This window comes from Dendropsophus ebraccatus, chromosome 8 (genome assembly GCF_027789765.1).
Source record: "Dendropsophus ebraccatus isolate aDenEbr1 chromosome 8, aDenEbr1.pat, whole genome shotgun sequence".
NCBI lineage: Eukaryota > Metazoa > Chordata > Amphibia > Anura > Hylidae > Dendropsophus > Dendropsophus ebraccatus.
The window spans coordinates 84,006,391-84,078,479 of NC_091461.1; the positions used below are offsets into that span (position 1 = coordinate 84,006,391).

Consider the following 72,089-nt stretch of genomic DNA (forward strand, 5'->3'; position numbering starts at 1 on the left):
TGACCACTCAGCCGATCACCTTTGTGGCCAGTTATCAGCTAAGCAGGCAGTTCCTACTGAGATTACTTAGGAATAGGAAGATGTAGTGATGAGTGGAGGATCGGATGTTGTCAGACCAGGAGCTGTAGGGAACCAGGGTAGATTAGTGATTTTTTAAAAATATTTACAATAACCTCACTCATATCAAACATTTTATGTTTCCGGACTACTCCTTTTAAGTGCAATATAAGTCCTTCATAATCCTAAAAGCTTAAGAATGGGAATGGCCATGACCTTGGCATACATTTACCCTTGCTTGATATTGGCTTGTAGACTAGTAACAGCATCTTCTGTATTCCATTTGGTTCACAGACAGGAAACCCTAAATTCATGGAAACAATGGTGACACTATCTTACATCTTTTATGTATAGCCACCTAAATAGTTTTAAACCATAAAATCATTTTGTTGCTAGAATGTGCACATTTTTATCACTGCTTTCATCCCCCCCTAACTATTGTGACATAGCGGTTACTGTTACTTTTTTCCTAGTTGTTACTTCCCTTTTCTCACTTATTGCTCACTACTTTAACACTGAAGCCTCTTGTATAGCTCGTGTCTTTTCTCAGACTGTTCTCTTCCTTCATTCCACGTGTTAGTAGCCTCTGGTCTGTCCAGCACTTCTTCTTTCCTCTCTCCTCCCTTCCTAACCCTCCCACCCCCTATCACCATACCTTATAAAGTAGTGTAGTTGTTTCCTGTCTCTGTTACCCCCTCCTTTCTCTCACTCTGTAGACGTAAAAATTGGGCTTAGTAAATTCATTGCGTGCTGCCTTAGGTAAGTACATGCTGAGCACATTTTACTCATAGAACTTAACTAGCAATTTAAATTTTTTTTTTTTTACTTGAACTACTTCTCTTTTTCTTATATATGTCTTAACATGTGGCTTGTATCTAGAAGAAGATTTAAGTTCGGTAATATGCAATAACACGTGTATCTTGCGCTACATTCCAAATGCAGACAATGACTCTATTGTAGTACCAGTCACTGTGTTACTGTGTAACTCCATAGGGTTCTTGTAAATAAATAAAAACGATACTTTTGTGTAGCTGATGTAATGATCTTCTGTGTTACACGTGTCACTTGGGTGCATGTGCTTGTGTGTGTATACACTGTTATCTTCGAGTGGTTGTTTAATTTACGCAATATGTTTTTTGTTTTGTTCTTTAAATACGGTATGTAAAAAGTGGTTAAGTCTTAATCGTGAACGTTGTATAATTATTACATTGTTTTTTTTTTTGTGATGTAACATTAACGTGATTTGCTCACACATATTGTATATGTGTATACAGTTGGGATTCTGTATATAGTGTTTGTAAGGTGTGGTTATACTTTTTGCAGTGATATATTTTATGGCAAAACCTGTCTCTTTGGTGGGAGAAGGCAAGGGTGTGTGACATAGCCATGGTTGGAATGTGGGGGAGTTGAATATCTTGTTTCAGCCACATGGGGATAGTGCAACAACCCTTTCCATCTGTTACACTAATAACTACAGGTCTGTCGGTTTCTTCAGGTCAAGGAACTCTGAACACATGGTGCTTACTGCTAACTAGTTCTTGTATTTGAACAGTGCCTATTAAAATGATCGTATTAGACCTTGTCTTTGACATTTGTGTATGTGAAATACTTTTAACCCTAGCAGTGCATAGGATACTATACAGTAGAAAATGGACCTTTATTTTATGAGAGTTTATATATGACAAATATTCCATGGGCTTATAATATTTAAACATTTTTATAGGCCATTTTTAAATCTGCTTCATATGCACCAAAGTTTCTCTAAAATACTGGATCAAATAGCAATATGTGCCAGATGATTTTATCTGGTAAAATACCAGATGGCAATACAGAAATTCAAAAAACCCAGTCAAATGCTACTAGAGCCTGGCATGTATGGGGCCCAGCACCAGCATTATGTTTGTTTTTTTTGTTCTTATGATAGAACAAAAAAATTTAAGAATTATGGTAAATATGAACATAGCCTTCAAATATGATCTGAGCTACTTTAGTACCTCCCTAAAGATGCCTATACACCTTCAATAACTTCGGCTAAACAATAATTCGTTTGACAGTTCTCTCCCACACTTCCCATACACATGAATGTATGGCTTGGCCGAATGTTCATGGGTTCCCTATGGGGAGAAGTAAGCTGCTACCAGAATGCCCTGGCACTGATTATTTATCTCTTAGAGAACAAAGGGGTTGGGCAGTGACTGGTCCCTGCCTTCACCAACAGCATATGTCAGTGGAGGCTCCGGGGGCGGGTTCAGCCACCTTTAGTATGACGTGTATGGGGGCTTAAAGAGTAGCAGCTGTTAAGTAGCAGTTGCACCTAAACCTTGGTGAACCTAAATTGTGTGTGTGTGTGTGTGTGTGTTGGGGGGGGGGGTGTCAAACAATCTCTAGAACAGAAGACCTGACTTCTCTGTTTTTAATGTAGCAGCGAGTTGGCACATGCACCGTTGATGAGGGCAAAATTCTGGACACTAGAGATGAACCTCGAGAGTCCATCCGAACCCGATCGTTCGGCATTTGATTAGCGGTGGCTGCTGAAGTTGGATAAAGCCCTAAGGTTGTCTGGAAAAAACAGCCAATGACTATATCCATGTTTTCTATATAGCCTCAGGGATTTATCCAACTTCAGCAGCCACTGCTAATCAAATGCCGAACGATTGAGTTGGGATGGGCTCGAGCATGCTCTACTGGACACCCTTTTAGGGAGACACCAGAGGAAGTATAAATGCTGACCCCAGTGTGGCTGGAAAAACCCTGGAATACCCACTGGGGTCACTGATTATACTTCCTTTGAAATTTTTTTTGCCCAGTTATACATGTGTATGGGCACTATGGCTATTTTTTTTAACCTATTTGCAGGAGATCAAAAATGCTTATCCAGTGAATGGGGTAGACTCCTAACACATATGGGATTACCATGTGATACTGCTGTTGCAGGTTTTATTTTTTTTTTGTATGGTCTTTGATATATATGTATTTGTAGTGTGATTTATTTACATGTTCATTTTGCTGGTACAAAAAAAATTAATTTTTAATAACAGTTATTGGGTGTGCAGCTTCCTATGACACGCAGCTTGCTTCTACTATTGTATATTGGTTTTTTTTTTTGCATGTTTAACTGCACCTGTGGCCCCTGTATGGGTATTTAGGTGGTACCCACCCACCGTTGTTGATTACTGGATTATAAATGGCACATAGTAGCTGGAAGCCCTGTTACTAAGTTCTTACTGGAGTGGAGCTTCATGTTTTACCTCTGTTCTCTGGGTAGATGTCCAGCATCTGAAGTTTTATATCATAATATACTAATTATACTAATAATATACTAACTATACTAATAATAACTAACTAATACTAACTAACTATACTAATAATAACTGCATAAACTTCAGTGGAATAGAATCCCCCTGACACAAAAGCAGGTTAGCGTAAAGTATGTCTGTTTTTTCTGGGTTGCTTTTACAGTGTATGTAGACCTACTATGGTAGGGCCATAAATCTTCTGTGTTACATTCATGTTGGTACATGCTTTAAACCCTAGTTTTGTCGTCACTGATAAGAAGTATTTTTCTTTGGATGCATTACATACAGTAGATAACCATAGTCACAATGAGCAGTGCATTTATGACCTACAAGCAGACCCCTGCTCACTCCTCAGGAGGCATGTTCTAATCTGGGGAAAGGATAATCCTTTCACTAGCTTGAACTGTACTTTGAATGGAAATAATATATTCTTGTTGTTTAAATCATATGTTTTAAATAGATTTCATTAGACAACTAATATTCTATCAATAGAGCTAAATTATTGTAGAGGAAGTTGCTTATAATCATTGAATATAGGTCTGCGTGAATTTACAGTAGGAACAAAGCAAAGCGTTTCCTTAGGATGTGCTGGCAGCTTGTCAGGCTGCTGGCTTTGAAATCTGTGCCGCTCTACTCGGTAAAAGATAGATCCAGTCCTGGGAATTGTTTTTCTGGACTGAATCCAGCTTTTCCCAGCACCGGTGAAGGAGCGGCACGGACTTCAAAGCCAGCAGCCCCACAAGCTGCTGGCCGATCCTAAGGAAGGACTTTGCTTCGTTCCTACTGCAAATTCGCTCATTCCTAATTGAAAGCATTAGGATTTCCTGTGTGCTGGATTTTCACACAGTGCATTCCTATTACTAGAATTATATAAATATATGATTTTTTTTTTTAAGCTAGGCGTTGCAAGTAAGGGTATATTCACACGAACGGTCTTGCAGCGAGATTCTCGCTGCGAGACCGGCAGGTCCTGGCAGTTCCCACAAACTATATACTCGCTGCGGTCTGAACGACCGCAGCGAGTATGTAATTCTGCCGCCCTTAACCCCTTCTGCTCCCGACTGGCTCCCCCGCTGTAAGCATACATTACCTCTCCTCGCTGCACGGGTTCGGCGTCCTGCTCTTCCGCCCGGCCAATCAGTGGCTGCGGCTGGGCAACACACTGATTAGCCGGGCGGAAGAGCAGGACGCCGGACCCATGCAGCGAGGACAGGTAATGTCTGCTTACAGCGGGGGAGCCGGCCGGGAGCAGAAGGGGTTAAGGGCGGCAGAATTACATACTCGCTGCGGTCGTTCAGACCACAGCGAGTATATAGTTTGTGGGAACTGCCAGGACCTGCCGGGCTCGCAGCGAGAATCTCGCTGCGAGACCGTTCGTGTGAATATACCCTAATAGTAGTTATTATTATAATAGTTTTACTGCTCTCTGATGTGTTCATATTACTCTTCTGACTCATTTTTTGGCTCTCAAATCTGTCTATTAAAACTGTAGGCAGTTCATGAATTTTAGCTCTGTTGCATAATCACACGGTCCAGAATGACCCAGTTTTTCTTTCACTTAAGCACCTGGATAAAAGCATTAAGGGAGAAAATAAAGCTTTCTTATGGTGCGTTTACACAGACAGATTTATCTGACAGATCTTTGAAGCCAAAACCAGGAACAGACTATAAACAGGGATCAGGTCATAAAGGAAAGACTGGGATCTATCCTCTATTCAAATCCATTGCTGGCTTTGGCTTCCAAAATCTGTCAGATAAATCTTTCTGTGTAAACGCACCCTAAGGTTATGTGCACTCTATTCCACCACTTGCACCTGTGCACATCTCCGCCCATACCATAGACTCCATTCTATGCACAGGGAGATTCCCAAAGTATATGCTTTATATGTATTAGTGCCACGGCCCGGGGTGCTGAGGTGTTATACAGCAGGTAAGCGTCAGGTGTTTTCTAGCTGGTTCACTTGTCAAGGTGGCCAGGAGTGATGATAGCACTCACTCTTATAAGGGTAGCACAGTTGTGAGGGTGCAGGTGCGGCAACAAAAAACAGCAAATTCAAAGTCCAGCACTTAACCAAAGGTGACTTTTACTTATGAACGTCAGTGCAGTACAATTAATAGAACTCAGATCTTGACAGTGCAGGTGACTATAGTGTGTGAGGTAGTGACTAAGTAGAAGTAGAGGTATAACTTGACTTAAAGAAACTATAGGGACCATCTTGGGGACTTTGTCCAAGGTAGAAGTGTACTCTGTTAGGCCCGGGTATAACCGTGTGTGTGTACTATTGGTGGGGCTGTGAGAAGGAGAGAGAGAAGTGTGAGTGCTTGAGAGCTTTGTGAGGTACCTGCACATGTGACTGTTCAGAAACAGTGAACATAGAAAGCATAGTTAACTCTTTTCCTTAAGCTGTGCTCTTACAGACAGAGTGAGACACCAAGTGGTGAAAATGCAAAAGGCAACTTTATCCCCTTGTGTGAAACCTAACAGAGTTACCTTTGCCCGGGTGCTATAAAATTTAGTGGACCACCCGTATCGGGACACTTCATTAGCATAATGTACTATGGTGTGCAGTACAATGAAGCTTTACAGGAGATGGATCACACTGTATGGGAGCCTTTATTCAATGGGTACGTTGAAAGATTTACTTGGCATATATGTTAGAGACCATTAGTATGATGTGAACAAAACCCATCACCTGAAGACTCCTCCCTGCATAAGCCAGTACTACCATTAGTCGGGCACAGCTGGAAAGACAACCAGAGGATGTGCCCTACATGTTGGTTGCCACAAGGAGCAACAACAAGCCACTGAACCTTTGCCCCAGGTAAAGTAAAGCCTAGCTCCATTTCTTTACTTATAATAGAAAAACTTAGTACAAACCTAGTACATTTCTAAAGATTTTTATACATATGATGAAGCCTGTCCCCTGTAGTCTGTCGTATTGATCCCTAAGCCAGGGAGTGAAGAACTCTGCCATGCCCTTCTTCTATGTCTAGAGATTAAAGGGGGGTCTCAGAACACCCTAATTTACATTGAAATTTATTGAACTGACAGTAACACCTTAACCCTTCAGAATGGGGATGGTAATTTTAATGCTCCTGCTGCTGACATTGAGTTCCTTCTATGGTGTACAGCTATTTCTCGTTCTCTCCAATTTAAAGTGCAGGACCAGAGCTGAGCTGATGTCCGCAGTGCACACACAGGAACTTTCCCTTTCCTTAGCTGTATGGCCAGTAACAAAACCTATTCCTTACTGCAGTATCATGACACAGTGCTGGTGAAGGTGCACTGGATTGAACAGGCTGGCATTGTGTTGGGTTGTGATTTACAGTACCCAACTGTAAATGGCATGTAAAAAGAGAAGATACAACTGATGCACTGGCTTTGTAATGTTCTATGTAAGCAGAAACAAAACATCAGCATGACAGCAATGAAGAGAACACACTACACACCAAACTGCTGCTGCAGGGATAGCATGTATCGCCTGGAGGACGTAGACACAACCCAGGCTCTCTGTCCCTCTGGCAAATAGCAGTAACTAATCCTCAACCCTTATTTTTGGGCTCAGATTTGGGCTTTCTGTTGCTAGAGGTGGACTGAGTCTAATAGCAGGCAATGAGCGGCAGATAACAGAGAAGGAAACACCAAGTGTCCAAGACTTTTTTCTTTTAAGCAGAGTTCTTTTTATAGCGTCAGTTGGTATTCAGAATCAGATTATGTTTTCTGTGGCATCTGATTATGAATCCAGAAACTAGGGATCTGCTTTACTTCTACATTCTAGATATAGGTTTCACAGATTGGGGGATAAATGAAAAGTCTGAAAAAGTGTGTTTTTGAGTTTTTCTGTTCCCAGCAGCTTGATATCTGAAAGTCATGGGGGTAGCTACCATAGAGGCAGGGTAGGCAGTTGCTATGGGGCCCGTGCAGGAGGGGGGCCTGGAGGAGAAGGTAAGAGTGTGTGTCCTTCTGCTTAACCATTTATGTATTGCAGCGTGTAAGCGACCCAATGTCGTGTGTGTGTGTATATATATATATATATATATATATATATATATATATATATATATATATATATATATATACACACACAGTGCTTTGTGTTGTGCTTAGGGGAGGGGGCCCCTTAAAAATTTTTGCTATGGGGCCCCGTGAATCCTAGCTACGCCCCTGCTGAAAGTGTCTCATATTGTCATTTATTTGGTGCCTTTTAAATTATTTCCCTGCCCAAAATTTCTTTTCCAGCTGTTTTAAAATGCTTATTTGTGCACCACTTTTGCGCCAATAAATGCTGGCATTAAAGAGGTATCGCCATTCTGGAGAAGTTATATCATATCTACAGTATTTACGGAATAGGGCATAACTAAGACATCACGGGGGTCTCCATTCATTCTCTAAGATGCTGCTGAAGAGAGCTAAAAGCATTTGGCTCTTCAGCAGCTCCATAGAAAATGAATGAAGCTGTCAGACCCTCCACAGTCTCATACCTTATCCTGTTTCTTGAAGGATACTAACTAAATGGAAACTATAACTGTTCAGAGGGTCTCTACAATTTTTTGTGTAATGAAATTATATAGTAACATATATGTGTTAATATGAATATCCTTTTCTTTTCAGACATCTTTGCTTGCCTTCTTCTACTGCGCCTTTTGCAACCAAACTGTTGCTTCTTGCGCTGCAACTATGGCACCTTCCTTGCAGACAGCCTACACCCGTCGCTGGTGGATTGCTTGCACGGCAGTATTGGAGAATCTGTTCTTCTCAGCAGTTTTATTTGGATGGGGGTCCTTGCTCATAATGTTGCAACAAGAAGGATTTTATTCACATCTGTGCACAGGTATGAAAGGAGATTTTCAAGTACTGTATTTCTTGTGAATCTGTGAAGTGAGGGGAGAAACATGTATAATTCCAAGAAAATTGAGAATGTGTATGTAGTTTGCTTCCCAAGATATTTGCAGAATAAAAATCAACTGTAATATAAGGGCAGAGTAGATAGCCCAGGTGGTCTGTTTCTGCTGACAATTTTCTACGTAATTTACCTGGATTTTGGAACTAACCGGAAAAATTTGCTTTAATTTTTTTTTTATTATTTATTTAACATTGTAAATGCTGATCACAAGAAAAGACAAGAGTAGTATCAAATAGGAAAAAAACATAAAGTAATCCAAAACATATACATGTTTTTCATGGAACCATTTATAGGAACATTTTGTAAAAATGTTTCCTTAAAGCGACTCTGTACCCACAATCTAACCCCCCAAACTGCTTGTACCATCGGATAGCTACTTTTAATCCAAGATCTGTCCTGGGGTCCGTTCGACAGGTGATGCCACCCTCTTTGCCTCCCCTGCACCTGTGCCTTAACGATCCAGCACATGTGCAGTGTTCAGACAAGTGATGACTAGAAGAAATCCTACCCAGAGGCATTGCTAATGGTGAAGAGGGTGAGAGAAAAAAGGAGAGGCGTCACATGCCCAAGGCACAAACACTCTAGGCCACTCCAGTTTGACACAATGCTGTAAGTTTAAAAGTAGTTTTTTAGGACAATAACTGCATCATCTGCCAAATGGACCCCAGGACAGATCTTGGATTAAAAGCAGCTATCTGACAATACAAGTGGTTTGGGGGCAGATTGTGGGTACAGAGTCGGCTGTATTGCCCTACTTAAACATTTGGTGATAATGGAGAAGGATCCCATTTGAGTAACACATACCAGGATCCATAAATTACATTGTCTCCCTCCGATTTAAGAGGATTAATGATGCAACCACATGTACTTGTGTGGTGCAGTAAGACAGGTGGTGACATTCATCAAAATGTGCCCCTGGTGTACGCCAGTGTACCTCCATAGGTGTAAATAGCAGCTCTAAGTGCAGGTTTTACCGAATTTACTAAGAGGCGTGCACCTATAGGTGAATCCAGCAAGGTTATTAGGGATGGGTACGCCGGTCCTAATATATGTTCCCGAAGATTTATATAAAATGCACAAAACATTAAAGATTTGAACCTTGGGACCCCGAGCTTTATCTGCAAGGAAAGTTCCTATATAAGATAATGTTTCTTATTGATGTAATGATCTTAGAATGCTAAAATGAAACTTTTTCCTTATAAAACTTATTCCTTCAATTTTTCAGAGTCAAATTCATCTGATTCATCAGTTTTAACTACAAATGAAACTTCACCTAATAATAAGCCCTGGCTTACATGTACTGCTCAAGAAGAAATGCTGAATTTAGGTTTTACCATTGGCTCCTTCCTGCTGAGTGCAGCGACTCTCCCACTGGGGATTCTAATGGATCGATATGGACCCCGTCCACTCAGATTAGTGGGAAGGTATGTAATGATAATGTATGTAAGTTAGTGATTGCAATATCATAAATAAAGGATACGTTTATATGTAATCTGGCAGAGACATTCCCGGGAAAAACTTTTGGGTGTGTGGGTGAGCATAACCCTGCTGAAAAATGCCAGTTGGAAGCCCTGCCATGAGCAGCAATACATGTGGAATGTCCTGAACATATCTCTGAGCTGTTTGTGTCCCTTGTATCATTACTAGGGGTGACTGTTGTATGGATGGCTCCCCAAATCACCACTCCAGTAGTTGGGGCAGTATGTTGTCCACAGGAAGTCAGGATTGAAGCGCTCACCACTAGGCCTCTGTGCTTGAACCTGAGCATTGTCGGTTACCAGACAGAACCTGGATTTGTCACCAAAGATAGCATAGTTACAGTTTCTATAAGTCCTGGTTTCTTGTTCAAGACATCACCGCATAACATGTAATATCTGCATTGCCTCTGCCCTGTCTGCAGTAGAAATAAAGATTGATAAGCCCCATCCCTTTTTATTGTTTCCAAGTTGCATCGTGAATTATTATTCTGTGGTACACAAAGGAGGTCCAACTAAGAAAATCTACATATATTTGTAAAGTTAAATTTTAGTTAGGTTTGCAATTAACAGTACAGTAAAAGGATGTGTTTTATGTGACTATTTTTTTTCTAATTTTTCACAGCTTCTGTTTTGCACTTTCATGTGCTTTGATTGCTCTTTCTGGATATGATCCATCAGGTATGTGATTTGTTCTTAATATCAAAAGGATATTCCTATTTTGTGATGGCATATTGAGGAAGAGGAAGTTCTGACTCTGGGAGCCCCATTGATCCCAAGAATGAAGGGGGTTGATTTACTACTGCATCCCCTTAATGCTTTAAAGTAGACAGAAAATAATATATTTGCAAGAACATTTAACTCAATGTGCCCCACAAGTTTACCAATATTAGTTGAGATGGGAATAGGGGATAACATACTGAGATGGGAATACCCCTTTCAGAAATGCAACACTGAATCAGCACTGTGGCACCTTTTTTCTCATTCAGGATTTGGGGATTTCTGTTGCAACCAAAGTTAGGTATTCATTTTTAACCTAGATTCAAAAAAATAAATACATTGACATGTCAATTCTTTGGGCGGACAGCGGATTAAGTTTGAGAAATTCATTGAGTTAATAGGACAGGTGGAACTTTAATTGGCGTCCGTTGCGTGGCTGCCACTTAAAATTTCCTCATGTATTTCATAGTGTGAACACACCTATAAGCGATCAACAGCATAGCTCATCAGTCAGTGATCGGCAGGGTGTCAACACCTTGCTACACAGTGACTACAAAGTGAATGGGGACAGAAGCAGTTTTCTCTGTTCATCGCGTAGCGGTAAGAACTTGTAACTACAACTCAGGTCCTGTTTAAGTGAATGGCAGCTGAGCTGCAGTAACTAGCCCTGGTGTGAAGACAACGGCTTCTAGCCCTGTTCACTGTGTAATGCGGGTGCTGAATAGCTTATTGCAGGGGGTACTGGGTGTTGGCATCCTGACGATCACTGACTTATGAGCTATCTTGTGGATAGCTCATCAGTATGTTTTGTCTGAAAACGCCTTAAGGCTTTGCAGCAAAATATTCTTTATTTGTGGCTTTTTCCTATGCTAGTATCTGTTTATAAGTATTTGGTATTTGTATAACTACAAGGTTTGATATTCTTTTCACAGTTTTAGCCCCTGTTATATTTCTTGCTCTGTCTCTGAATGGCTTTGGAGGTATCTGTCTGACCTTCACATCTTTAACAGTAAGTTTTTTGTTATACCCATGTGAAACATATCATGTTTTTTTATGTGTGACATATTTTGATATGCTAATGCGTTTCACAAATACTATTTTTAGTGAATTTGTCTCTGCTAGGAGTACTGCTTTGCAGGGTTAGATATTACCCTCATTTGGTTTCAGTGATGTTTCAGTAAATTACAGGAACTTCTACTTTGGCTTCTGTTGTTCATTGAAGCATTGCTGCTGTAGACAGTGGCTCTGGTTGGTACTTCAGTGGTAAAGTAGTATTGGTTTGTTAAGTGAATTGGCTAAAGACGCTGTCAGCCTGGGTAGTACTTTAAAAGGGGGACATCCTGCCATGCCTTGCCTGTTGTAGATTTTAATAGGTTTTCAAGGAAAAAAAAAAGATTGATCAGTAGTTGAACCGTGGGAAACAGACCCCTCACTCCCCTGCTTATCAGCCTCTTCAGTGTAGCAGCAGCAATGAGTTACTGCAGCCTCTGCTCCTATTGAAAGTGAATAGGCCATCAATTGTTTTTAGGTCACAAGATCAGAGGTTCCTTGGCCCTGGCTGAATACAGCAGCTGTGTGCATGCTCAGCCTCTGTAGGACTTAAAGGATACCCTCATCCCAAATTTATACTTATAGGACTCGTCAAGTTAAATATTTTTGCAAACACATTCGATTAGCAAACTTGCCTCCTTCTTCTGATGCTGCTCTTTCCCTCTTATTGTTGACAGCTTGTTGTCTAGGTTACAGACCACCACTCTGCTCTAAAAACAGTGGTCTGACTTATGTATATATAATCTAGATGTATTGAAATATAGTGCAATATAATAATGTAATAATATAATGTATAAAGGTGGTATCTGATTGGTTGCTAGGGGCAACTGAGCCAATTCTACTTTACACCAGTTTGATCAATCTCCCCCTTATTGTTTAAATCAATAGTCAGTCTAGTAGTAGTTTTTAGTTTTGTACTTAAAGGAGTTGTCTTACTGCTGCAGTTCCAGCTTCCGGCACCTTTGGTGCACAGCTAATTTTGCTGAGGGAAACCACACCATGCTAGTACAATAAAAAAGAGTCTCTGGTACCCTGTTGGGCCGCCTTTAGCCTGAAAACAAAATTAAATATGATTGGGCATGGAGGCATACAGATCTTGAGTGGCATTTGTTAAAGGAGAATTCAAGGCAGGGGGCTTTTTTGACAATACCAAAGAGGGTGAAAGAAATAACTTGACGCATGGGTACGGCATGCTGTACGGGTACGGTTAAACATCCCGCTTAGCCAATCAGTGGTGATTCGAGCGGCGTCCCGTCCCAGTCACTGACTGGCTGAGCGGCCAGTCCATCAGCCGGGTCGTGACTTCGGCTTTGGTGCATATCCCTATGCTAGTGGGGGTCCCAGAACAGCGATCAGATGCTGGGGAGGCACGGGGAGAGGTGAGTCTACCTAAGTATTTCGAAAAAAAAGTTTAAATGGCACTTAATTATCCTAAACTTTAAAACAGCCTTAACCCCTACCCACACAAGGGCGTAGCTGAATGTCTTCGTGCGGGTGGGGAAGTTCAGAGCGGGACCGCGCGGCGACCCCGTTCTGAACCGCCGCGTCCCGGGTGCGGCATGTAGCCCGGGACCACGGCTATTAGCGCCGTGCCCGCTAATTAAGTCTTTAGATGCAGCTTTCAAAGTTGACAGCTGCATCTGAAGACTTTCTGCAGCCGATACCTGGTGTCTAGTGGGGAGATCACTTCCCGTGACGTTGTCACAGAGGGGCGATCTCGGCTTCTGGTGCTGGCCAGGGTCTGCGCCGTAATGGCGCTGATCCCTGCTCGGCATTTTATTGCTTTTGGCTGCAGCAGCCAAAAGCAATAGAACACTGATCTCATCGATCTATGCTGTATAACTATACAGCATAGATCTCTATGAGAGATCAGTGTGCATATACTAGAAGTCCCCCAGGGGGGCTTCCTGTATATGTGTAAAAAAAAAAAGTTGTATGATTAATAAATAATCCCCTCCCCTAATAAAAGTTTGAATCACTCCCCTTTTCCCATTTAATAAATAAAAAAATAAAAATAAACATGTTTGTTATCGCCGCGTATCGCCCAAAATATTAATTTATCACATTCTCGATCTCGCACAGTAAACGGCATAAGCGCAAAAAAATCCCAAAGTGCAAAAATGCGCATTTTGGTCGCATCAAATCCAGAAAAATTGTAATAAAGCGATTAAAAAGAATTTTTTTTTTTTTTTTTTTCAATTTTAACGGTGCATATATTTTATTTTCTGGTTTTGCAGCATATTTTATGCAAAAATTCAGCCTGTCATTGCAAAGTACAAATTAGGGCTCATGTGGGTCTGTAGGTGTGAGGCTATGTTCACACTACTACCGTATTTCTCGCCGCTCAGGCCGGGATCCCATGCGGCGCCGGAAAAAACTGACATGTCAGTTTTCTGTGGCCGGAATTCATTGAGACCGGAACGACCGGGTGTTAACGTTGTGTGAACATAGCCTAAAAATGCAACTGCTATAGCCTTTTAAGCACAAGGAGGAAAAAAAACGAAAACGCAAAAACGAAAATTAGACCGGTCCAGAATGGGTTAAGCTATGTTCATATGATGTTTTTTCTTTCCTTTTTTTTTTTTTAAATGAAGTCCATCATTAGTACATTATTCTAGTTTAGGCCCTTTTGGGTGTGGTTCTTATTTGAAGGTCCATTTAATTTAACAGTAAGGACAGTGAAAAAAAAGTCCAATGTTTGCAAAAAAAAAAAGTCAGCAAATAATTGTCATGACCATTAATTTGACGTCTGCACAAACAACGTCCATCATTTAATACATTATGTGCATTTGGTGGCTGTCCTTCCATTGACTTCAATGCATTCCATTGACGTCAATTAAAATGAGGTAATAACAGACATTATTATTATTAATATTATTTTTTTTAAAGAGAACACCTTTTCTCTTTTTTACTCAGTGTGAACATAGTGTGATTTTGGACAAGTGTTTCTGCAGCTATTTTAAAAAAACACACCATTAAAAGCACTTGTAACAATGCCAGAAAAAAATGGATATCCATCTGTTTCCATGGGAACCAGATGTGTGAAGTAGGCCCCAAAGTGTGCTCATTGGGGGAGATTTAACAAACATGGTGTAAAGTGAAACTGGCTCAGTTGCCCCTAGCAACCAATCAGATTCCACCTTTAATTTTTCAAAGAGTCTGTGAGGAATGAAAGGTGGAATCTCATTGGTTGCTAGGGGCAACTATGCCAGTTTCACTTTACACCATATTTGATAAATCTCCCCCATAGTGTATGCCTTTTAGGCTTTACAGAGGCACAGTCCTACAGGATGTCTTTCAGTTTTAGGCTATGTTCCCACTACACACAGATTAGGCAAACAATGGCCGTTGTAAAACATCACCCGGAATTATTGATTATGAAGATAAATTTCTGTCCATAGTTTAGCGTTAAACAACGGCCACTGACTAAAGAATTAAGGGGCCCACTCAAAAAATCTGTCATTGGCATTCCTCTAGCAACTGATGCTGAAAGTGGTGAACTCTCTCCCTTTGCTTTTCGGTTAAAGGCTTGGTCGTCTAAGGCTACGTTCACATCAGCGTTTGACCATCCGGCACCATTCCGTCTACCTTTTCCGTTTTAGAGTAAGCAAAACGGAAACTGTCGGATCCGTTAAAATCCCCATAGACTCCCATGCTATTTTAGTGTGCTCCGTTTGCCCTAATTGTGCTCCGTTTGCATGCAATCCGTTCAAGATCCGTTTTTTTGAACGGAAGAAAAAATAATGTTTGCAGTATTTTTCTTTCCGCTTAAAAAAAACGGATCACGAACGGAAAGTGCACTTCCGTTTTTTTTTTTACATTGTAGTCAATGAGGACGGATCTAAAACGGAAAGTATTTCCGTTCACATCCGTTTTTTTCATCCGTTTTTGCACTGAGCATGCGCAGAAGCAGCAAGAAACCAAAGAAGAAAAATAAACGGATGCTGACTGATGCAAACGGATGCAAACTGATGTACAAAAGTCAGTTTTTTTTAAGCCAAAATACAAACGGACCATTAAAAAAGATGAACATTTTGCAATCAGTTTGCATCAGTCTGCTCATCAGTTTATGCTCATCCGTTTAATTAATATGGACGGATCCGTTAGAAACAAAGAAAAACGCTAGTGTGGCCGAGCCCTAAGCATATGTAAAAATGCCCATATATCTGATATTTTTGATACCCTTATGGTACTCTTTAACAGGTAGTTCATCAGCAATAGTTGTAATTAGTTGACCTTCTGGACATCGGCCACTGGGGCTTGTTGTTCTCTTGCACTCATTTCTTGTTATTATCTATTCAGTCTCCTTCCCCCTTTTCTGAGCTGCTACATTCTATTGAAGACACAAAAATCTGTTTGTGTGAGCTTTTCTTTCCTTCTCCTCCCTTCCAAGACGGCTGATGTAAATAACTCCCTGGCAGGCTTTATCTGAAACTTTGTAGCTTCTTTGTAATACTGGGAGGGTTAATCTGAGGTCAACTTGCTCACTGTGATTAACCCTCCAGGCATTACAGAGTTGCTACAAAGTTGCACATAGGGAGGGGGGAGGAGGGGGTGACAGAGAGAAAAGCTCACACACAGTTTTTTGTGTCTTTAGCAGAAAACAGCAGCTCAGGACTGGAGGAAGGAGATTGAATACATAATTCCTTCCATACTTGTTATTGTCTGTTAAGTCTCCTTCCCCCAGTTCTGAGCTGCTGTTGTCTGCTGAAGCTAATCATATGCTGGGCTGTATAGCTACAGGTATAAACAGTAGGAAGATGGAGATAATGATCCCTCTGTATAGAGCTCTAGTGAGACCACATCTGGAATACTGTGCCCAGAGACCTCAACTAAAATTGGATATTGATGAAATAGAATGGGCCCAAAGACGGGTTACAAAAAACGATAGAGGGTGTCAGGAATAAAACATATCAGGAAAGACTTAAAGGGGTATTCCGCCAACAGCTAAAAAATTAAATGCTCCCAAACCTAACTGGTTTTGCTCACTGGTTTTAAGCCATCTCCCATCTTTCTAGCTGCTCCCTTTACTGGGTTACAAGTTTTTCTAAAAGCAGATCTAAATCCAAGATGGCTCCGGCCGAGAAACTACATTTCCCATCTTGCAGTGCTTGTACCCGCCCCCTTCGCTTTCTTTCCTGCCTACTGCTTGTTATTACTACATTCACAGTAGGGATGCATGATGTCAGAGAGCCCGGAGACCAGTCTCTCTGACAGTGCTGCTGTGTCTCTGGTCTCTTACAGCAGGCACCCCACCTCACACCCCAACTAGGACTGCCGTCCAGCAACCCTTCCGGCAGTGCCCTCACCCCCGATAGTGCCGCACAGGCACAGCCGTCCTAGCCCCACTCCCATCCTGTAACCCCGCCGGCACAGCCTCACTCTTTGGCAGCACACAGCTGACAGTGCCGCACAGCCGCAATCCAGCTCCCGTCCTGCATCCCAGTGTTGTTGCTCTTAGAGAGACCGGAGGCACAGCACCACTGTCAGAGAGACCGTTCTCCGGTCTCTCTGACCGCTGACAGTGCCACACAGCAGTGGGGGCCAGAAGAAGGGAGCAGTATCGGAGTGGACTCTGTCTAGGAGATTTTCAGCATTCAAAGGGGGTGAGTTGCTGGGGAATTCACAGAAACAGCGCAGAAGCCATAACTACAAACACAGACACACACAGCTGATATACTTACCATCCCTCTCCTGTCGGCCGCGCCCCCGTCGTCTCCGGCCGCCGTCCTCAGATCTCTCTCACTTCCGAGTTGCAGAGCAGTGAATGGGAGAGAAAAGGCTGCTAGTGTGCATCCAGGAGCGGATTAACTTTACCATAGGCTGTTCACTAAGCTTGGGCCCACCCCACTGTAACTATGACAGCACTAGCGTGGTATTTATAGTACAGGATAGATAATGTCATGATGCCCTGATTTGTGCAAAATTGCTGTAAAAAAGCAGCAATTTTTTGCAAAACATGGCAGAACTGTAGCCAGGAGACAATACACCACTGAAAGTAAAAGCCTTTTTGCGTGGCCATGCCGCCCCCTCCAGGAGCTCAGGTCCCCAAGCTACCACCCAAAACGGAACAATTTTAATCCGCTACTGTGCGCATCACAGGGCTTTCAGCTTGCTCAGCCAATCATTAGCCACATTACATATAACTTTTACAATAAGAAAGGAAATAAGTAATACAAGATAGATGGACCAAGTGGTCTTTTTCTGCCGACAATCTTCTATGTTTCTATCCTACTTGTCCAAGCAAAGTACCTCCAGAGGAGCAGGTGAAAGTAGGAGGACATGGACCTTGAGCCACCCTTCTTTATTAGAGTCGTATTATTTTACTGTACCTTTATGAAAAGTCACTATACTTATTATTGTTGATAGAGCACAACATCACATCATGTTAAATATGGAACAAATAGCTGAATCGCATGATGTTTTTAGAAATGGCATCTGTAGAGACCTAAGTGTGCGAGTCACATGCTTCAGACACAGGTATTTTGCTTATTAAACAGTAGTAATGTCACCCTGGGACACTGCATAACATGCAGAGAAACCCCCACGAAGGGTTTGTTTTCACATACACAACTATTTCCTGTCAGTGACTCCTCATGTCCTTGATGCATGCTGGAGGGGTGTGGAGCAGCAGCAGCTCCTGATTGGCTTCAGCCTACCTGCCCTGCATTTTGTTAACTCCTTCTGTGCTGTAGATGCAATATATGTGTACAAAATTTAACATCACGATTCCAATTTTATTATCTGATTTTCTCAAGAAACTTGTTTCTTCAGTATGAATGAGATCAATTAATTTAACAAAAATTCTTCTGCTGTGACAAATCTGGAATGTGTGCATGAATACAGTCATATAACTAGGGCAAGCATTGTCCATGTGATATAATTCCTTTTCATGGATCATGTGATTATAATCTGTGTAAAGTCATATTTTTTGAAGTGATATGTTGGTGCCAACATTTGAGCATTTTTCTCATCATTTTTAAATGCTTCCAACATATGCCATGTATTTCAAGTGTTTTAATTTTTTAAACCTAATTTCATAAAACATGTTTTTTGACATTTTTCAAGCTCTATTAAGAAGTCTATAGAAAAACATCGAAACAAATGCCATATCCAGAGCGTAGTGCATTATGAAAAACAACACAAATCCCGAAAACACAACTAACCCTTTAACAACCCATGACATCTATTTTTATCATGGAGCCATCAATAAAGTATAGAGGGGGTCCGGGACTCCAGCCCGCTCCATACACAATGACTCCCGGTGGCTCTCAGCCGATGCTAATAGCTGGCACGGAGTGATGACTGTACTAGTTATTTAAGCATTGGGATGCCGTTGTCAAAATGGTCTTACGTACCTCATTACTGGTATGAAGGATCAGATCCGCTCCCTACAACACAATCGCTGGGAGCCAAGCCATTGCCAGCACAGCCCAAGGCCTCTGCTACAGCAGGCTGTATATTGAATCGCAGATTTTAGGGATCATGTCATACACATCAATAATCATAACTGTACAATGAATGGCATTACTCCCCCCCACACACACACTAACACACACAAATACAAAATGTTTTTTCTTAAATTCACCCCACCAATTCACAGTATACGTTGGAGCATTACCTTTGCCTGAAGTAAGACATAAGACAAATAGTTAGTGTAAACTAAAACCAGACAGTACAAATTTAGACAAGACTTTGCACAGGTCACCAGATATATCAAGCAGCCTTAGCCACTGTGAGAACTCTTGTGCATTTAAAGTCTGTCTGTAAAAGTCGATAAAATAGACTGTTTTAGTAAATTCCCCATAGATTTACCAAGATGCCTGTAACCAAAAGTCTGTTTTTTCTCACAGCAACCAATCACAGCTCAGCTTTCATTTTACCAGAGGTCACTAATATATGAGCTGTGATTGGTTGCTATGGGCAAAACCAGACAGTTTTGGTGGGAACACAGCCTAAGGCTGCATTCACACATCCATGATACATGGTCCCCAAGATAGATGTTAATCACATACTGAACTGTTTTCTCCATCATAATTCTTTAAGGAAAAGTCCAGCAAAATTTTTTATAAAAGTACTGTATTGCCCCCCAAAAGTTATAGAAATTACCAATATACACTTATTATGGTAAATGCTTATAAACGGCTTTTTTCCCTGCACTTACTACTGCATCAAGGCTTCACTGCCTGGATAAAATGGTGATGTCACGACCCGAGTCCCAGAGCTGTGCAGGCTGTGGCGGCTGGAGAGGATGATGGCAGAGGGATGCTCAGTGTCCCTCCAGTGCCCTGTGTCCCTCAGTGTCCCCCTGCCATCATCTTCTCCAGCAGCCACAGCCTGCACAGCTCTGGGAGTTGGGTCGTGACATCACCATTTTATCCAGGAAGTGAAGCCTTGATGCCGTAGTAAGTGCAGGGAAAAAAGCACTTTATGTGCATTTCCCGTAATAAGTGTATATTGGTGATTTGTATAACTTTTGGGGGGCAATACAATACTTTAATAAAAATTTTCGCTGGACTTCTCCTTTAACCCCTAGACGACCCTGGACATAGGGTTACATCATGGAAGTCTGTCCCCAGACAACCCATGACGTAACTCTACGTCCTGGGTGTTTCTCCCGCTATGAAGCGCGCTCCGGAGCGGAGCGCGCTTCACAGCAGGTGAGGGCCGGCTGCAGTGAGCAGCCGGGACCTCACCGGTAATGACACGCTGCAGCGATCGCGCTGCCGCGTGTCATTAACCCTTTTAAACGCTGCGACCGCGGCGTTTAAGTGTAAGTGACAGGGGGAGTCCCCTGTCACTTACCGATCGGGACCCCCACAGTGTGACTGCGGGGGTCCCGATCGTTGAAACGGACCGCCGGAGGTCTCTCACCTGCCTCCGTGCAGTCCGATCGGCGATCTGCTACACTGAGCCTGCACAGGCAGGCTCAATGAGCAGATCGCCGATAACACTGATCAATGCTATGCCTATGGCATAGCAATGGTCAGTGTAAAAATCAAAGTAGTGAATGTACAAGTCCCCCAAAGGGACTTCAAATGTGTAAAAAAAAAAAGTTCAAAACACTATTACACTCCCCCAAAACCCCTCCCCCAATAAAAGTTGAAATCACCCCCCTTTCCCATTATATAAATAAAACATATAAAAATAAATAAATAGATAAACATATAATATACTGTAGCGTGCGTAATTGTCCGATCTATTAAAATATAACAAGCGTCAATGTGATCGGTTAACGGCGTGCACGAAAAGAGGAAAAAAAGTGTGCAGATTACCGATTTTATGTTACATTATATATTAAAAAAAATCAATAAAAAGTGATCAAAACGTCCGATCTTCACAAATATGGTATTAATAAAAACTAGAGATCATGGCGGAAAAAATGACACCCCATACAGCCCCATAGGTGAAAAAATAAAACCGTTATAAGCGTCACAATAGGCCCATTTTTTTAATATTTAATTGCCAAAAAAAAGGATTTCATAAAAAAATACATATATAACATTAGAGAATCTGTGTAACCTGCATGTGGTTGTGTTCGGGCTGACCTATAGAATAATTGTATCATGTCGCTGTTACCATATAGTGCATTACGTAGACACAGGAACCCCCCCAAACGTTACCATATTGCATCGTTTTTTACGATTTCACCTATTTATATCTTCATAAATAATATATTTGGGATTCCATCATACATGTTATGGTAGAATGAAAGACGCCATTACACAGTACAACTACTCCTGTAACAAATAAGCCCTTACATGGCTTGTAGATAGAAAACTGAGAGTGCTAGAGCTCTTAGAAGGGGAGGAGGGAAAAACAAAAACACTAAGATCAAAATTTGGGCGGTCCACTGGGTCATTTTTGGCCTGGTCCTCAAAGGGTTAAGGAGGGCAATGCTGAACTGATATGGCTCGGCCAGTTCAATAGCTTATTGTTTTAGCAGTTCCGGAGCTCACTATATCATAAATAAATTATGATGCAGGAGGCCATGATATAGAGTTCAGTCCATGATATACAATGAACACATGGACCTTATATCATCCGTGTATCATAGACATGTGAATGCAGCTGGAGGCAGGGAAGTGAGCACCTTGGTGCTAGACCGAAGCAAGAAAATTCATGGATTCCTTAGTCAGCATAAATAATGACTGCTGTCTGCATTAAAAAGCGAAAGAAGAAGACGGGGCAGAAATTCCACACAAAACACTGTCTGTGTACCACAGAGTAAAAATCTACGTCAGCTTTAAGCTGGAGTAAATTTTTGCTATAACCACCTTTTTTTAACTTTCAATTAAAATTCTTCGATGCCTGTGGCACTATAGCTCTATGCAATGTAAACTTGTTTCATAACTGGTTTTACCAGTTCTAGTGGCAGGTGTTTCCTTTTTGGCGCTCTTTATCTTTCTCATGCATTGTAAAGAAATGAAATCTTAAGGGCACAGCAACTGCTAATAAAGACTTACTTTACATGTGCTGTTGTTACTCATGCTGGCCTGCATTCCCAAACACACTGAGGCTATTTTCATACTATGTAAAAACAACGGACACTATTTGCACAACAGTGGCAATTGTTTTTAAATACGGACATTGTTTTTACATAGTGTGAACATAGCCTGAAGCCGTATTTACATGTCCGTGATATATGGTCCTTAAGCTGGATGTATATTGCGCACTGACACTTCAACAAGACGCCCTACATCATAATTCATTGAGACAGTGAGCTCTGAAACAGCTAAAGCACTACACTATTGGACTGACACAGCCGTTATGATGATGCATGAGACCATGTATGAGACCAGCCACTGCAGTACCAACCGGATTATCTTTAGCGCCGCAGAGTTCCATAGTGTGCACTGACAGGGTTTTCTGTGGCCGCTATTCAATGAATAGCGGCCACAGAAAACTGACATGTCATTATTGTTAAGTCAGTTTCTTTGTGTTTTTCATTTAAATAAATCACTTTATTTCTATATATTGGTAGGTCCTTTGCATGAGGTATTTCCCTGTTTACATAACTGTATTATACTAGTTAATCTCTTCCCTGCTATGTTTATTATTAGCTTTATGTTCTTAATATGTGGGAACTGAGCTGGTAATTGTGCCAAGTGAAGGGGGGGAATCACATTTCTTTTTACCAGTGGGCACCGTTTCGTAATGGCGGCCGTTTCGTAATGTAGATGGATTTAGCAGCCGTCTATATAACAAGACTGGGTACATAGCCATAGCATAAGACAAGAATTCCTTGGAAAGCTATTTTGTGTAAAAGACAACATGGCATGGAGTGGTTTATTAGGACCAATACACTAGTATGGGTCACATAAAACAGCTCCACATCACTCAAAGGCTATGTTCACACAATGTTTTTTCTGCTCTATTTAAAATGACGTCCCTCATTTTGAGTCTAAAATAAGACGTCATTTAGCTGTCTGGTCTCGCCGCGGTAACGATAAATCGACCGATAATTATGACACGCCCCTTTTAAAGCCACGCCCCTTTTTAAACCCCCATTTTCCGATGGTAATACAAACGTGAATTTATTCCATATAACAATATGCAGCAAACTTCACAAGTAATACACAATGTTTTGGCGTCTCCTACGCCATTTTCAAGTGCCACTTGAAAATGGCGTAGGAGACGCCAAAACGTTGTGTATTACTTGTGAAGTTTGCAGCATATTGCTGCACAGCCAAAACGGCACAGTGTGATGCGGGGGGGCCGGGGGTATTGGCGGCGGCACAGTGTGATGGGGGGGTGGTGGCGGCGGCACAGTGTGATGCGGGGGGATTGGCGGCGGCACAGTGTGATGCAGCTGCCTGTGTACATTACATGGTGAGGACAGGAGGCCGGGGACGGGACTGCACTGACAGGAGCGGCCACCGGGTGAGCTGCGGAGGGGGGCGCGGGGGTCCGCGGGCGTCCACCAGGTGTTAGCAAGGGTGGGGGGGCACAGTGTGATGCGGGGAGCCCGCACTGAAGCCGGCTCTATGGGGATGACAGGCGCAGGGTAGTGGAGCATGAAGCTGCCTACATTACACGGTGGAGGCAGGCGGCTGGGGACGGGACTGCACTCGCAGGTACGGCCACCGGGTGAGCTGCAGGGGGGGGAGGTTTTTTTTTTTAGCACAGAGTGTGGGTACGCTCTGGGTGGAGGGATACAGGGTGTGAGCCAGGTGAGCTCCGTGGCGAGGGGGAGCACACAGTGGAGGGTGGGCGGGAATGGGGTTAAACAGTGTGTGATTGGCTGGGTTAGAAGCCTAACCCGGCCCATTGAGGACACGTGATGCCGTCTCGGAGGGTCGGGGCAGGGAGCAGGGAGCGTGTCGGGTTGGACTCATTGCTGATGATTCTATGCATTCCGTGGGGGTGACTACATCTAGATAACGGCAAAACTGTGCAGAATCCGTAATAACTTTAGATTGGAAAGATTGGAAAGCTACGGGTGGGCAACCTATTAATGCAAAAATTATTTTGGGGGGAATACCCCTTTAATTAGAGACTGCTTCCAGGTCCCCCCTCCCCCAGCAGCAGAATAGATTATTCTAAATGCCTCCTGCATGGTCCGGACAGCAATTAGGCGGCGCCAGGAAGACGGGGAATACAGAAAATACCACAGATACCGTCCTGGCCAAGTTGAGGTCGGTTAACCGACGCCAGTAACGGTATCAGTATTTTCACGGTATACCGCCCAGCCCTAGGCTGTTGGTACATTATTCTAATTTGGGTTATTAATGGGCCTATGGGTGCGGCTTAATTTCAAGTCCATTGAATTTAATAGTAAAAACAATGACGAAAGAAAAACTGTGTGTGAACAGCTAATAAAAAACGTCTGCTGTTTGCAAAAGACATCCGAAAATAATAAACATGAACATTATTTTGATGTCCACATCAATAGCATCCGTTATTCAATACATTGTGTGCATTGGACGTCCGTCTTTCCATTGACTTCAATGCATTGCCATAACAGTCATTTAAATTGCGGCAAAAACAAATGTTATTTTAAATAGCAAAAACGGCCTTTTCTCTATTTTTGACATTGTGTGAACATAGCCAAAGGTTGTTTATATCTGAAATACGGTTATGTGAGACCTTATGCAGACTGACTTAAATGATGAAAAATGTGGTGATGTTTGAAACGTGAAATTCTTTAGTTTATGTATGCCAGTAACATTACTATTGACACCCACCTTCAGCAAATATTTGTATTGCAACAGTCACTAAAGAACAAAAACTACCCAAAAGAACGGTTGAAGTACAGAAAATAGATGGATGCAACAAAAATAAAGAAATCAATGCCTGACCATTGTCTCGTTTCAGCTACCCAATATGTTTGGAAGCCTGCGTTCTACCATGATGTCGTTAATGATTGGATCATATGCATCATCAGCCATCACTTTCCCTGCCCTGAAGGTAAATTAAATAAAACACTTGTTTGTCAATGTTTAAGGATGCCTTCACACAGGATGGATCCGCAGCGGATTTTTCGCTGCAAATTCACAGCGAGATCTGCTGCGGATCCCTGCCCTGTAAAGTATATGGGCAGACATACTCGCAGCAGGATGGACATCCCACTGCCAGTATGTCGGGAGACTGCCCTGTTAACCCCCGGCTGGAGCTTATACACTACCTGCTCCGCAATCCGGCTTGCTTTGGGGGTTCCCGGCTGCACGTACCGCTCAGCCAATCAGTGTGCTGCCCCGATGCAGCACACCGATTGGCTAAGCAGGATGTGCAGCCAGGAATCCGCTGTGGATCCGTCAGGTGTGAAAGCACCCTAAAAGGGTTAATCAGCGTTAGAAACCATGACCACTTTCTTCCAGAGACACCACCACTCTTGTCTGCAGTTCAGGTCTGGTTTGCAATTGAGCTCCATTCTAGAGACAATACTGCTGTCTCTAGAAGAAAATGGCCATATTTTTTTAACGCTGGATAACCCCATTAAGGCAACATAAATTACACCCTGACCTGTTACTAGAAATAAGATGCATTTTAGGAGGCATGTACATGTCCGCAAAAAACTGTCAGTCATTTGCCAGGAAGTGACGACCGTCCAAAAAAACGGCTGTCAAGGGACAGCTCTAGTTTATGCAGCAATATGAGTGCAATGTCTATTGAGGGGATGCGATACGGGACCTGGCAGATTCTTTGATGGCCCTTAAAGTGTGTTACAGTACCCGAACATGGCTATATAGACATAGAAGTTAGGCACTTTACAGAACAATTTTTGCACCTTAAGATTATAATAATTTGTCTGCGTTGATGTGTTGATTGTATTTTTATTAAGTGGTCATTTTTTTTTACTTTCTTTATGTAGTATACTATATTTTATTTTATTGTTACATGTTTTTAATTAATCATGCTAATAAAAGAATTGATTGTTTTTGAACTATGCCCATAGTCTATTTATATGTACATATCTTGTAAGTGTGTTGTTTCAGTATTGGATAGAGTGACATCTGGTGGTGCAGGTTGTTATTACAACCCTGTTTTTTCTTATTAACCATTTCTATCCTAAACTTTTTTTGGGTATATAATTTTACTGAAGGGAACTACAGGCAGCTGGATATTTAACAATACCCATTTAAAGGCACGGACAACTAGGTATTCCACAGCTGTTAAACAAAAACCCAACAGTTAGCTGGCATCACTCCCACCGTCACTAACAAGTGATGCAGTATTGCATATAGAAAATGCACAGTAAGGACTTATTTACACATCCTTAGTTCTGTCCCCAGTTGCATAGGACCAATGTATTTCAATGGCCCCGTTCATACATCTGTACGTGTGTACGGGGCTAAGATCCAGGGATGGCTATATTCAGTGTGCTGCGCTGTGAAGCACGGAGCACAACTAATGCACATTCGTAGTGCAGTCCACAGTCACAGGTCCGTGGTTGCAGGCTGCACTACGGATGTGTGAATGTAGTCATCTATAAATAATTTCACATCAACTTAAAGATTCCAAAACTTACCACATAGAATATCTTCTAAGAATATATTTATTTCAAATATGATGGTCAAGGCGCAGCTATCCAGAAAGACGGCTGATTCGCAAGTAAGTGCTTTTCTTCAGGCTCTTGAGAAAGGGCTGGAAGAAGCACAGTGAATCACAAAACAAAAGTTGTTCCAAATTGTTGTATCTTGACCATGGTGTTTTAGTTCAGACATTTCACTGGGGATTTAAATTTTTACTTTGAAGGGGATTTTTTGAATAGCATTGAACTGCTATGACAACATATTAGCTCCCTGTGATCTTGTTGCAGGTAGCCAATCCAAACCCTGAACCACCAATCACATACAGTCATACTGTTTAAATGCTGCAGTCAGTTTTGACACCAGCTTTTAAACAATTAAAATAGCCGGCAATGAAGATCACTCCGTATTAGCTATTGATGGCGGCCCTCGGTGACCCACGTATGAATTTGGCCCAAGCCTGCTTCATACACAGCTGACATTACCAGGACAAGTATGCTTGTCCTGTGTTATTACTATGTTAAAGGTAATAGCCCAGATTAAACAGAGCTAAGCTGTAGCTTGTTGCTATGGGCAGTTTACATCAGATTACATACTATTCTTTATATTTTGATAAATCTGGACCAGTCTATCTTAAGTAAATTACCTATTGTTTAATTCAAGTCATTATGTTAAACATATTTTATTTACTTTTTACTATAAAACTGTACTATAAATCCTATAAATATTGTTGATTTAATTTTTACTACTAAGCCTAAAACTATAGGCCATATTACACTGAGCGATAATTGGCCAAATCAGGCCCATTCAGCCAATTATTGTTCCCTGCAAAAGAGACGATGATCAGCCGATGACGACAATCATCGGCTGATCAAAGTCTTTAGGTCTGGACCTAAAATCAATGGCCGCCGACCACGCATTGTTATATGTAATAGCAATTCCCGTCTGACGGCTAACAACTCATTACCTCTCCATGCTCCCGGTCTTCTCCTGCCCTCTGCTTCTTCCCCAGTGCCGCGGCTGCAGCTTCAGATCGGCATGTCTGAGCTAACAGGCCATCCAGCCAATCATTGGCCATGGTGGTCCCGGTCAGTGTTTGGCTGAGCAGCCTTCCAGCTCAGACAGGCTGCTTGGAAGCTGCAGCCGCAGGGTGCGAGCAGAGGGCAGAAGAAGACCGGAAGTGTGGAGAGGTAATGTATTACAGTTTAGGGCAAGGGCTGCACGTACATCGCTAACAAGGTCTGTTCAGCCCATGCTAAATGATTATCGAGCCATGTAACAGGCTCAGTAAACGAATGTTGATCTAGCAGCTCGGCGCTTGTTTACATTATTGACCGTATAGTAATACCCTACGCTGCCACTTCCTACAGATCACTTTCCAGCAGTGTCTTTGTCATTGCGGACAGGATTACAGTGAAAGCTGAATAAAATTGACTATGGACAAAAGCTAGTTGCCCCCACTCCTCCAGAAGAAATATGCACGGGTCACACAGAAAGCCTAAAAATGGAAATCTAGATGATACATTCACATTATTTATGTAGTTTTATTTCCATGCTGCATTTAACATCCATTTGGTATATACCTACCTAAAATTTTGTCTGTAGTTTTCTTTCTTTTGGTAACCTTTTACAGAGCTGTTATAGTTGTTCAAATACTTGGCTATAGCACAACTACAATTAGAGGGTTAGGTTTTGGTTCTTTATTGTTAACATAATACACTAATATTAATCATCCCATTTAACCTTAATCCTGTTTATTCCAATTTTTTGCAGCTTATATATGAAGCGGGTGCTCCTTTCGTGGGCATTATGTTGGGCTGGTCTGGTTTAGCCTGTCTGATTTTTCTCAACTGTCTCATCAACTGGCCAAAGGAAGCCATCCCATCGCCAGAAGAGTCTGCCTATACGTGAGTGTGTAATGACTGAGCAGTGCTCTTTTTTTTTTTAAAGATTAAGCGTTATTTGTACTACAGAAGATAATGGCGCTTCATTCGGAACTGTGGCCCAGTTTCAAAAGCCTTGGAAGGGAACACATGATGGAACAGTTCTGCAGCAAAGTAAAAGCTTTGAAGTGGCACTGACCTACATAGAACATCTCAGACATTCTCCCATGTAATTGCTTCTCACACACTCTCTGATGATCTCACAGGAAAAAGGTCACACTACGCACTCTTGCACTAGATCACAAAGTCACTGGAGACCAGTTTTACACCCATGTGACCACTGTTGGTCAACGATTAAGTCGAAAAGGTGATCCTGACAATGAGCATATATCCAATGAAGACGTGTCTAAACCTACTAAAAACAGCGGTAAGAACCTATTATATTTATATTTTATTATACTTGAATCCTGTCAATTATAAACATGTATTTTGCATTGCAAAGGCAGGGACTGACAGCAAAGGGACCCTGTGAGCACAGCAGGGGCGTAGCTAGGGGTTCAGCCTAGGGGGGGCGAGCAAGTCTGAGTGGGCCCCCAACCGATTATGTTACTCAAAGGGAACCTCGCTTGACAACAATGCTTTCTAAATAATAAAGGGTATATTCTGCTCCATTACTCATAGTGAATTAAGAGCAGTGTTAGAGGCTTCTACATTTACATATATAGACACATAAAATGAAACAGTGACTTACAAGGGGTGTCTTCTCATCGGAGTCGCTCACTATCCCAATGTCATGGATGTATGGGCAGTATAACAGGTTCACCTGAGATCTGTAGTTAAAACTGTAAAAAAAAGTTAAATCCATTATGCAAAGACTATTATTTTCCCTATACACTGACTGACCCATATACCATAGAGGTAGATAATTTGCATTCTGCCTAAGACAGGTGCATCACTCACAGGGAGGTACCGCAGGCTCAATCACTAGCTAACTCGGGCAGCCACTACAGGCTGCTGCACCCTGCTCTCTGTGATCCGAATCACAGCTTTCTGATTTAAACATACTTGTCCCTTATCCTGTAAGAGACTGGGGTGGAGGGGTCGGACCTCTGCCCCCATTCCCCCAGGATCTCCAGATCAGCCCCCAGCTCCTCTATGAAGCTGCCAGAGAGAACTGGGCCAAATAGGGTTAAATCAGAAAACCACTGTTTTCCACATGTCCAGCTCCCCCTGGTTTCCACATGTCCAGCTCCCCCTGGTTTCCACATGTCCAGCTCCCCCTGGTTTCCACATGTCCAGCTCCCCCTGGTTTCCACATGTCCAGCTCCCCCTGGTTTCCACATGTCCAGCTCCTCCCCCTGGTTTCCACATGTCCAGCTCCCCCTGGTTTCCACATGTCCAGCTCCCCCTTGTTTCCAACATGTCCAGCTCCCCCTGTTTACCAGCTCCCCCTGTTTCCACATGTCCAGCTCCCCCTGTTTACCAGCTCCCTCTGTTTCCACATGTCCAGCTCCCCCTGGTTTCCACATGTCCAGCTCCCCCTGGTTTCCACATGTCCAGCTCCCCCTGGTTTCCACATGTCCAGCTCCCCCTGGTTTCCACATGTCCAGCTCCCCCTGGTTTCCACATGTCCAGCTCCCCCTGGTTTCCACATGTCCAGCTCCCCCTGGTTTCCACATGTCCAGCTCCCCCTGGTTTCCACATGTCCAGCTCCCCCTGGTTTCCACATGTCCAGCTCCCCCTGGTTTCCACATGTCCAGCTCCCCCTGGTTTCCACATGTCCAGCTCCCCCTGGTTTCCACATGTCCAGCTCCCCCTGTTTCCACATGTCCAGCTCCCCCTGTTTCCACATGTCCAGCTCTCCCCGTGTCCACATGTCCAGCTCCCCCTGTGTCCACATGTCCAGCTCCCCGTTTCTACATGTCCAGCTCCCCCTCTTTACCAGCTCCCCCTATGTCCACATGTCCAGCTCCCCCTGTTTCCACATGTCCAGCTCCCCGTTTCCACATGTCCAGCTCCCCCTGTTTCCACATGTCCAGCTCCCCCTGTTTCCACATGTCCAGCTCCCCCTGTTTCCACATGTCCAGCTCCCCCTGTGTCCACATGTCCAGCACCCCCTGCATCCACATGTCCAGCTCCCCGTTTCTACATGTCCAGCTCCCCCTGTGTCCACATGTCCAGCTCCCCCTATGTCCACATGTCCAGCTCCCCCTGTTTCCACATGTCCAGCTCCCCCTGCGTCCACATGTCCAGCTCCCCCTATGTCCACATGTCCAGCTCCCCCTGTTTCCACATGTCCAGCTCCCCCTGCGTCCACATGTCCAGCTCCCCCTATGTCCACATGTCCAGCTCCCCCTGTTTCTACATGTCCAGCTCCCCCTGTTTCCACATGTCCAGCTCCCCCTGTGTCCACATGTCCAGCTCCCCCTGTTTCCACATGTCCAGCTCCCCCTGTTTCCACATGTCCAGCTCCCCCTCTTTACCAGCTCCCCCTGTGTCCACATGTCCAGCTCCCCCTATGTCCACATGTCCAGCTCCCCCTGTGTCCACATGTCCAGCTCCCCCTGTGTCCACATGTCCAGCTCCCCCCGTGTCCACCTCCCCCTGTGTCCACACGTCCAGCTCCCCCTGCGTCCACACGTCCAGCTCCCCCTGCGTCCACACGTCCAGCTCCCCCTGCGTCCACATGTCCAGCTCCCCCTGCATCCACATGTCCAGCTCTAGTCTATTCCTAAAGATACAGACTGCCTGTGCAGTCTGTATCTTATGCTTTTACCTATAGCTGTGTAGCGGAGCAGTAAGGCCGGGGGCGGCCATCTTGATGACGTCAGTGGTGCGTTCCAGCGCTGGAACGCAAGGGACGTCATCAACATGGCGCCCGGCTTTACTGCACCGCTACAGAGGACTGGGTAAAGTATAAGATACAGACTGCACAGGCAGTCTGTATCTTCAGAAATAAACTTCATGAAGATACAGACTGCCTTTGCAGTCTGTATCTTATACTTTACCCAGTCCTCTGTAGCGGTGCAGTAAAGCCGGGCGCCATCTTGATGACGTCCCTTGCGTTCCAGCGTTGGAACGCACCACTGTGACGTCATCAAGATGGCCGCCCCCGGCCGTACTTCTCCGCTATACAGGATTAGGTAAAAGCATAAGATACAGACTGCACAGGCAGTCTGTATCTTCAGGAATAGACTTAGGGAGCAAAAATTCAATAGCGATCTGAGTGGGCCCCTGCCAGAGTGGGCCCGGGGGCGGCCGCCCCCCCTGCCCCCCATCAAATTTCGCTACTGGAGCACAGTGAAGCACACGCCGGTCAGACACACACAGCTCATACAGATATCAGACAAGGAATTTCAACCAACACAGAGACAAGTGCAGCACACAATGGGAACACCAAGCAAATCTCACACATCTCATACATATGTCACTCATATACTGTACAGATGTCAGTGGATTGAAAACATCTCACTAGAACTCTTTAACCACACTACAAGTGCACACCATAAAACCCTACCCTGCCTGTTACACTCCACCCACTAATGCTACTAAAGCACAGCCCCAGTAAAACTGATCTGAACACAAGAATTATAGGCACCTTAAAGGGGTAATCCAGCCAGGACCCCTTTTTTCAGAATGCCCTGGGAAAGGGGTGGGTTAAAAAAAATAAATTAACTCCACTAACCTCCCTGGCTCCGCATTCCGCCAATCCAGTCCTCAGTGTCTGGTCCCTTCCTGGTATTCAGACGGGACTTGACATTTGACATGGCAGGCCCGCTCAGCCATTCAAAGGCTGTACCAGTGTTCTGCCTCTGCCATTTGATGGCTAAATGGTCCTGTCACATTACATCTCATGTCCCGTCTCAATATCAGGAATCGGCCACACATCGGGGACTGGATTGGCGGAATGCGCGCAGCAGTGTGAGAGCCAGGGGGTAAGTGGATGTTATTTTTTTCACACACTTTTTTCTCAGGCATTCTGAAAAAAGGGTCTTTCCCTTTAAGGGCATTCCTGCAACCCAATAGACTGCTTAGGGCCCTGTTGCAAGCAATAACCTTCCTTTGTTTTAAGCGATAAAGTGGGACATTTACTAAGATGCGCCCCGGCGTATAACACGGAAAAGGGGCATAATCACTAATTTTCCTGTGTATGCCAGTGGTATGCGGTGAGAGGGCTGCTAAGGCAGGGAGGAGGCATTGCCTCCTCCTGCGCCTGATTTATCATGAGTTACGCCCACTCCCAGGCGTAATTTGCGAGACAAATCTACACCTGCTGGAAGCAGCTGTATGTTGAGCAATGCCTGCGTGCGCGGCCGACTGGCTTTACCAGGAGGCATATGCGTCAATTTGGCAGGAAAAAGGGGGCGGGCTTTATTTAAGACTGGTGCATGAGTAGGCTTGTCTTGACAAATGTCCCCCAAAATGTTGTCATTTGTTCTTTGTATTGACTATGGTAAAAGTAACATTAGAGCCCTTTTAATATTTATTAAATACATACTATTGTGCTATCCTTTTAGCATGTTTTATAAATGATGTACAACTGGAATATTTATGTGTTGCTTCTACAGGATCTTCCACCACCTTTCTACAAAGTGCATGTTCTCCCATCTTCCTCTTCTCTCTTATCACTATGACGATGACTCAGCTCCGTATAATTTTCTTCATGGCATCAATGAACAAGATGATAGAATACTTGGTGTTTGGCCCACAAGATATTGGTTAGTATGCATATGACATCTTATTGAGCTGTTTGACCCGTTGTTTTTTGTCTTATACATATAGAACCTCATGTAACCTATGCATGGAAACTTTTAGTTATAGTTTTTGCAGAATAGGCTAGAACATGGAAGCGGTGATCTGATTGTTTGCCATAGCATAATTGTTATGTTTCCATTTAGTTGTGATGGAACTGTGTACAGTCTAATTGTTTATTTAAAGAAAACTACCCATAATTCTCAATTATGAATAACATAATTTGATCTAAAGTGAATGTACCATTAAAAGTAGGGAAAAAATATTTTTCACTACATTGTCCGTGCCGCCTTGAAGATCCCAATGGCATGGTCCTTTTTTTAAATAGTCACCCGCTTTCTGCGATGGGTGCCATTTTCTTCTTGTGCACCAGCCCACTCTATACACTGGAAGCGCCCCCAGTGTCACAATATTGGGTGCATAGAGTGCAAGAAGAAAACAGTGCCGGTCATGGATCTTGGATCTCTGCACTGGCGCCGACAATGTAGTGAAAAGAATATTTTGCTACTCCTAATGGTACATTTGCGTTTGGTATCTAAAGTTATACAGATCAATACCTGTGGAAACATGTGGGCAAAGCATTGTGTGGAAACATGAATAAAGGGAATCCAGGGGAAGAATTCATTACAGACTGAATCTGTTGTCACATGGATAGTCTATAGTCTCTCTAATGCTGACCAGTTTCTGCAGATAATTATGCACAGAAACACTTGCTTTATTAATGTTACTCTTACTGTAAACCTGTAAAAATGAAAATTCTACTGCTACACTGTATTAAAAATTACACCTATAAGTAAACTTTTAAAGGGGTGATCCAGGATAAGAAAGAGCACAAATATTTTCTTGCAAAAAGAGAACCATCCCTGTCCTCAGGTTGTGTGTGGTATTATAGTTCAGTTATTTTCAATGGAACTGAGCTGCAAAACCCACACCCAAACTGAGGACAGGAGAGGTGCTGTTTCTGGAAGAAAGCGGACATGTTTTTGTAAACCTGGACAACCAAAAACAAAAACATGGCCACTTTTCCCCTCTCTCTTGTCTCTAGTTCAGGTGTGGTTTGCAATTAAAGGAGTAGTCCGGCAAAAATTTTTATTAAAGCATTGTGTTGCCCCCCAAAAGTTATACAAATCACCAATATACACTTATTACTGGAAATGCTTATAAAGTGCTTTTTTCCCTGCACTTACTACTGCATCAAGGCTTCACTTCCTGGATAACATGGTAATGTCACAACCTGACTCCCAGAGCTGTGCGGGCTGTGGCTGCTGATGATGGCAGGGGGGCACTGAGGGACACACAGCACTGGAGGGACACTGAGCATCCCCCTGCCATCCTTCTCTCCAGCAGCCACAGCCCGCACAGCTCTGGGAGTCGGGTCATGACATCACCATTTTATCCAGGAAGTGAAGCCTTGATGCAGTAGTAAGTGCAGGGAAAAAAGCACTTTATAAGCATTTCCTATAATAAGTGTATATTGGTGATTTGTATAACTTTTGGAGGGCAATAAAATACTTTAATAAAAATTTTTGCCAGACTTCCCCTTTAACCCTTTAAGGACATGGCCCATTTTCGTTTTTACGTTTTCGGTTTTTCCTCCTTGTGTTTAAAAGGTCATAGCACTTGCATTTTTCCACCTAGAAACCCACATGACCCCTTATTTTTTGCATCACTAATTGTACTTTGCAATTACAGGCTGAATTTTTGCATAAAGTACACTGCGAAACCAGAAAAAAATTCGAAGTGTGGTGAAATTGAAAAAAAAAACGCATTTCTTTTATTTGGGGGAAATGTGTTTTTACGCCATTCACCCTGGGGTAAAACTGACTTGTTATGCATGTTCCTCAAGTCGTTACGATTAAAACGATATATAACATGTATAACTTATATTGTATCTGATGGCCTGTAAAAAATTCAAACCGTTGTTAACCAATATACGTTCCTTAAAATCGCTCCATTCCCAGGCTTATAGCGCTTTTATCCTTTGGTCTATGGGGCTGTGCGAGGTGTCATTTTTTGCGCCATGATGTGATCTTTCTATCGGTACCTTGATTGCGCATATATGACTTTTTGATCGCTTTTTATTACATTTTTTCTGGATTTGATGCGACCAAAAATGCGCAATTTTGCACTTTGGGATTTTTTTGCGCTGACGCCGTTTACCGTACGAGATCAGGAATGTGATTACTTAATAGTTCGGGCGATTACGCACGCGGCGATAGCAAACATGTTTATTTATTTATTTATTTGTTTACTTTTATTTAAAACCTGGGAAAAGGGGGGTGATTCAGACTTTTATTAGGGGAGGGGGCTTTTTACTATTAACAACACTTTTTTTTTTTTTTTTTACACATATACTAGAAGCCCCCCTGGGGGACTTCTAGTATATACACTGTGATCTCTCATTGAGATCTCTGCAGCATAGATATGCTGCAGAGATCCATGAGATCGGCACTCGTTTGCTTTCGGCTGCTGCAGCCGGAAGTAAACGAGTGCCGAGCCGAGGACGGCGCCATCTTGGACGCGTCCCCGGCCGGCATCAGTAACGGAGATCGCTCCTCCGGGACAAGGTCCCGGAGGAGCGATCTCCCCCACTAGACACCAGGGAAACGTTGCCTCCGGTAATCGGAGGCAGCTGTCAACTTTGACAGCTGCCTCCGATTAGCTAATTAGCGGGCACGGCGATCAGACCGTGCCCGCTAATAGCGGCGGTCCCGGGCTACACGCGGCACCCGGGATCGCGGCACTTCAAAGCGGGGCCGCCGCGCGGCCCCGCTTTGAAGTGCAAGTGAGGACATAGGACGTACCGGTACGTCCTATGTCCTTAAGAGGTTAAGCTCCATTCACGTCAATGGAACTGAGTTTGAAACCCCACCCAATCTGGAGACAAGAGAAAGGGAAAAGTGGCCATGTTTTTGTAGCGCTGGATAACCCCTTTAACTCTGTTTGTTGAGTGAGGTCTCATGGGCAATTGGTTCCCCACCCTGCTGGTCTTCTCTATGTCTTGGTTTCTGTGATGTTACAGCCCCACAGGAATTGTGAACTAAATTATAAAAATTTGAAAATATAAGGCACATAAAAAAATCTATTTTAATTTTTTGTTTCTTTTAGCACCTTCAGATAAAATGAAATTAGAAGCAGAATACACAGGTAATGTTTTTACTCATGTTTTTTTATCCTTATACTAAATAAAAGTAAAATACTGATTTCAAGGTTTTTTGGTTTTTATTCTACCATGCCAGTTTTCTTTATTCTGGACACTCAAGGAAAGTCTAAATTTTAGTTTAAAGTGTACCTGTCATGAAGGGGGGAATATGGGCACACGACCCCCGTTGGGGGGGGGGGGGGGATATGGGCAATGCATTATGGTCTCATTGTATCACTGTATCCTTGGTAACTCGAACTTACAGACTAACAGAGGAAGTTGCTGCTCATCCAGCAGCGGCCCGTCGTGACAGGAACATTTTGACAAACTGTCTATGAACCTAAACATGATTGGTGGGCACTAAGCAAGGATGTTTGCCTTTTTTCACATTTGGATGGTAAAAATAGTTTTAAATTACTTACTCCAGTTGTTGTGCTGAGCGCACTTTGCCCGGCCTGGCAAGAAAGTGGTTAAGTGACTCAACACCTTTCTTGCTGGATCAGTGCAGAGCACTCAGCATAGTGGTTGGGCGGCACTGTGCCTGGCCCAGTGAGGAAGGAGTCAAGTTAAATGAATTGTCCCCATCCTGGCTGTGCTAGTTGCAATGTTGCCCATATGCTGAGCACACTGCGCCAAGCCCATCAGGGAAGGGGTTAAGTGACTTAACCTCCTCCCTGCTGGGCCACGTGCAGTGTGCTCAGCACAACAGATTGCACACTGGCTCCAACAGGGGTTACGTGGGGAGCAGCTTGGGCCCACCCTTTAGCTTCTCCCCCTGAAACAGCATTGATTATAATAGCCACCAGGTAGGAAACAATAATTAAGGAGAACAGTTTATTTAGTGTCACTTATCAAGCCGCCGGCCTTTCAGCGATGCTCCGCTCCCTGCCACCCCCCCCCCAGGATGTTGGGAAAAGCTGGATACAATCCTGGGAAACTTCTCCCAGTTTCCCAGTATTGGATCCAGCTTTTTCCCGCCACCCAGTGTGGAGCAGCAGAGAGTGAAGTGAAGATCAAACAAAGCAATTCACTTCATTTAGATGAGCGATTCTCTCGTCTCTAAGTGTCAGCATAGCAGAAGAAACACCAGCACTACTCACATGGCATGTGTTTTAGAGTCTCTCCTTAACCCTTGCTGATGCTCCTTTCATGGTGCTCAATAGTTAAATAGTAGCAACAGTATGTCCAGCAAGTAGAAAGGCCAACCATGGCACTTCATTTTCAATAAAACAATGCTCTTTATTTCAACACATATACGGCTTGAGGACATGGACCTGGGCAACGCACGTTTCACACTGTAACTGCGCTTCCTCCTGGTCCGTGTCCTCTAGCCATAAACGTGTTGAAATAAATGAAGTGCCGTGAAATGAATTATTGAAGATGAAGTGCCGTGATTGTCCTTTCTACTTGTGCAGTTTATTTAGTGTAGTGTTTAGTGTAGTGTAGTGACTCCTGCTCTTCCTAAACTACAAGCCCCAATATGCCCTGCAGCAAGGCATTAGCTGTTACAGCTGCTAGCTGTTTGCCCCCCCCCCTTTTAGTATACTTATCAGACAGAACACCTGCTGTTCTGGCCTCTTGCAGTCAGGCCTGGCCAGAGCAGAGGGATGCAGGCATAATTGCTCTATACAATACAGTAAACTCCCTACAGATCCCCCCCATCCCCAGATACTGGTCTGGCTGGGCAGAGGGTGGGGGCACCTTTCCCCTTCTCTTTCCTCCACCCATCCGTCAGTAGGCAGTTCTCTACTCACTGGTGCAGCAGGCTGTCTGCTCCTCCAAAGAGTGATGAGAACTGGGAGGGGGGAGTCAGAACAGCCTGCAGTCAGGCAAACAGGGTCTGTTGGTTTAGTGAAAGTAGCATCCTGCAGTGGGCACTACTTTCAGGGGTAGTTTAGCAAAACTTTCTTTCAAATCAACTGGTGTCAGAAAGTGCCAGAGATTTGTAATTTACTTCTATTACACAATCTCAAGTCTTCTGGTACTTATCAGCTCCTGTATGTCCTGCAGAAAGTGATGTATTCTTTCCAGTCTGACATAGTGCTCTCTGCTGCCACCTCTGTCCATGTCAAGAACAAATCCCAGAGCAGTAGCAAATTCCCATAGAAAACCTTTCCTGCTGTCCAGACTGGAAAGAATACCACTTTGTGCAGGACATACAGATAAGTACTGGAAGACTTGAGTTTTTTTTAATAGAAGTAAATTTCAAATATCTGGCACTTTCTGGCACCAGTTGATTTGAAAGAATTTTTTTTTTTTGCTAAACTACCCATACTACTACTTTCCTTCCACAGTTTTCTCCATAAAATGTGCGGTGGGAGGTAAAATAAATAAATAAATAAATACATTTGTTAGGGCATTGATTCCCCCCCCCCCCCCCCTTCCCCTGTTGGGCTGTCTCTGAAAGCGCTGTATAACCCCTTTAAGGGGATTTGCTACTGCTCTGAAAGTTCCTGTCTCAGAGGTGTCAGTAGAGAGCACCGTGTCAGAATGAAAAGAAAACATTTCTTGCAGGATATATAGTAGCTAATAAGTAGGAGAAGACTTGAGTTTTTTTTAATAGAAGTAAATTACAAGTCGAAATAACTGTCAGAAACCAATTGATCTGAAAGAAAAATGAGTACCCCTTTAATCTACAGAATGTTATACACTAAATGCAATTCTATAGCTTTAGATCTGCTATAGGCTAGTAACGCTTTGGCCATGTTCACAATACGGCGGCCACATGACACAGAATGGCCACTGTCTGTGATGTTCAACCCGGTACTGAAGTACCGGCCAGTAGAGATGAGCGAATACGATTCGATCGAGTAGGTATTCGATTGAGTATTCGAAAGATTCAAATTCAATCGAGTAGTGAGGCGAATACGCGTGAAACATATGTAAGCCCTCCCATCGCAGTTGGCGCTTTTTTTAATCCAATGACCATGCAGGGAGGCCGTGAGGGACCCTGGGAGTAAGCATGCAACGTCAAAACGGCGTCTACCCTCATTGGATGGCTGAACCACATGACCTCGAATCTTAAATACTTGTCTCCCACCTCTCAACCGCAGATGAGCTTTCAACCTAGCCAGGGAAAGATCTTGCAGCAGGGAGAGATAGGTTTTAGTAGCGTTTTGGTTAGGCAGGCTTACTACAGAACCCAAAAGTCCTTTTCAGGGCTAAGATCAAGCGAAAAAGTAATCTCTGAATCCAAAGCACTTCTCAGTGCTAACAAATAGATGATATAACAGCAGCATCAGCATCATCAGGTGTATTTATTCCAGTACCCTGTGTGTACAAGTGACTTATAGTGTCCCTGTTTAACACCACTAAGGGCACGTTATACATATTGTTCCAGTAGCCCACTAAGGGCACCTGATATATACTGTTTCAGTAGCCCAGTAAAAGGCACTTGATATATACTGTTCCAGTAGCCCAGAAAAAGGGACGTCATACATACTGTTCCAGTAATGTTCGTACAGCATTACGCGTGATACGCGCGAATAACATGACGCTTTGCGGACGCACATTGGAATTATGTATGTAACACTGCGCATGAAATTCGAACAAAATGTGTGAACATTGTCATAAATGTTCGTAAAGTGTTCGCAAATATTTTTCATTCGTAACTGCAGAGAGTGGCATTATACTGCAATTTTGGGGTGTTGGGTGCACCCAGGCATGCTCCCCCTAATGTCCCAGTGTCATTCCGGAGGTGTTTGCATAATTTAGGGAGGTTTCATGGGGGACTTGGTGACCTCCAAGTGGTCGAATTTTGATTTCCAAGTGCCGAGAACTTTTTTCCCATAGACAATAATAGGATCGAATACTCGTTCGAATAGTCGAATATCGGTGCCTATTCGATTCGAATTCTCGAAAGTCGAATATTTCACTACTAGCTCATCTCTACCGGCCAGATGAACATCACTTCTTTTTAATTGGAATTCGGGCACATTAGGATGTACCCGTGCTCCAATTAGCCATAGCTAAAAAAGGAGGGTCTTATGGTCTGTTCACATTACATTTGGTTATCCTGTTAAAACATCCACTTGATTCAGCAAATCCATTTGTACCAGTTTAACTAATTTATGTTAGAATCCAATTTTTAACAAGATAGACAAAAAGAGACTGTTTTAGGCTAGTATCACATCCGTTCTATTGGGTTCCTCCAATGCAGGTCCAAATTACCAGACACATCTTGCCCAAAATTAGAAGGACCCCCATTAAGGTCAGAGGGGTCCTTCATTGTTGGTGTTTGGCATGTAAATTTTTCTTTCATTCCTAATGTATGTTTCCAAAATGATATGGCTCAAAGTTGTGTAACACAAGCTTTCTCTCTTTCTGCAGTGGGGTTATACTCATCTGTGTTTGGGGTTCTGCAGCTGCTGTGCCTTTTTACCTGTCCTTTTATTGGATTTGTGATGGACTGGAAGATGAAGGAGAGTGATGAAGAGTGAGTTACTAGAAACTGATTAGTGACAAACAGGCAAATTATTTAAAACAGACACAACAGTATCATACAGCTCCTGATATTTCATTTGATATAAAAGTTGCTATGAATGCCTTCCAGATGTATATTCTGAAAATATTCTGCAAATGTCACGTGAAAAGCCCAGAAAAGAAACTATACTCTTGTACTATACCCTTGGGAACTTGATCTGATACTACAGTGTATAGGATAAAGGGATAAGGCCCTTTCTATTTCTGTAGGGGCAAACACTGAGAACCCTCCCTTAGGCTGTGTTCCCACAACGTCTTTTTAAAGGTAAACAAATGGGCGTTTTGGAATACTGATGGCCACAAATAATGCTTGTGACTGTTAATTGTGGCCATCAGTATAAAATGACAACCGCTTTTTTAAAAACAACAATCGTTATTTTGCCTAAAGAGACATTTCGGGAACATAGCCTAAAAGTGTTACTGTCATAAAAACAAAAGAAAACTCTTGGCATTTCGGAGAAGTACCTATCTGCCTACATAGAATAGTGTTATAATAGGTAATAAGCTTTAGTCATTAAAAGGCTTTAACTGGTTGTGTTCTCATGTTGGGATCTATCTATCATCTATGACCAAGGATATGCACATAATCAATATGAAACCAATCCATCATACCAAATAATGTCCTCCCCCCACCCCCAATGTATTAGGATTAATTAAAAGCACAAAACCCATGGATACAAGCCAATATCAATTGTCTCCCAGATAGAGACCAGAAACAATATATGAATAAACCTTTAAAGGGGTATTACACTTAGGTAAAGCACATGTTAATAAATGACAATGAAAAATTACAGGCAGGCAGGGCGTGTGCGAACATAATAAAGAAACTATACTTACCCATCCCTGTGCCCCGTTAGCGCTCCCCTAACGATAGCTGACAGCCGCCAGCCTGCTGCAATGTCACATACCCTGTTGATGATTGCCCACTCAGCCAATCGGTGACTGGGGTGGGGCACTGCTGCTGTCACTGACTGGCTGAGTGATCAATCCATTGACATTCCAGCAGCAGGACCCATGCCCATGCATCATGTAATTACATTAATATCTGCAGCAGTTCCTATACATGTAAATGGACGCTGAGGGCTTCTGTAAGACTTTAAGGCTAGGTTCACACAGTGAAATAAAAGTAAAAATAAAACAACAGATGTATTTAGTAAAAGCAGGTAAAAAATAATGAGTATCTTCATTACTTGGAGGTAATAACATGGTTCGTGCACTGCTGGTCAGTTTCCCATTGACTTCAATTGAGCACATTGTTATATTGGAAATACTGCCATATTTTTACCTCAAAATTACAGCCATATTTTTCTTTAATTTTACAGTGTTGAACATAGCCTCACATTTCTATACTTTGTAGAATATGGCTATGACTTACATGGTACAACAATACTCTACTGTTCTATACTTAGGATCAACTGTCATCATAAGGTGTCTTGTTCTTTAGGACACTTACCTGGTTTGCACAGGCACATGATCTCATCTGTACAGGTGGCTCTGTGGGAAACTGGCAGCTTGCCCCATTTAAGTGAATGAAAGGTGCTGGCAAAGTTGCCTTTATATACAAGCCACTGTGTAAAACATACTGTAAAAACTGAGTGGATGACCGTCATTTAATGGCAAATAATGGCTGTTAAAGTGACTCTGTACCCACAATCTGTTCCCCAGATTGTGATGCAGTTATTGTCCTAAAAGAGTGATGGCTAACCTTGACACTCCAGCTGTTGCAAAACTACAATTCCCATCATGCTTGAACAACCAAAGATATGGCTTTGGCTGCCCAGGCATGATGGGAGTTGTAGTTTTGCAACAGCTGAAGTGTCAAGGTTAGCCATCACTGTCCATAAAAAACAACTTTTAAACTGGCAGCCCTGTGCCCAACAGCCGTAGCCTAGATTGTGTATGCATTAGGCTGGCACACCCTCTCTGTCCCTCCTCCCCACCCTCCTCATGATCAGGACCAGTCACACCAAAACACACAGAGACAGTGAGCCCTAAGCTCAGCCCACCCACTGTCCCTTCCTACTTGCCACAATCTGCCCTAAAATGTCAGCGAGCAACTGGGCGGTGATCCCTGGCCTGGATAGGTGAAACAAAAGACAAGACGAACAACACAATAAGAATGGCCAGCAATCCGGGTAACAACGGTCGGGCAGCAAAAGTACAAAATCGGATACAAAAGCGTAGTCGAATATCAGGCAATATGGTCAGGGGCAGGTGGCAAACGAGGGAGGTCAAAGATACTTAGCAGGAGTTAGGAGAAACCAGAAAACAGAACACACAAGCAGGCAGAGACTAAGTCAATAACCGTCGAGGCACAGACAGAAACAGATATCTTAAAGGGGTTATCCAGCGCTACAAAAACATGGCCACTTTTCCCCCTACTGTTGTCTCTAGTTCAGGTGTGGTTTGCAGTTAAGCTCCATTTACTATAATGGAACTGAGTTTCAAAACCCACCCAAACTGGAGACAACAGTAGGGGGAAAGTGGCCATGTTTTAGTAGCGCTGGATAACCCCTTTAAATAGGAGACCAGGAACCCAGTCTAGAAGGTTATAGGAGGGACCAGCTGTCAATCACGGAAGCAAAGGCAGGTTAACTGTTACAAGACCAGAAGAAACTTGGCAAAACAGACACGGGTGAAGCAGGGAAAACATTTAGCAAAACAGAAGGCATAAGACACAGTTCAGACAGGGCACAAACAAAGGCAAACAAAACACAGAATAAATGGAAGATTATGGCCAAAATTGGTTGTACCTTACGCTCCGAGGACTGCGCCAATGTTGCATTCATGACAGCTCCAGGCAGATTTTCTACTACTCATCACCTGTGTCAGCACAGCACATGGGCTGGATCATTAAGGCACCTGTGCAATGTTCAGACAGGAGAAAATGTTCTAGGGGCATTCCTAATGATGAAGAGGGTGGGGAGGAGGGACGGAGGGGTGGTGCAAAGTTAGGGCACAGATATTCTAGGCCACGGCTGTTTGACACAGGGCTGCCAGTTTAAAAGTTGTTTTTTAGGACAATAACTGAATCACCTGCCCAACAGACCCCAGGACAGATCTTGGATTAAAAGCAGCAATCTGAAGGTACAAGTGGTTTTGGGGGGGGGGGGGGAGATTGTTTTCAATCCACTCCTGGTTTGGTTGCAAAATATTGACCAAAATATTGCATGGGAACATCACCTTAAATTGTATTCTTGTTTGTGTGTAATATGATCACATACTATTTATGTATTGCAATTTTGGAGGAAAAGTTAATATTAAATAATCCCCGATGTTTTAACCTTTTTTTTTCATTTAGGTCTAAAACGGTGCAAAAACTGACCAATGCTACCCGGGCATTTGTCTTCACAAATCTCTTACTTATTATCTTTGGGGTTACGTGTCTGATTAGCAATCTCCCATTACAAGTAAGTGATTAAAATTGTCAACGGTATTCTAATTCATGTTTAACCCCATTTACGTCCACAATACGTCCACATATGTTTCTATTGCCCCATGCCCCATACAGTAGGAACATGCATGCTCTCAGGCAGACTCTATGCACAGATCGACAATAGTACTGATCAATGCAATGCAATGCTATGGCATAGCATTAATCAGTATATGCAATCGAATGATTGCATATTTAAATAAAAAAAAAAGTGTAAGAGAAAATGGGTGCTTTTTTTTAACGTACAGAAAATTAGTGTCAATGCTACTTTTCTGTACTTTAAAAAAAAACTCATCTGTTTGTGCTGTTCTTTTTATAATGAAAGTCAATGGAAAACTGATCCAAACGGATGACAAACAATTGCATCCGTTTTTTCCATAAAACATATAAACGTTAAACGTATTGCAAAACCAAGCCTTAGCTGAGGGATCCCTGAGCCTTAGCTGTGAACACTACTACATAATTCTCCCACAAACAAGTTACCTTGTAACAAAGAATGTGCATTTCTGCTTACTGCTATAAAAAGCAACACCAGCATAACAGTAGCTTTTTAAGCTTTTTGTTCTTTGCAAATCTTAAATGATACAATAAAAGCTAATTTCTAACCTATGGGGAAAGTAAGATATTATTTATTAAGTTTTTCCTCAGACCAGAGTGAAAAAGAGCAAAAGTGACACTTCAGCTCCCTTCTGGATCTCGGAGGGAACTGAAACATCGCTTTTAGCCTATTTGCCACATAAAATAATAAACTCACTTTGATTTTTTCACTATATGTTTGGAGTGCAGCAGACTTTCTGAAAAGATAGAAAAGGACTGCAAAATTTCCTGTAAGTTATATATTCCTGCAGCACCTCCTAGTGGTAGCTGTTTGAAAGGAATTTGCGTTTGGAGCAATGTATCAGAAAAATACAATTAGAAACACTCTATTGAATGTTGGAGCTATTAGTTTTAAACAGAATACTAAATTATAATCCAGTATTGATACAGTCTCCTTTCCTAAAACTCCTCCACTAACCTTAGCACCAACAAACCAAAATTACTAATGTTAACCAGGGTTTCCAATTATATAAAATGTATGTTGGGGAGGCATTTTGCAGTCTTTAAAGTGAGCACCAAAGTGTAAAGGTACATGGCTATTGAAAAAGTTCCTTGTTTTTATTTGACGCCCAGAAGTTTCATGTCTATGTAAAATCATGTGTCTATTAAAAATCCTGGGAAAAATGTATTGTCTTATAGAATGATTTTTTTTTGTGTGATGCAACCAGTCCATATAACTATTGGCTGCCCCTGTGGTAGTAATGCTAGTCTAACTGATGTTATCTAATGTCTTTGGCAGTTCTTTACATTTATTCTCCATACAATGGTCAGAGGTTTTATCCACTCCGCTTGTGGGGGATTATATGCTGCTGTGTGAGTATGCTTTTTCATAGTTTATATGTATATTTTTTTCATAGTGTTTTTTATGGTGTTCTTGACTTTATGTGTGTACAGTGTTTTGTGTGACTTTGGCATTTTTCGGGTCGGTGTTCAGTTAAGTGACCCATTCCTTGCTGGGGCGAGCGGCAGACCTGGAACACTGACCTTGTTATGTACTGGGTTGGCTCTCCTGCAGTCTCTGCTTAGCCAATCAGCAGCTAAGGGGCCGATTCCATGGAACGATAATCGTACAAATCGGCCCGATTCTGCCGATTATCCCTCCGTAGAATAGAGACAACGATCAGCTGCTGATCGTTTATTTAGGTTCAAACCTAAAACCATCAGGCACCAACCGCGCATCGGTGTGTGGAATAGCGATGTGCGGCGGGCGACCGACGATCTCACAAGCACTATACATTACCTACACATGTTGCAGGTCTTCTCTTGCGCTCGTTCTTCCTCCTGGTCCTGCACGCAGCAGCAGCTTCGGAGCGGCCCGTCTCAGCTGACAGACCGCTCAGCCAATCACTGTCCGGGACCGCCATGGCCAGTGATTGGCTGAGCGGTCTGTCAGCTCAGACAGGCCGCACCGAAGCTGCTGCTGCGCGCGGAACCAAGAGGAAAAAGGAATGCAGCAGAAGACCTGCAACATGTATAGGTAATGTATGGTGTTTTAACAAGGGCTGCAAGGACATCGGTAATGATGTCCCTGCAGCCCTTGCTAAACGATTATCGGGCCGTGGAATAGGCCCAGTAAACGAGCGCCGATCTAGCAGATCGGCGCTAGTTTACATTATTGATCTTCACCAGATCTGGGTCTGGTGAAGAAAGATGTGATGGTGAGTATGAAATAAGAATTACCCTTTCCGCCCCTGCACTGTGCACGCCCCAGCAAGGTCATTTAAGATGAATGGGGTCATTTAAGATGAAGAACGACACCAAGAAAAAATGCCAAACACATAAGCACTGATGTTTTTGAGATGAACAGAAGAAATTCCATTTAACTTTATGGGAGAAAAAACCCACAGTTTGCCAAAAAAAGGCCACACCCTCATCATTTTGCATTTTTGAAAAACTGCCACAGTGATCCAAAAACCAAAAGAGGAAAGAAAAACGCCACAGAAAAAAGTATATATGGCATTTTATATCATTCAATTGACTTGCAGCTAACATCTGAGTGCTAGCGTATTTTTAATAAAATAAAAAGGCCACCATGGCGTTTTTGTAAAAATTTACATTGAAAAAGACATGGATTTCAGCTGCTGAATCTGTGGTAATCATAGGATCACCAGCAGTTGCATCTATATATATATATATATATATATATATATATATATAGAGAGAGAGAGAGAGAGAGAGAGAGAGAGAGAGAGAGAGAGATAAAGAAAGAGAGAGAATGAATGTTTTTGCCTTCAGCCTTTTATTTTAAGTTTTTCCTATTTCTACATTCTAGGTTTCCATCAGGTCATTTTGGTACACTAACTGGACTGCAGTCACTCCTCAGTGCAGTATTTGCTTTGCTGCAGGAGCCATTGTATAGGGCCATGCTTGGACCCCTGCATGGGAATGGTTTTTGGGTAAGCCTTAACACAATGTTGGAATTTTCATATAGTTTTAGTTATGCTTTTTTAAATGAAAAATAGCAAAATTAGCACAAAAATATGCTGTTTTAGGCTATGTTCACACTGCGTATATGTCCGGCCGCATATTTTGGCGGCCGGACATATACGCGGTAAACTCCGGCCGGAGATTTACGCTACTTGCGGCCAGCTACGTACGGACCGCGAACTTACGCCCGAAGTCTACTTACGCTTCCCGAGCGCCCTACGTAGCGATCTGACAGCGGTCTTTTACTTGGAAATCTTAGCCTAGCCCCGGACACCCCACAGAACCTTTTGGATCGGCACAAAAAGCTGCAAAAATGAAGAAATCACCACTACGTACGGGACCGCATGTAACGCTACGGGCATTTTCGTCCGCAAACAATGGTCTGGTTCATTTTTTACGCCGCTGCGTACGATCAGGGCGTAAGTTCGTACGTAGTGTGAACTGTGCAGCTGTACTTCGTATACTTTCCATTATATGCAAACTACCTAAGTCTCCGGCCGCTTATTCACGGAAATCTCTACGGCCGGAAACTTACGTAGTGTGAACATAGCCTCAAGTAACTGTATAGTGTAATAGCTGGTGGCATTAATGCAAGGGGATCACTAGTTATTTTACTATATACTTACCTAATACAGCATATTTTCGTTCTAGTTTTGCTATTTTTTGTTTACAAATTTATGAATGAAATCACTAGGTACAATGTAGTAGCACATCTGTCCTCAGTTTGTTTGGTGCAAGTGCACATCTCTTGATCGCTCATCCATTGATCCATTGATCGCTCATTTCTCCCCAATGTCCTGTCTCCCTAAGAAAAGGAGCATCATTGGGGACGAACATTCTAATTACACTCCCTGTGAAACAACAGGGTCCAGAAGTTAATTCTGCCGTAGCGTTCTGCTAACAGCTGTAGTGTAAAGTTACATTTACTGACATTGCTACACTGACAAACTATCTCTCCTGACACATGTCTACATAATTTGTCTGGAAGAAACAATAATAACACCTCTTTTGCCTATATTAACCTTACCAACTGTATGAACTAACTGTATATACCAACTGTAGGAACTAACAACACTTTTTTAAATATCTGCTGTGGCGACATATGAACTATACAAACAATATGCAAACTTTATGAACCATATAAAGCAACAGCATTTGCTCAGATCAACTCTGATGGGTTCCGCCGATAGTGTGGCTTAATTTTAGAATACAACTCCTATCATGCTCCCAAACCATTCAACATAGCAGTTTGTGAACCTTTTCTTGAATTATATGAATTTTATGAATTAATTACTGATTGCAACATTGAGCAGTATCTTATGTTTAAGCACTTTATATATTGCCTACATTGTATGTGGATTTATACATTTTAGATATCCTTCTTATTTACCACTAGGGCCTTGTGGCAAGTTATATGTGATATAGATGTTATATGTGATTTTATGTGTTTTATGATTTAAAGTGACTCTGTACCCAAAATCTGCCCACCCCAAACTGGTTGTACCTTTCGATAGCTGCTTTTAATCCAAGATCTGTCCTGGGGTCCGTTTAGCAGGTGATGCAGTTATTGTCCTAAAAAAACAACTTTTAAACTTGCAGCCCTGTGCCAAACTGGCGTGGCCTAGAGTGTCTGTGCATTAGGCTGGCATAACCTCTCTGTTCCTCCTCCCCACCCTCTTCATCATTAAGAATGCTCAAGGCAGATTTTCTACTATTCATCACCTGTGTGAGCACGGCACATGGGCTGGATCGTTAAGGCACCTGTGCAGTGTTCACTGCAGAGGAATAGAAAAAATCCTGCCAGCGGCATTCCTATTGATGAAGAGGGTGGGGAGGAGGGACAGAGGGGTGGTGCAAGGTAAGGGCACAAAAACTCTAGGCCATGGCAGTTTAGCACAGGGCTGCAAATTTAAAGGTGCCTTCACACATACCAGAACCGCAGTGGACTTCACGCTGCGGGTTTGCAGCGAAATCCGCTGCGGATCCATGTAGTGTGAAGGTCTATGGGTTACATATACACAGTAGAATTTTCATTCTGGATATGTAACCCGGCCCCTTTAATCCCCGCAGCCCTGGCCCAGGAGCATACATTACCTGCTCCAGGCTCCTGCTTGCTTCAGGGCCTCCCAGCATCTCTCAGCGGTCAGCCAATTAGTGGGCTGCCCCGCCGCAACGCACTGATTAACTGACTGCTGAAGGCACCCTAAAAGTTGTTTTTTAGGACAATAACTGCATCACCTGCCGATTGAACCTCAGGACAGATCTTGGATAAAAAGCAGCTATCCGAAGGTACAAGTGGATTGGGGTGACAGATAGTGAGTCGCTTTAAGTACTGGGCTATTATATGGAGCGCTTTGAGGACAAACTTATATTGTTTTGTGCTACTACATTGTGCCTAGTGATTTCATTCATAAATTTGCTGGCAATTACCATATTCAGTAAACTAGAATAAAAACATGCAGTATTAAGTAACTATATAGTGAAATAACTGGCACCATTCATAGAGAATTCCTGGGTCTGACATTTAAAAAAAAAAACAGCTGAACATAACAACAGGCACTTACCTCCCCGACTTCAGTGCTGGTCTCTGCTGCCCCCGTTCTCCTTTAATGCATTATAGCAATCCCCTTGGATTAATGCTGCCAGCTATTTCACTATATGGCTATGTTCACACAACGTTTTTCCAGCTCTGTTTTAAATGGCTTCCGTCATTTTGAGTCTAAAATAACGGACGTCATTTAGCTGTCTGGCCTCCCCTTAGTGCAATGACGGCTGTTGGCACATTATTCTAGTTTGGGTTACTAATTGCCCTTTGGGTTATTGTTATTCAATACATTGTGCGCATTGGACATCTGTTTTTCCATTGAATTCAATGCATTGCCATTGCAGTCAGTTAAATTGCGGCAAAAAACGGACGCCTTTTCTCTATTTTTGACGTTGTGTGAACATAGCCTATATACTTAATACAGCATATTTTCATTCTAATTTTGCTATTTTTCGTTCACAAAAGCAAAACTGAAAAGAAAATATTGTTTCGGGTTTTTTTATGGTTCGTTCAAACTTGGCAAAAAGTTCAGAACTTTTTGCAAAGTTTGATTCGAACCTGGGTACGGTTTGGTCATCTCTAATAATAATGTTTCACATCTAACCTGTGACAGACAGGTCCTGTCTATTGTCATTTATGTCCATGAGGCTTGCTGTAAAGCATATTTTGAAATGCTGTTAAAAACAGCTTAGGCAAGATAGCAGCCTTCAACAATATACAAATAAAGAAATTAAAAAAAAATTACAATCAGAAAAGAATAGGTGATACATGCCACTTGCTGCTTACGTGTATATATAAGACATAAAAATTGCATGGCTCACAAGTAGAAATTTGCAAATCTAAAGGTATGCCTGAGAAGGTGCTGGTTGGAGTCCATAATACGCCTATGAGAAATCAGCCTAATATTGACTGTTTGGTCTATTTCCTGAATATATACATATGGGACTCAAAAAACATGCACATGTTGTGGTATATGTCATCATACCTTTTTGACCAATCTTACGATACATACCCACGACATCTGCCGAAAACGCAGTGTCAATGGCTCCTAACCTTGTCTTATAGCTGTCGGAAATAAAAACAAACAAGGAATTTATTGGCGAAAGCATCAATTCATAATACTATAATTTACCCAGCAATACTTTCCTTTCTTTTTGGTTTTCTCTCGTAGGTAAATATGGGTCTATTAATATTTTCCTTTGCTGGATTTGTCCTTCCGGGATATCTGCTAATATATTGCCGACGTCTTCTAAAAGCTCAGGCCACAAAGGAAAAGGATCCAGCTGCTGTCCAACTGCAGGACTTGAATCATACCAATGGAGTGCCAGAGGGGGAGACTAAAGCTTAATGGGATTCACGGTATCAAAGTAGTAAGGCATTAGGTTGCTACAAGACTACAAGAATCATTTAAGGAAAGACAAAATTGTAGGGGTTGCCCATGGAAACCTATAAGGTTACTGCTTTTAATATGTGCACAACTGCCTAACTTTTTCTTTGCATCAGAATTGATAAATCCCCCATTATGTATTTATTGTTATATAGATTATGCAGACACTTATAAATCCAGGATGCAAGATTTACATGTATTTATGGTTTGAGTCAGTATTTAAGCACTTAATATTGATATTGTCACTCCCCCCATCAATATGTGCTGTTCTCAGCACCATTTAGAAGTCTACATGCTGTACAGTTTATATTTACCTGTATAAAACATGTCTTTGCTGTCTTCTAAACGGTGCTGGGAAGTGCACATAGCGACAATCACTTTAAAGCCAGAGGTATTGCTTTTTATTTTCTCAGTGTATTGTGTTATTATTAAATATATTGGCTCAAATCTATCAATCTAAGCTAAACCAATCATAGCTCAGCTTTCATTTCTCAGATTTCTCTTTTTATATAAAAGCTGCTCTGTGAATGGTTGCTATAAGCAAATCGGACTGATTGATTGTATATACTGTATAGTCAACAAGTGGGTGAAGATACAGACTGCTTGATCTGTAGATATTATAAACAATTAAAGATACCAGGGAATCAATTGTCTCTACTTTAGAATGAATAGAGTGTGTACCATGACCGTGGATCCATAGAACAGAGTCCATGACTAGGATGAAAACTAGTATTGTATAGAAACCATTGTAAATAAAATGTTATTGTTCTCTCAGGGTTCTGTGGTGCACAGAAAATGTAATATGTGTATAATAGGCTTACAGTTGCTGAAGGAAACAATCATTAATGGGGGAACTATTAGCAGATTAGACGAATCTAACATACTGGTAGCCACCTATTGCAAACGGGGTGCCGAGGAGTAAGGTATGTCTGTTACCGTCCTCCTTGATGCTGTTCCCATGCTGTTAGCAGTTTATTCCTTGGTTCGGAGAACTGTTAGGAGCACTGCCCGGCCCACATAGCACTGAGCCGGCCTGCTTCTTCTAATAATAATCAATAGAGCAGGCTGGCTGGCTCGGCGCTATGGGGGCAGAGAAGTGCTCCTAATAGTGCTCTGGACCAAGGTATAAACTGCCAACAGCAGGGCAATGGGGCCGAGGAGAACAGTAAGAGACATACCTTCCTCCTTGGCGCCCTTTGGGTCAAATAAGCTGATGTGGGTTTTTGCAACAAAAGGTTAAAAATTTTGTGTAATTTTTTTGTTTTTGGTTACGGATTTTCCTACTAATTGTGTGCGGCAGCATGAAATCTTATATTCTTGGCTATTTTTATAGGCAAGTTTTATTTATTATCTGCAACCTTTTATTTTTTTAGCACATTTTTTTTGGCAAATCTACTCTAGCTCTAAGCAGTCATATTAGTAAGTTTTCAGTATGATTTTGGATTTAGCCAATTTTACGCCACACGCGACTTTTGGTAAATTATGCAAACAGAACACAAAAACATCCCAAAGATAAGGCTCGTGGTTCACACACTGCAAATGATAAATTCCCCTCTAAAACTCTAGACTGAACCTCAGTAATAGTCAATATTTGTTGTTAAGGTTAAGTACACATATAAATATTTATTCATTATTACATTTTCCCAGGATCATTTCACAGTATCAGCAACACCAGTAATATTTAGGGGTATTCATATCTCAGCATTGTATCTCCATCTGACTGCTGGGTCTCCACTGATCAATAGAATAGAGTAAAACTGGGCCCCAGAATGAAGGTAAAGCAGTGAATAGGTGTGACCAATAGTTGAGATGTGTCTTGTATTGCAGTTCAGCACCATCACTTATCACTTCAGGTGAGGTGAACTACATTGTTGGATATAGCCTATGGACTAAATAAAATCCATTACAATTTTAAATATTACTATTATTTTGCTATATATTCATTGTCTTGCCATTTTTCCTTGTTACATTTGTGAGTCGGTTTTACTACTCAGAAGCCATCAATAAGCTACTGTTGAGTGACAGTTTCTTTTATTAATGTAATTATTATTTTGCGTCTTTAACACTTTTGACACAAACTGTTGTTAAAGAACTATGGGTCTAAAGGGGTCATTGTTGAAAGTTAAAGTTTACCTGTCATAATGGCCCGCTTCCAGATCAGTGGCGAGGTCCTCTGTTAATCCCAATGTTTGGGTCTCCAAGGATACAAAGACACAATGAGATCCAACGGGGGTTGCACACATTATGGTTTCATTTCATTTCCATTTCCATGGAAACCTAAACTTTCGTATTGAGGGTAAGTCCACACTACGGAATCCCGGCGGATCAACTGTGCAGATTCCGCAGCTTGCTCACTGGTTCCATAGGCTTCATTCTATGATTTGCCAGATTCCAACGTTCATTCAATGCTTTTTCGGGCGGACGGCGGAATCTGGCCAACCATAGAATGAAGTATGGGACCAGTGGAGATGCGCGTGTCTGCCAGCATCTGCAAACGGGGGCGAGCTGCAAAATCCGTGGGTGATCTGCCAGGATTCCGTAATGTGCACATACCCTAACAGAAGAACAAGGAATCAGTCAGCTATGCAGGAACAAGAGGCACTGGTGAGCCACAGCAGCCCAAGGATTAATTCTTCCTACTTCCTGCATGACTGAAATACAGGGCCCACTGTGTGGAATCATGTTCACTGTGTGGATTCCGTAGTCTGAACAAACCCTATGTTAGAATAGGACTAGTGCGCTGAAGTTCATGCAAAAGTTTAAAGGTTTCAAAGGCCTGACTGTGACAGGTATGCTGTAACTTCCCATAGCCTTGTAGTTCACAGTATTAGAAATTCCTGTGTTATTCAAATTTGCTGGTTAATTATGTTAATGCTTTTGTAATAATAAACTTAATAAAAAAATGTGTTATTATACTGAACTGTCAGACTTTCTATACACTACAAGTACAAATGAATTGGGATACTTGACAAATGCTGTATTTTTCTTATACTTGTCAGAATTTGCAATTTCTGCTTTCCAATATAAATTGTATGTCGATTGAATTTTCTATATTGAGAAACTTTATAAAAAATACAATGAGAAAGTAGAGGCGTAACCTGCAAAAACTGATTCCAATCAGACTGGCAATGGGCAACATTTTACCTTTGGATTTTTGATTACAATTTTTTTTGTATAGTTTTCTTGTCTGTGACTGAGCTCTGATCTGTGTGCCATTAGCCTGTTATACAGCTGACCCATGCTCTCTAAAGTTGAGAAGAATTTTTCTAGTTTTTACTTCACAAAGTATATCACACCAAATATTTTCACTTCCCTTGCCAGTGTTAAATTGGCCAAGAGCTCCTACAGGAACAGCCTGCCTGCCAGGAATTCTGGATCATATTCTGCAGGTTGCTGGGATCCTTTATATCCTTGGCAAAATCTATTTAAAAGTTTAATACAGTACACCACCAATGAAAATGAGGCAATCATAGAGTATGTGTGTTATAAAAAGAAGTTGATGACTAATTCCAGATCCATTGTGTATAGGGATATTGGGGATCAAAAACCTCAGGTACAGTATCTTCTTTTTCTGTGTTACTAATATATTTGGTACTGGTTATTTCATATTAGCAAATCTCCTTAAAGGATCATTTCTAACTTATAATGTTACAATATATTGTTAGAATATGACATAACGTTCTGATTGCTTGGGTACACATCTGGGACCCCTGCTGATCGGAGAAAACTAAAGGACAGATGTCCCTTTGACATTTCTTTAGCTTGGTGGCACTCCCAGCTGCCTGCTGTGTAAGAAACTGCAACACAACTCCATTCAAGTGAACAAGGCTTTGCACAGCAGGTGGCCTGGAACATTGCTGCACAAGAACCCACTGGTGTGAAGTTTGGAGCGGGCTGTTACATTTGGGAACATAGAACTCTGAGTTTCATATTTTTACCATGCCCATCAGAACAAACTTGGTACAGTAGACCTCTTAAATTTTGAGCAAGACAAAAGTTTTAAGAGTAAAAAGTTCTTGTTATTTACAGTTAAATATTATTTATGCTGATATCACTTATGTATAATATATTACCTTGTTATGTGTTGTGATGGTGTTTAAATAAAGATGACTGTAAATACTTGTTTTAAAAAGAATCTTGTGTCTTTTTATTTCTTCCTTCCTGTTTTGCACCATAAGGGTACGTTCCCAGTATTTTGGTCAGTATTTTGCAACCAAAACCAGGAGTGGACTGAAAGGCTACATTCACACACTGTTGAAATTTAGTGAATACCCGTTAATTAATGGCAAATAATTGCTGTTATTTTAAAACATCTGTCATTTTCTTGAAATAACGGCCATTATTTGCCATTAAATGGCGGCCATCCACTAAATTTTAACAGTGTGTGGACATAGCCTCTCTTTGCTTTCAATCCACTACTGGTTTTGGTTGCAAAATAGCCTAAGGCTATGTTCACACAACGTACTTTTAAAGAAAACAATGGGCGCCTTTTTCATTTAAAGTAATGCCTGTTGTTTTCAAAATTCAATGCTTTTCATCAAAGTCTATGGAAACAACGGCAGTTGGTTAACACACTGTATTAAATAACCGTCACCGTTTTCAACAGCCATCAAAATAATGTTTTTGTCATTTATTCCCTGCCGTAGCGCAAACAACTGCCATTATTTTAACACATATTTCACACACATTTTTTTACACTGTCCTTTTCACCATCTTTACTACTAAAATCAATGGACCTTTAAAAAAAGAACCACACTCAAAGGGGCCGCCGGCAGTCAATATTGAACTAGAATAATGTTTCAGCGGTCGTCATTGCAGTGACATCCGTTGGATCATGCTAGACCACGGCCATTGTTTGATACTCAAAACAATGGCTGTTATTTTGAGTATGCAATAACAGCCGTTGAAAATTGTTGTGTGAACATAGCCTCATAATGTAGTATGGGGAGTAATTCCCCTACTACTCTGTACGGTTAGGCTGTGTTCACACATTGCCTTCCTAATGCTGAAATAGCTGCACAATTTGCATAGTAGTAAGAAAGTGGGCCCACTTTTAGTCATGGTAAAAAAGCATTGAAAATACATTGGGGCTGGGTTCACACTACGTATATTTCAGTCAGTATTGTGGTCCTCATATTGCAACCAAAACCAGGAGTGGATTAAAAACACAGAAAGGATCTGTTCACACAATGGTGAAATTGAGTGGATGGCCGCCATTTAATGGCAAATATTTGCTGTTATTTTAAAACAACGGCTGTTGTATTGAAATAATGGCAGTTATTTACTGATATATGGCGGCCATCCACTCAATTTCAACATTGTGTGAACAGATCCTTTCTGTGTTTTTAATTCACTCCTGGTTTTGGTTTCAATATGAGGACCACAATACTGACTGAAATATACGTAGTGTAAACCCAGCCTAAGCCTAAGTTAGGGCCAGTCTTAGGTTAAATGTCACTCTGTGCAGAAATGTTGCCTGCATAACCCCTTTAAGGACACATTATTTTGTCTCCACACAGTATAATGCCCCGAAATGCCATAAACAGTAAATTGCCCCATTTTATTTCCCCTTACACAGTAAACCACCACTATACCACCACATAGTTACTGTATAATAGCACCTTACTGAAAAAGTATAAAAATTACTGTACACAGAGCAATACAATGCCCAGGTAGTAGTGATCCCAGCTCTACACAGGCTCTGCAGTCAGTATTATTTATTTATTTTTAAAGCGCTCTTGTTATCAGAGCGCTATGTAAGTGATAGGGGTAACAGACAGGAACATTACATGATCAAAAACACATTACATGAATAAGCTAAATGGCAGACTGGTACATGTGGACCCTGCCCACGAGGGCTAACAATCTATAAGAGGTTATATTGCAGATACATCCAGTGACCCACAGGAAGCATCTTCTTGAAGTTGTTCTTCCTTTTCTTCTCTATCTTGCTCAGACCACTGTGAAGACTTCTTCAAAGCAGGGCTCATCTGTTCAGAATCTAACAGACAAATATCTTATGGTGTGTTTAAACAGAGAGATTTATCTGACAGATTTTTAAAGCCAAAGCCAGGAACAGACTATAAACAGGGAACAGGTCATAAAGGAAAGACTGAGATTTCTCTTCTTCTCAAATCCATTCCTGGTTTTGGCTTCAAAAATCTATCCGATAAATCTCTCTGTGCAAATGCACCATTAGGGTCAGCAGTTTTCCAGCACATGCCTCACTATTTCCCTACCTAAATTGTTCCAAATACAGGTATGTTCACATGGAGTAAAGCAGGCAGAATTCTGCAGCGAAACTTTCTGCCTTGGAATGCCGCCTGTCTCAGTGTGCCATAGCCCGTCCATGGGAGAGACTCCTTGGCTGCTGCGGCTCTCCACTCAAAGAATTGACATGCCACTTCTTTGTGCAGAGAGCAGAGGCAGCGGAGGTTCGCAGAGTTCCACCGCAGAATTCCACCTGATTTACTCAGTGTGAACATACCCTAAAGCCTCCCTGCATAGTATGAATGGGTAGGCTAGAGAGTTGGGGGAAGTAAGGTGGTCAGATAACTCTCCCCATTAGTTAGAAGCCCCAAGTAGATTATCTCTTCCCATTAGGTGGAAGCCCTCAGTGGGTAGGTAATCCGCCATTAGGTAAAAGCCCCCAGTAGGTAATTAATTTCCCATTAAGTAATTCCCCCTTTATTAGGTAGATACCCGCAGTAGATAGATAATATTCAAATGGTCCTTTTACATGGAGCGATTATGCACGCAATCGATTGTTTAATGATTTTGAAGCAACAATTTAGTTTTTATAACAATCAGCGTTTAAATGAAAAGATAAATCGTTTGAAAAATTGTTATTGCGATCGTTTTAAGATCGCTTAAGCCCATCTCAAACATAGGTTGAATCTGAGAAAGACTGTTTAGACAAAGCGATCTGCGAATTTTCAGCAAACGACCAACCACTATTTGAGAACATGTTGAAAGATTAAGATGAAAGTTTTCTCGCTCATCGCTTGGTCGTTAGCTGTATTTAATGAGACGATTATTGCTCAAATGCGGTCGCTATTGTGAAAATTTGAACGATAATCACATACCTAAGGATTATTAGGTATGCAGTCTCCTGCATTAAGGGTGCGTTTACACGTACAGGATCCGCAGCAGATTTGATGGCGCAGATTTGAAGTTGCAGATTCAAAGAAACACAAAAGGAAAGGGGGGGGGGGTTGGCTACGTTCACACAACGTCAAAAATAGAGAAAAGGCGGCTGATTTTGCTATTTAAAATAACATCCGTTTTTGCCACGATTTAACTGACTGCATCATTGCAGTCAATGGGAAAACGGACGTCCAATGCACACAATGTATTGATTAACGGACGTTATCACCGCGGACGTCAAAATAATGATCATGACAATTATTTTCGGACGTCTTTTGCAAACAGCGGACGTTTTTTATTAGTTGTTCACAGACAGTTTTTCTTCTAGTCGCCGCTAATTCTCTGTTTTTAATATTAAATTCAATGTACTTTTCCATTAAGACACACCCAAAGGCCAATTACTATACCAAAACTAGAACAATGTACCAACAGCTGTTATTGCACTAAGGGAAGGCTAAACAGCTAAATTACGTCCGTTATTTTAGACTTAAAATGACAGGCGTCATTTCAAACGGAGCTTAAAAATGTGAAAATAGCCTTTACAAAAACTGTAACTTTTTGTTATAGCAAAAACTAAAACTTAAATAAAAAATATCTGATAAAAAAAAAGTAGATAGGTAATCCCGCCCTCAATAGGTAAATGTCCCTAGTAGGTAATCCCCTTCCTTCTAGGTTGGTCCTACTGATGGGTGATCATGGTAGCTGGTTGACAGGCATAATACACTTAACTACAAAAGTATTGCATGGTATTATTTAAGCTATCAAAGCATAGCAAGCTTACAGGGAAACTATCATCAGGTAACAAGCATCTAATAATGTCCCTAAAGCACACATGACACTGAGGATGAAGGTAATTTCCTGACCTTCATCCTCAGTACCGTTTCCTAGATATGACCAGTTTCTTTAATATGCTAATGAGGTGTTTTTTTTCTGCACAACAGGGGCAGGGCATCTGTCCTCCTAACTAATATAAAGGTGCATTTACACGTAACGATTATCGTGCGAATTTGCGCGATAACGATCGAATTTGAACGATAATCATACGTGTAAACGCAGCGAACGATCAAACGACGAACGAGAAATCGTTCATTTTGATCTTTCAACATGTTCTTAAATCGTCGTTCGCAAAAATTTTGCAGATTGTTCCGTGTAAACGGTCGACGCGAAAGTCCCCCTGCCCACAGCCCAGCCCCCGCTCATCCGCAGCCCGGCCCCCCGCTCATCAGCAGCCCGGCCTCCCGCTCATCCGCAGCCTGGCCACGCATCCTACAGCCCCCTGCGCCGCCCCGATCGCCACCCCCGCCCCCCGATCGCCACCCCCGCCACTGCTCCGATAGCCCCGGGCGCTGCCGCTCCGATAACCCCCGCCACGAGCATACCTTACCTGCCCAGCGTAGCGGGTGTTTGAAATTCCTGGCTCCCCTCTTCAGTGCATTGATTGGCTGAAGAGGGGAGCCGGGAATTTCAAACAGCTCCTATTCAGCCAATCAGTGCTGCTGTGCAAAAATGAAAGAAGAGGTTGTGTGTGAGATCAACTGATAAGAAGTCTAACGAGGTGAACCTGTGGTTCTCCTATACCCTAGCAATCAAGCAACTCCAAAGCAACCTAAATGTCACAATACGCCCAGCGGACAAAGGGGGAGGCATCATTATTCTAGACACCACCCAATACAACATAGAGTGCCATAAACAACTCCAAGACACCTCCACTTATCGTCCACTCACATCTGACCCAGGAGAACGCTATGAATCCCAACTAAAAACCTTATGCGACCAAGCATTGGAACTAAATATCTTAAACTCCAAAGAGTATGATTTTATCAGAGGAACAGATAGGAGACTCCCAGTATTCTATTGTATCCCTAAGATACATAAAGACCCCACCAACCCCCCAGGCCGTCCAATTATATCAGGCATAGGTTCGCTTACATCAAATTTATCCAATTACTTAGATAGAATTCTCCAACCCCTGGTCCAATCCACACCTTCATACATCAAGGACACTACACAGATAGTCCATACCATAGAATCTTTCCCCTGGCAACCTCATTACACCATGGCCACCTTAGATGTACAGTCTCTCTATACAGTCATAGATCACACACAAGGCATCCAAGCAGTACAACATTTTCTCTCTCAAACACCAATGCCACCAGAACAAATAGACTTTACCTTACAAGCAATCCACTTTATTTTAACTCATAACTATTTCTATTTTGAAGGTCAGTTCTTTAACCAAATTAACGGCACTGCCATGGGCACCAGATTTGCACCCAGTTATGCAAACCTGTTTATGGCATTCTGGGAAAATCAACATATCTCTCAACACATCGATAAAGAACTTCTTATATGGAAACGATATATAGACGATATCAAACTCATTTGGAACGGTAATAACACACAACTGGAACAGTTCGTTACACAACTCAACAATAATTCATATAATCTCAAATTCACCCCAAATGTCAGTACTCAACACATAGAATTTTTGGACCTCTCAGTCAAAGTGTCAGACAACAAACTCATATGCCACACATATAGGAAACCCACTGCCAAGAACAGCTACATTCTCTTTCAAGTTGCCACCTGCCCAGATGGCTTCTCAATATTCCCACCAGCCAATTCAGACGCATCAAAAGGAATAGTACAAATGAGGACAATTTCAAAACTGAAGCCTTAGAACTATCGCAACAATTTAAAGATAAAAAATATCCTGAAAACATCATCAAACAATCATACAGCAAAGTTCTGAATCTGAACCGAGATAGTTTCTTCAATCGTACAGCTTCTACACCTTCAAACACATCAGAACCCACTTCCAAAATCATACTCCCTTACAATCCCCAACATTAACAGGTAGAAAAAAATCTTTAACAACAACTGGCCCATTCTCTGTAGAGACAAAACCTTAGCTTCTTTACTACCCAGCAAACCACCCATAGTTTTCACTAAGGCTCCCAATTTGGGAATCAAAGTTGCCCCTACAGTTAGGAATCCTCATACCACAGCAACAGCCAACACTTGGCTTAGCACACCTGGCTTCTATCGATGTGGCTCTTGCTCATGCTGTAAAGTAACCAAATTCCAAAAAAAGACCACATCCATTACATCAACTACTAACAACTACACGTGGTCTATAAGAGAACTCCTAACTTGCCACTCCAGAGGGGTCATTTACCTTTTACAGTGTCCCTGCTCGAAGCAATATGTAGGCAGAACAAAAAGAGAACTCAAAGTCAGGCTTCAAGAACACTTTTACAACATAAAAAAGGGAAATGAAAAACACCCCCTGTCCCTTCATTACAAGCACTTCCACAACATGGACGTTACTGGCACCACCTACACCGCCATTCAGTCAGTAAAGAAAAGTTGGCGAGGAGGGAACTATATCTCAGCCATGTCCAGAACAGAGTCCAAATTTATCTATGACTTCGAAACAATTGCTCCTACGGGTCTCAATGAGGAATTGGAAATTTTTGGCTTTCTATAGGTGACTCCATTTCCCTGGGTCTGGGGGCCTCTTCCACAGCCCGTCATCTGCCTGGCTGTACTATCAGAGCGATGACGGACTCTGTCGCTGTCCCCCAGAACCCCTGTACCCTCCCTAGCCAAAACATCCAGGGACCTCATGTTCCCATTCACCGGACACAACCACTTCTACACATCTGTGACGGTCTAGGTCATTGTTTGCATAATATCTACCTTTTCATATGAGACACTGCTAAGATACAACTCTGCCTCTTCCTCCCCTCTTAGTCAATTCTAGACGTAATCCCATTCTCTACCTATATCTGATAGCTCTCATCCAGATGTGACTCTATCACTATCCATAACTGTTTTTTTCTATATACATTCTGTGTGTTTAATTTGCTACTATGTAATCCCATTTGTGTTCATAATGTTTGTACATTAGCACCCTGTATGTTTCATTATTCATTGATTGAGATTAGTTGTCATTCACCTAGCCACCTCATCTATTGGTCTACACATTCAGTGACATGATTACTCAGAATTCACATATATCTTCGTAATATTTACAAATCACCGATTTATCCACCTGGAACTATAACTATAAACCTATGAACTCATCTTTTATACATATTCACATACATTTACATCCTACCCTATTTAATTCATGGAAAATCATATACCCATATATACATTCACAATGCACTCTTTTTATTCATAAAAATCCATTGTCCTACTATAGGTATTTCTATCATGTACTGTCCATGTCCTGTAACCCATTCATATATAAACTACACAGTTTATTATTATTTTTAACTATCATTATAATTCAAGACTATATAACTATAACTACTAAATTTGATCTGCTAAGTTTTATCTGCTAAGTTTTATCTATTAGTCCATGTATATACGTATCACATGTATTTATATGTATATATTTATGCGTTATGTTTTTTATAAAATTCATCTACCTACTACAACCCAATCCATGTATTCCAGACCATTTCGCTGCTTTGTCTATCAACTAATGGCCTAATTACGAAACATCAGTCATCAATTAATTGCCTAACACAAGTCACTGACTTGAATAAATATCGGACATTTGCTGGTCCATCACTATTATCAATTTGCTGCTGAGGAAAAAGTCTAAGGAGACTTTTTTACAGCTTGTTTAGATCAATTTTTTGATAATCTATCTATTTTTTGATAAACTACTTGCCGTAACACACAAGTGGACTCACCGCCAAAATAACCACGAGGTCCGGCGGCCAACAAAGCATGCGCAGTTTGTCTCCACCAATAAAGGAGCTTCAACCCGTTGCCCACGTGTATGCACAAAGTGCTGAGAGCAACCAGGAAAATCACTCACCAACAGCAGCGCACACCCGGACACTCCATCGGCCTGACACCGCACGGAGATCCTAAAGCCGCAAGACGGGTGAGCGGTGCTCATAGCACCATTGACTTACTACGAACAGTAAGATTTTATTGAACAATTGTGCCAAGCTACATTCATCTATGCTTAAACCTCTTTCACAAAGCCGGCAAATACCTGATTAAATGACTTTTACTGCATACTGCAGATTCTATTACACCAAAGGACGCTCTCAATAACGGGCTTCATGCATTGTATATAAATCACCTGCGCATCTTCATATCAGTCCACTACACGGCTAAATGAACTATAGATCACTTTATCCACATTTTTACATTTTTTTCCAACAACCCTGGGGCTGATCACCCCGAGGTCTGCTGGTTTTGGTTCAATCTACTATTATCTACTTTTATCCTTTCGATTTTAGGACTTTTCCAATCAAATATTTTTTATCTTTCATTTCGTATATTTTATTTTATTCTTTTTGTTTATGTGCAATATATAACTGTTTTCAATACTCTTATGATTTATTATTCTTATGATTTATCAGTTTATCATGGATTTTATGCATTTATTAAAAACAACAACTTACATAGTAAATAAACTATTCGCTTTATACCTTCTACTACTATCTCCATCTATACCTTGCCAATCAGTCTTCCTTGAGGACCTGTCCCCCCTTTTTCCAGTGCTGCTGTGCATTGATTGGCTGAAGAGGGGAGCCGGGAATTTCAAACAGCTCCTCTTCAGCCAATCAATGCAAGAGGGGAATTTCGAACACCCGCTACGCTGAGCAGGTAAGGTATGCTCGTGGCGGGGGCTATCGGAGCGGCGGCGGCGGGGGCTATCGGGGGGCGGGGGTGGCGATTGGGGCGGCGCAGGGGGCTGTAGGATGCGTGGCCGAGCTGCGGATGAGCGGGGGGCCGGGCTGCGGATGGGCAGGGGGCTGGGCTGCGAGCGGGGGGCCGGGCTGCGGGCGGGCGATCTTAAAACGATTTTTCCATACGATATATCGTTCCGTTCGAAATGCATCATTAGCATATTAAATAAAGTGTTTAAATAAAGTAAAATGGTAACACAAAAATGTCTTACTACATAATTTGTTATGGAAATAAATATTTAAAAATTCAAAATAGAAAAACATAAGCACACCCATACCCATACCAACTTATTTATCTGTTTGGTTCAAGCACTTCTGTTTTTGTTAATTGCACTTTCAAATAAAGTCCTATATTCACCAGCAGAAAATGAAATCTGGCGGCTGTCAATGGGACGCGGTAGTGGAGCGAGGAAGAGTAAGTTTCCTTTGTTTATTATTATCCCGCACCCCCTGCCTGCCTTTTTTCAATTGTGGGACCTTCTCTTTAAAGAAAAACAAATAAAGGGGTATACTTTCCCTTTTCACTCCTCCACCATTGTCACAGAGCTCTGGTCCTGCTGGTCTATGTGATATCATTTTTGCTATTTTTTTTGTGTACATATGCAATATTAATATATGCTACAGCAGAGTATTCTCTATCTTGCACAATTTTTGGAATATACAACTTGCAAAAAATGGGCTTTTTTTTTGTACTTCTTAATAAAAAGTATGTTTTAAAAAAATAAGATACTGGGGCTAGAGCTTGTATTTATACAAGCATGGTTATGGTGGTATCAGAAGCACTGTAGTATGGAAACTGAAAGACAATGTATGGCTGCACAGGGTTAGCAGCAGCAGCAGTACAATATGGAAAACCATGTGCTGAAACTACAAGATCAGAGATGTATAATGGTGTAGGTAGTAGCAGTGGCAGCAGGGGGAGCAGTAGCTGCAGTGAATTCAAAAGAAACAGTATGGAACATGACAGACAAAGCAGGAGATGGGCTGCGGTGTAGGGTTGTGGTGTACAGCTATTGTATATTGATGGCAGCAGAGACCTCAACCGACCTGAGAGTGGTAAAATCCTCGGACTCCAGAGGGGCGCTGGTGATATAAAATAGTCCAAATGTGGTGTACCACCGTAGCAAAAGTCCCCACAACTCAGGAGACAGTGCTCCTATGATATTAAAATTTAATGTCCATACAAGATAAAAATTACAGGGGTGCAACGCGTTTCGGCCTCCTATTACATGAGTGCCTTTCTCAAGCCTTGACTTTTGGTGACTTTTGCTACGTTAGTACACCACATTTGGACTATTTTATATCAGCTGAGCCCCTCTGGAGTCCGAGGATTTTACCATCCTCAGGTCCGTTGAGGTCTCTTCTCCACAATTCATCATTGATGCATCAGTGATTGTCCATCGACTGGCTGCGGTGACACAGATAAGCGCTTAATAGAGTTGTGCCTATTTCTATTGCACAACTCCACCAGGTGAATGCGTTTTGTGATTGACCACTCTCTGTCGGGCAATACCTGCTTTATTACACAAGGAAGCGCCCTTCTCCTTCCTCCCCCCCTTCCCTCTCTGTTTTTTATATTGATGGCAGCAACACTAGTACAGTATGGAATATGATGGAAAAGGGTAGAAATAAGTCCTGGCAGAAGTCTGCTAATAGTGGCAAGCTGTCAGCTCTATAACAAGGTTCCCTTTATAAAGTATTTGAAAATAAATTTGCGCCAGGTAAGAGTTACACTAATTATTTGAGGTTTGTTCCACAAATAAGTTTGGAAGTAAAGGGCCATTCACACGCTGTATAATCCAGGGATCCTACAGTGTCAGTACATTAGCGGGAAGATTTGAACAGGTTTGGAGCTCCCGGCATCATAATGATACATGATGCTAGGAGTTCCTGATGTGGCCGCAGCTTTAGGCTAGGTTCACACTCTGTATCTGTGCGGCTGTATTGTGGGCGGTAAATCATCGGCCGGATTTTTCCGGTTCATGCGTACGCTGGAAAGTATACGATATACGGCTGCACAGTGCACACTATGTATGAATCTATGGCCCTATCGTAAACGGACCCGTAAAAAATGAACAAGACCATTGTTTGCGGCTGGAAATGCAGCCGTGGATTGACAAGCGGTCCGTACGGAGTACGTCAAAAATAGCCGGCAATGATGCCGAATGCCGATGTCTCTAATAGTTAATATATTAAATTAATAAAACACATTTTCTTTGTAATAAAGTCCCTTTCGTTGTTCAATAATTTAATTCTAACGAATCCATCATTGTGCAATTAAATATACTGTTAAAATAAATAAATATATATATATATATATAAAAATAAATGTATATTTATATATATATTTATTTTTTGACAGTATATTTAATTGCACAATTATGGATTCGTTTAAATTAAATTATTGAACAACGAAACTGATTTTATTACAACGAAAATGTGTTTTATTAATTAAATATTAATTAGTACAGGAAGCTCCAGTAAGCCGTTAATTCATATTGCCGGCAATAGAGCATTCTGTACTAATCATCACTTTACTTTAATTAAAACATCAAATGTTTCTTCTAATTATGTTATCACAATAGCATTATTAGAAGAAACATTTAGAATTATATGTGCGCTCAGCTGATTGGCTGATCGGCTGAGCGCACATATAATTAGCGGGTCCGCAGCACAGTGACAGAGCTCTCCCCACCCCACCCCCATTTGGTTTTTAACCCGGCTGGTTATAAAAATAGGGGGGACCCTGTGCGGGTTTTTTTTTTTAAAGTAAATAAATAATTTAAAAAAACGCATAGGGTCCGCCCTATTTTTATAACCAGCCAGGTTAAAAACCAAGCGACAGCAGCCTGGTAACACCAGGGTGGGAAGAGCCATTGGTTTAGGCCCTCCTCAGCCTAAATCTTACCAGCTTGCTGCCGCCCGGTCCAGGAACGCCAATTTTGATGCTCCGGGACCACTGGCACCCGGCTCTTCCCAGTACCCCTGGTGGCATTGGGTACTGGGGTAATAATGGGGGGTTAGTGTTAGCCATTTTATACCGGCTAACACTAGGCCCCGACTTAGTAATGGATTCCGTATATTAGACGGCTTCCACTACTAAGTCTATAAAGTAAAGAAATAAAGAAAACACACAAGTGAAAAATTTTTTTTATTCAAATAAAAACACCCCCACACCCCTCATTGACCATTTTATTAAAAAAACACACCAAAAAAACGCTGGTCATCGACGTAGTCCACCGAATCCGACGTAATCCACTGGATACCGATATCTGAAAAACAAAAAGGGAGAAACACACAAAAAACACACAAACAGGAGCACAACACCCATCATTGTGAGCGGTGTTGTGCTCCTTACAGTATGCAGCATCTTTACAGATCGCTGCTTACAGTTTGGCCCCCAAGGGGTTAAGGGAGGATGTATTGCATCCCCCTTAACCCCTTGGGGGCCAGACTGATGTCAGACTGCACCCATCCCAGCAAGGAAGGGGTTAAGTGACCCCCTTCCTTGCTGGGAGGGGTGCAGTGCTGGGGAGGGGGTGGGGAGAGCTGTATACTCACCCCGATGTGTCCTCTTCGCTGGTCCGCAGCACAATGAAGTTACTGTACTGCGGACCGGCTCTTTATATGTGCGCTGAGCCGATCAGCCAATCAGCTGAGCGCACATATAATTCTAAATGTTTCTTCTAATAATGCTATTGTGATAACATAATTAGAAGAAACATTTGATGTTTTAATTAAAGTAAAGTGATGATTAGTACAGAATGCTCTATTGCCGGCATATGAATTAACGGCTTACTGAAGCTTCCTGTACTAATTAATATTTAATTAATAAAACACATTTTCATTGTAATAAAATCAGTTTCGTTGTTCAATAATTTAATTTAAACGAATCCATTATTGTGCAATTAAATATACTGTCAAAAAATAAATATATATATAAATATACATTTATTTATATATATATTTATTTTAACAGTATATTTAATTCAAAACCTAAAAAAACAACTACGGATGCAAGACCAGTATATATAAGTTAACTTTATTGTTTACATATCAAAGAGTAAAACTATTTTTTTTAAAAAAGATATATCACATGGGGGCTGGAGCTAATACAAATCCCCATACAAACGGTGGACTAACAGGGTTCTTACATATAAAGTATAACATCACAGAGCAAAATAGCAATAGAAAGTAATGAACCTATATATGTACTGGGCACTGGGCTGGTACAGCATGCAGTAAATAAATATAACTCGCAGTGAGTATACAGACATAAATAAATACCATCCGTTTCTAATAGAACATTACCCATACGTGTCCTTAGTTCATATATCCACCTCACCGTACACCCGACGCACGTTTCGCTTGTTGCTTTATCGAGGGTGATGTCCCAAGTACTGAGCTCAGATCTTATAAACCCCTTACAACCAATCAAACACATACCCATCATGTGAATCACATAATACAATCAGTAAGACCGAAAAACCGGAAATGATGTCACTTGGTCACATGACCGGACTTCATCACATGATAGGATATTATTCATATATCAAATTATTGCTGTATACATAATAGCACAATAATTATATCCCCTATTGCTTCCTTCCCCCCTCACATCGCAATCCTCCCATTTCTAAATAACCTTAGTATCTTGGTTTCTGCATCCACAATCTACATCGTAAAACCGGAAATGACGCGCACCACGTGACCGCATCACATGACCGCGTCATCCCCGGAAGCCCGGCGCCGGAACTGCCACTCAACGAGCGTCATCCGGAGCAAGGTTGTATATGCGGTCATGTGACATCCCGCGTGATCAACTGACCAGCCGGGAGTCACATGACCGCACACAATGTAAACATAGTCCCATATCAAATAAAATCATACCATTTGAGGTCTGCATGCTGCGTCGTATGTATAGTATAGCAGAAAAGCGATGTATATATACAAAAGAAACCCAGAAGTGAAGAATGAAAAAAGAAGTGGACCATATCAATGTGACAGTGCCAACAAAGGTGCAATCGTGCAAAGTGCTGAAAAGTGCAAACAAATGTGTCAAACCAAAAAGAGTGCCACATAATACTTACCTATTTAAGATATAAATATAAATAATAAAAATAAATAAATATAAATAATAAATGATGAATGATAAATATAAAAATAATAAATAGAAATAAAAGATAATAAAAATAAGAAATGTGAAAAAAATATAAAATAAAATAAAATAAAGAAAAATAGAAATAGAGATATATACAGATATAAATAAGAAGATAATAAAAATAAAAAAATATATATAGATAAATAAATATAAAAAAATTAATAATGTAAAAAGATATATACAATACTCAATAATAAATGATATTATTAATAAATAATAAATAAATAATAAATAGACATTAATGATGATATTATTAATAAATAATAAATAAATAATAAATAGACAATAGATAATAATGCAAAAAATAAATAATAATGTATTAAGACTGTGAGTGAGAAAAATATATATATATATATATATGTGTATGGTGAAATATAAACACCGTGTAAAATAATGTAAAGAAAAAAATGTATGTATAATAAAGTGCTTGTAAAAGTGGTGTGAGTGATAATAAAGTGCTTATGTTTATGATGAAAGTGGTGTGAGTGCCCAAGTATATGTGTAAATATTAATAACATGATTAGAAGTGTGCCCAAGGTAAATGTAAACGTGTGGATTGTTACACCAACATATCCCAGGGATGTATATATATACATACTGTGTAATAATATACATCTTCTACGACCGAATGTGGTAGTAAAATGCATGACCATTGGATGAGATGAGCATGTAAAATAATGTAAAGATAAATATATATTAAAGTAAAGTGTTTATATTCATGATGGAAAAGGTGTAAATGCCCAGGTAGATGTATAGATATTAATAACACGGTTAAAAATGTGCCCAAGGTAAATGTAAACATGTGGATTGTTAGTGTTACACCTACATATCCCAGTAGTATATATGTATACATACTGTGTAATGAAATGCATATTCCACAGCCATGTATAGTAGTACAATGCATAACCATTGGATGGGACTAGATGTACATTCAATGATGTAATTAGTATATGCTTGTTCAGAAGGTGATGTTGAGTTATGTTTAATCACACATCACACATTACACATGTATGAATCTGCAACATGATGACATGGGACATAATATCTTAATATCCAACCCAGTGCCACAGTACGGATAATACAACTACATATACATAAAAACCATCCTAAAAAATGTCTTCGACTACATAGTATTGTCGAAAAACGGCCTGTCTATCTAAAGTAATCCAAAAGTGTCAAGTGCTGTAAATAAATATATAGAAAGAGGCCAAATGTACATATAATACTATGGACCGCCCAATGGTGTATAGGGCACATAGATATATATACGCATCAAATGGATGCATAAGAACCATCTCCTTGTAGTCCATATGCGAGGAAAAATATATGAGGAAAAGAGGAAGCGGGGAAACAACAGATTGGTCTATCCCTGAAATGTGGAGCACCTACAAAGAAAGAGACATAAAACCAATTTTAATAAAGAGCAAAAATATAAAATGCCCAAAAAAAAAAAAAAGGCCAATTAAAACCGATTAAAACCAGGGAAAAAGGGAAAGGGAAATTAAAATAGATGAAAAAAGAGAGAAGCCCCTTACTTAGACATAGGGGTAGCACAAAGGACTGTACTTGATGATTCATTGCTTGGAAAGACTAATTCATGGTTTCAAACGTTATCCTAGAATTTTCCATATACACACGGAAACTACACATCACCGTAGTCAAATCTAGGGGGAGAAAAAGAGAACAGGGAGGAAGCATGTCTGGTAAAAGATATTATTTTTCAAAGAAAAGATGCAAAGCTATTGCCCTCATTTAATCCATTCGGTGCTATTGTCTTCAATAAATATATCCATTTAGTTTCTTTTTGAGCCAGACGCTGTTTGAGATCACCTCCCCGAGCGTTCAAATAGACACGGTCAATACCTCTGACTCTTAACAGATTTTCATCACAAGCATATACTAATTACATCATTGAATGTACATCTAGTCCCATCCAATGGTTATGCATTGTACTACTATACATGGCTGTGGAATATGCATTTCATTACACAGTATGTATACATATATACTACTGGGATATGTAGGTGTAACACTAACAATCTACATGTTTACATTTACCTTGGGCACATTTTTAACCGTGTTATTAATATCTATACATCTACCTGGGCATTTACACCTTTTCCATCATGAATATAAACACTTTACTTTAATATATATTTATCTTTACATTATTTTACATGCTCATCTCATCCAATGGTCATGCATTTTACTACCACATTCGGTCGTAGAAGATGTATATTATTACACAGTATGTATATATATACATCCCTGGGATATGTTGGTGTAACAATCCACACGTTTACATTTACCTTGGGCACACTTCTAATCATGTTATTAATATTTACACATATACTTGGGCACTCACACCACTTTCATCATAAACATAAGCACTTTATTATCACTCACACCACTTTTACAAGCACTGTATTATACATACATTTTTTTCTTTACATTATTTTACACGGTGTTTATATTTCACCATACACATATATATATATATATATATTTTTCTCACTCACAGTCTTAATACATTATTATTTATTTTTTGCATTATTATCTATTGTCTATTTATTATTTATTTATTATTTATTAATAATATCATCATTAATGTCTATTTATTATTTATTTATTATTTATTAATAATATCATTTATTATTGAGTATTGTATATATCTTTTTACATTATTAATTTTTTTATATTTATTTATCTATATATATTTTTTTATTTTATTATCTTCTTATTTATATCTGTATATATCTCTATTTCTATTTTTCTTTATTTTATTTTATTTTATATTTTTTTCACATTTCTTATTTTTATTATCTTTTATTTCTATTTATTATTTTTATATTTATCATTCATCATTTATTATTTATATTTATTTATTTTTATTATTTATATTTATATCTTAAATAGGTAAGTATTATGTGGCACTCT

The 72,089-nt window shown here is 41.4% G+C and overlaps 1 protein-coding gene across 1 annotated transcript; it reads left to right on the forward strand.

Annotated features, from left to right (window-relative positions):
• The first annotated feature begins 568 nt into the window (after positions 1-568).
• On the forward strand, positions 569-51,249 carry SLC43A1 (solute carrier family 43 member 1). The gene is made up of 15 exons (XM_069979244.1): positions 569-816; positions 7,966-8,185; positions 9,483-9,681; positions 10,358-10,413; positions 11,385-11,461; positions 24,820-24,912; positions 28,248-28,381; positions 28,624-28,784; positions 32,926-33,075; positions 36,218-36,256; positions 40,581-40,686; positions 44,035-44,143; positions 45,503-45,576; positions 47,036-47,159; positions 50,907-51,249. Exons 2-15 carry the CDS (start codon positions 8,032-8,034, stop codon positions 51,081-51,083), a joined length of 1,653 nt encoding a protein of 550 aa, XP_069835345.1. The 5' UTR covers positions 569-816; positions 7,966-8,031; the 3' UTR covers positions 51,084-51,249.
• Positions 51,250-72,089: the final 20,840 nt, after the last annotated feature.

Coding starts and splice junctions, on each gene's coding strand:
- SLC43A1 (XM_069979244.1), top strand. CDS start 8,032: ATGGCACCTTCCTTGCAGACAGCCTACACCCGTCGCTGGTGGATTGCT. Junction 8,186..9,482: donor TTATTCACATCTGTGCACAG/GTATGAAAGGAG, acceptor TCAATTTTTCAG/AGTCAAATTCATCTGATTCA. Junction 11,462..24,819: donor TGACCTTCACATCTTTAACA/GTAAGTTTTTTG, acceptor GTCTCGTTTCAG/CTACCCAATATGTTTGGAAG.